Genomic DNA, 62,084 nt, shown 5'->3' with positions numbered 1-62,084 from the left:
AAAGAATTATGAACAGAAGTACTCGTTCGAAATATGATATGCTGCTAATCAATGGTAATATGAAAACGCCTATTAAAATGAACAAAAAACGGTATTTAATATCAAATACATGTGTGGTTGATTCTGTTATTACCCTCATTACGATGGCAATTACTGATAGTAAATATTACAAAGAGTTTATAGACAAAAACACAAACAATGTATTTATTACGTTTTGTAATGATCTGTCAAAAAATGGGACGAGTGCAATAATTTATAAAAAACGTTTGGAAATATTAAGAAATATATTCAAGGACGAAGTGGGTATAACAGATGTTACTTTAATAGATGCTAAATGCAATGCAATGTATATAGTAACGAGTCTCTTAACCCTTTGTCGACCGACGGTACATATAAGTACCATCACTTTTAAAATATATATAAAATCAATATGAAACAATTTGTACGTTATTTCCCGTCGGTACTCTACAGTACCACTATATCTATCGAAAAAAAAAAAGTAAGATATAATTCTATTTAATAACTACGTAACGACTTTATTTAGATGGGATTTTCTTGAAATCGGTATCGGGAGATTGCTCGTACAAAATTATCGTTTATATTTATCAATAATCATTGTATTGAAATTATAAAACGGCAATTATGTTGGAATGTGTGTGTAGATTAATTATATTACTTGGTTAAAATGTTTTTATATAGATGTCATGTTTATAATGCGATTATAATCAATTGGACTTGTGCGTACCGTCGGTCAGCAAGTGTCGTCGCGTCGTGTTTTCGTGTCTGTAGCGTTTGTTGTCGCGTACTCGCTTGCGTCGTGTGTTTGTCGTTTTGATCCATTATTATTTTATAATTTTATCATTAATATTGTCGTACAAAAATGACTAATATTAATGAAGACGAAAATATACATAGCTGGCTGAATGAAGAATTTCCATTGGATAATAACATGCTAACAGATGAAGAGATCTCGGATGATGAAAATATTGATTGCGAATCAGGTAATGATTTTAGTTTACCCTATGTTGATGAAGTTGCCGAATCGATGGAAAATAAACCCTTCGACTATTTAGTAGTTTTGGATACTGACGTACAATCACATTTACCCACTGTAGAAACTCAAGAGCCAGTCGTTATAAATGTATCTGCGACTCCGGTTCCAGGCCCATCTACTAACTCTTTGCCCCCAGTAAAAAAATTTAAAAAAACTTATTACAGACAAATAAACAAAATAAAAACACAAGTTCGGACTCTATAACTTCCTCAATAACTACAAATGCTGACGAAACTGAAGAATCATATTATGAACCTAATCGAAAATGGTCTAAAAAAATAAAACAACTGATATACCAAATTATTGCCTTTCAACTGGAAAAGTAGATGAACTTTTTCATGGTGAAACGGCTACATCGGTTTTTCTTGAACTTTTAGACGGCTTTCTCGATCATCTTGTTTTTCAAACAAATTTATATGGTACTCAAAGAGATAAAATACTGAACATAAAACGACATGAAATGTTGAATTTTATTGGAATGGAATTGCAGGCAATGAAAAAGATTCTATCTCTTGATGATCGTTTTTGCAGATTGGCAATTCAATTTTTGAATGAGTTTTATCTAAAACTTAAATATTGTACTCAATAGTTGTATAGATAATTCTGTTAAAAATATATGGTTTACTTTGGTTGGAAGATGGAGAAGAGAATTGATTTTTTTTAAGTTCTTTATTATTAGATCCTTCTACAATTTCTTTTGTACTTGTACCATCATCTATAAGTTAATAATATAATACAATTATTATTATAAGGGGCCACCAATAACAACATTTATTTTCTCTATCTATCTCGCTCTTAATATAGAAACACAGATATTAATCCTTGTTTCCACTGATGCAGCTCTCTAGCTGGTCTAGTTTAGGGCAAACACCTGAATATTTTCTGTGATTCGGACGGATAGTTTTTTTAACATTTTAATTTTTTATAAATATACCTAAGCATGTTAGTTTAACTTAATTTTGATTATTTTTAATTAATTTAATTAACTTATTCAACAATAAAAACATAAAAAACCTATCTAAGCATAGAAAATATTTTTCTTTATAAAATATTTAATACCTATAGGTGGATTTGCCCTAAACTGAACCAGAGAGTAAGTAGTAATAGTGGAAATACAGAATATAATCTATATGTTCCTATATATATTATGCGTAAGAAAACAATTAATGTTGGTATGAAGGCCACTTAAAGGGTATAATAAAATAAAAATTCGACATTTTACCAGACTCGTATGCTGGTATTTTAAGAACTGTGTTATCGTCATCGTCTGCAGTATCATTGTCTGAAAATTATAATAATATTATTTGTTGAAAATTTAAATTAACTAAAAATATGAAGTCTACCGGTGGAATATAGGTATTCTGTAATAGCGATCGTAAACTAAGTTGGTACTATTAAATTAAATTTTTTTACCTGAAAATTTGTCATTGTCATCGTATCCAGTCAATTTTATTTTTTTACGCTTTGTCAAATTATACTGTAACATTTCTTTAGGTTTTTTTTGATTTTTGTTCATAACTTCATCATTTTCTGTTTCAGTAGAGGATACATTGGTTGTGTATAAAGCTTTTTTGCATTTTCTATTCGCTTCAGAGAATGATTCTAAAATCAAAATTTATAGGTACATATATTAATTAGTTAATCTGGTGGTTAACTTTACTTCACATTATTAAGTTAGGTATATTACACCAAAATAGAATAAATTACCATTCACTCCTTCCAATCATCTCAAATTAAGTAGAAATAAATAAAGACTTACCTATGTCCGTTAATAATGCCTGAGCTTTATACCACTTAAAACATTGTGGGATCGGATCAGATTGATCTGCAATATGCCGCTTGCTTTTATTATTGGGCCAGGCACATTTATTTTTTGAAAACCATTTGCTTGGTACAGTTTCCACGGTATTTTCGTCCAAAAAATGTATGATTGACCACATTATAGTAAAAATACGTTAGCAGTAGACTTCAACAGTACAGACGTAAAGTAGAGTCGAGAGCATAGACACAGGGGGTAAGCAATGACAAATGACAATGAGAACAAGACAGACTAACAGATAAACAGTAAACAGTTTAAAATGATATTGACGAGTAACGAGTAACCCCGGGTAGCAATTGTTCAGTATGTTAAAGTTCCAGGACTTTCCATTTGTTCCAGATTAGTCCTAAAGTGACATTTTTGTACAATTATGCCACCACTGGACCAAATTGCTTACTTTTAGTGCTAATGTAGTTTAAAAGTGTTTAAGTGGTTATAAAGTGCTAAATTACAATAAACACAATTTCGGACCATTTTATTTTAATATTTCCAATAGTTTTTAGACAGTCCAATGGTGCCTTGATCGTACATATTAATATTGATATTTATAGGGCCTTTAAATGAAAAATGTTATTTTTTTTGTTGTTGTTTATCCATTTGGGGAAATTCTAAATTTAGTAAAATAAATAAATGATAAGATAGCTGATCAGGCGCGTACTCCTATATTAGATGTTAAGCACGCGGGCGCTTGTGTGTGTGTGTGTATGTGACTATTGCAAATAACAATCAGTTATTCAGTTGACCATCTAATGAGTTATTTTCAGATTTTTATATTCACTTTATAGTTTATTATACGTATTATTTGTTATAAAACTTAAATAAAAGAATTTCTGTATCGTTCAAGTGTGGTTATGCTCGATAGTTGATGATGTGGTTGCACTTTCAAGTTTGAGTTGCGTTCTAAAACGGTACCGTTGTCTGTCATCTTTGCAGGATCAATTTTGAAAGGTAAGAATAAAGTATAAACCATGCAAGTAGTCTAAGAATTTTTTTTTACATAGATATATTCGCACTAGTTAAATTATTTAATTAAATCACTAATTAAAAATATTTTAATGGTTTTGTATCAAACTAAATTTTAATTATTATATCTACATTCTACACAGACACACAGTACCTACACAGTAAATAATATTTTGTGTTGTTACTATATACTATAATAATTAGTTATTATATTATTTATGTTTCATAATTCTTATTAAGAGTAGCTATTTTATAACACTGCTATTGCCGTCACTTCTAGTATTATTAATTATTATTACTATATTATAATATGTACCTAGGGAATCAAAATCTTAATACATAGTACAGATTTGATGAAATCATCTTGTTTCTTTAAATATATATATTGTATATTAAAATCATATACTGCATATTTCATTTAACTTGGGTTAGGTTATATTATAAAATCTTACAAATTATAGATAAAAAATATTTTTGATTTATTGTTATTATTTCTTGTAACTTCTAATGCATAATTCATTTAAATTTGATTCTACATGAATTGTAAATGGTAACAACAATTTTCTTGGTTTTTTAGGACATGTTACGTATAAAGAAAATTTCTTCAAATACTAGTAAAAGTACTAAGCTAAGAATAAAAAAAATAGCTCAACTTGAAGCAAGTGTTTTATTAGATGAAGCTTTTTCTAAACAAAAATTGAATAATAATCATAATAATTCTCAACTAAATAATTTTATATCAATATTTGAAACACAATATAAAAGTTTTAATAATATTCCTGCAGTAGTTTACAAAAATGATAATATTGTTGAAAAAAACACTGAACAAGAAATTCTTTCGAAAAATAACTTAAGTGATGATGATCTGTATGATATGATAGATTCAAATGTAAAAGTAACTTTTCAAGATTTAATTGCTGGTTGGGCACTTAAAAATTGTGTACTTCATTCAGGGCCGTCCCTAGGGGGGGGGGGGGTGTCATACCCCCCCACGACTTGGTCAGTCGGCACATTTGATATTGAGGTACTGAGTCGGCAATTTAACGACATTTAATAATAATATATTAAAATATTATTATTAATATTTTATTTGACAGAAACAAAAATACAAAAAAAATCATTATTTTCTATTAATGATATTAATATATTAATATTAAATTATTATTTTTAACGTATGAAGAATATGTTATAAGAATAATACTAATACTTTCATTAGCGATAAAGCGTGATAAAAATAGATTGGGTATGTATTATTGAGCCGGTATCGGACGTCACCGTCGTCAACGGTCTGTGTCTTTGTTAGTATATATTACTATATAGCCGTATGCCCGTATAGTTTGTATAAAAATATGTACATGTTATTTATACAGATAATTTTATTTATAACAACGTGTATACTATTTGCAGCGTATTTTTAATTATAATACCCTAATCAGTAATCATAATCAAAATCACAATACATGTTAACCACACTCTGTCACTGGCCCTCTGCGCATAAACATATTTAATAATTTAATATTTATTATTTATATTTTCTTTTGTTCAACAAAAATGAGTGAAGTTAATAATAAAAGAAAAAGAAAACGTGTTAAAGTTGAATGTTTAGAATGTGGCAGTCAATTTAATGACGATTTCAAAAGAAAACACGAGGAAAAATTACATCGTGGAAAATGAGTAAATATTAAACATGTTGGTGCACCAAAAAATCCGTTCGAAAGTGCAGCAGCTACATGGAATTTGAATAAACGGGTAATGATTACCGGTAAGTCGTTTATTATACTTGATATTTTTTGTAATAAATATTTATAATTAGGTATGCCTTGAAAAAAATGAACCTAAGTACTTTTATTAGTATATTATATATTATTATGATTAATAGTTAACTCAGTAACTGGTAAGCTTGTGTTATATTAAACGTTCATAAAATCATTATAACAAAAATATATCGTATTAAATACAAATTATTTTAATTTATTTTATTTTTTATGTTAGGAAAATGAGTGTTCAAGCTCATCAGTCAGTTATAATGATGTTGAAAAACTATCTAAAGAAAAATCAGACTCTACTGTTCAAAAAGATAATGTTGATTCTAAATCTGAGGTATTGTTAATATTGTTATTGATATTTAAACAAATCAAATTGATCATTAATTGGTATAAAATGAACATTGGACATACCTATATATTATAAATATTATTAATTATTATTTATTACTATTATTACATCATATAATATTATGATTGTATATTTATATCTAATATCCATTGACCATTCATATTGCATACAAGTATAAAATAATATAATAATATTATAATTTATAGCTTAAATACTAAAAAGATTTGCTTTTTTTGAACTAAAAATTCATAAAAAAAAACCATTTTCATAAAAATATATCTGATAAATCCTAATTACGTATTTTAATTTGTTGTACTTTATTTTAGAAAAATGACTCTTCAAACTCATCAGTCATTAATAATAATGATGAAAAACTATCTAAAGATAAATTGGACTCTACTGTTCAAAAAGATAATGTTGATTCTAAATCTGAGATATTTTTTATTGATATTTAAACAAATAAAATAATAGATCATTAATTTATAAAATGGACATAATATTATATATTATATTACAACAATTAATATGATTGTATATTTATATCTAAAATATCCATTCATATTACATACAAGTATAAATATAATAATATTATAGCAATATAGCTTAAATACTAAAAAAATTTGCTTTTTTTGTACTAAAAATTTATAAAAAAATCATTTTAATAAAAATATATCTAATAAATACTAATTATTTTAATTTGTTGTACTTTATTTTAGAAAAATGACTCTTCAAACTCATCAGTCATTAATAATAATGATGAAAAACTATCTAAAGATAAATCGGACTCTACTGTTCAAAAAGATAATGTTGATTCTAAATCTGAGGTAGGTACTTATTATATTAATAATTAAATTTAAAATTTTTAAAATTTTAATAATTAAATAAATTGTTAGGTAATTAGTAATGGATTTATTATTTATAATTTTACATTTATATCTAATAATGCATAATGCCCATTCACAATGTATAAAAATACCAAAATATATTTTTGTTTAAATATATTGTAGAAGTGTTATGAATGAATCAAAAATCAAAAATGTTTTAGGACTAGTAACTGCTAAATGAGCATAACCAACGTTTTTTTAAAATTATATTAAAATGTATTCAAATTTAGTTTATTTCATATAAAATATAATAATAGGTACTACTTTTATTAATACTTAATAGTATTGGTATATTACATATATATATATATATATATATATTTTAGAATTTTCAACAAGTTATTGAACATAATATTGATGAAAATTCTGAAGAAATATCATGGTTGTTATGTGCTAGCCAAATGGAGGACTTAGTATCAAATTTAAATGAGTGTAATACTTTGCTGTCAAAATTGAAAGAAGACACATTGCCAAATCCAATTATGTTTATGTTAGAAAGTCAACAAGTGATTAATAGAATAAAATTGAAATCAGAATGTTTTTTAAAAAATGCCAAAGTAGTATTAGACAACTTATCAGATCCGTCTGACCATATACAATCAGTTTCTAAACCAAATTATTTTGTTGAACATGATCCAGGGCGGCGGTGTGATATTACTTATTCTTCACAAAGGCAATATCTTTTATCATTGGGTCCACACCAACCTAAACTTTTAAAATATCCAATCAACAGTGATATTGATCCATCAAAACAAAAAAGTTTTAATCCTATTTGGTTAAAAGAATATCCTATGCTAGAGTATAGTTTGATTACTGATTCAGCATATTGTTTTGTGTGCTCATTATTTCGAAAAGGGTTAGGAAGACAGTTTTCAAATGAAGCATGGGTAAAGCAAGGTGTTAATACATGGCAAAAAATGAAAAGTCGAGGAAAAGCAAAATTAGGCAAGTTGGAACAGCATTTTAATTCTTTATCACACAAAGCAGCTTTATGAAAGAGTCAAATCATATTGACATTATTATGAATAGATCAAAAAGACAAGAATCCATCAAACTAGTACAAGAAAAAGAATTTAATAAACAAATAATTATAATTTTATTTGATATAGCACGGACATTGTGTAGGCAAGGGTTGTCTTTTCGTGGAGATGGTGACGAATCTAGCGGTAATTTTAATCAAATGGTTCAACTTATCTCTAGGCACAATCCCTTAATGAACCGTTGGATAAATGAAAAATCATCAAGATCTTACAATGTCACATATTTAGGCCCCCGTTCGCAAAATGAGTTTATTGATATTCTAAGTAATGAAGTAAGAAGAATTATTGTGAAAGAAGTCCAGGAAGCAAGCTTATTTTCAGTCATGGCTGATACAACCCCCGATAATTCTCATAAGGATCGATTGGCAGTTTGTTTGCGTTATGTTAATAACAATGGAAAAGCAATTGAAAGGCTTTTATAAATAGCTGAAGGAGTAGACAAAACTGGCTTAGGAACAGCTAAACAGATTATTGAAATTTTAACTAAACATTCTTTAGGAACAGATAATTTGGTATTTCAGTCATATGATTATGCTAGTAACATGTCTGGGCAGTTTAACGGTACACAAGCTAAACTTTCAGAACTAGTTGGTCATAGTGTTTTTTGTATTCCATGTCAAGCGCATCGGATGAACACATTTTTGGAACATGCATGTAATTCTAGTTTAATTGTGTCAGATATGATTGATAACTTAGAAAACCTTTATGTATTTTTTTCAGCTAGTAATAAAAGGTATAGTGTATTGAATAAGCAAATGAACAATGTTGATAATACATTACAACTAAGAAACTTATCCAAAACAAGATGGACAGCCCGTACAGAGTCCATTAAAGCTGTTTGGGCTTCATATGAAGCTATATGTAACACTTTACAATATATTTGTTCACATCCTGAGATATTCGATAGAAATACTAGGACAAAAGCATTTGGCATTAATAAAAAGATGCATTCATTTGACTTCATTGTCTCCTTGGTATTTATGAAAAATATAATGTATAAATTGAAATCACTAACCGAGACATTAGAAACAAAAAGTTTATGTGTAATTGATGCTGCTGTTTTAATAGAGGCTACAATTAAAAATTTAGAAGATATTAATTCAGATTCAGAAAGAATAAATGATCTGATTGACAGCGCAACCTTGTTCGCAGCAAATCTTGGTATAGATTCAAAATCTGATTTCAAAGTTCATCACCGTACAAGAAAACAGCCCACTTGGTTGGACGAAAATGCTGGTACTCAAGCTGATTTAACTTTTCATATATTTTATAAAAAAGAGTTCAAATGTATACTGTCTACACTTACTAATTTATCTAAAGACAATTTAAAAGTATTTATTGATACAATAATGCCACTGTATAAAATATTCTCATTTCCATTCAAGAATGAAAATATGAGCATTGAAAATATACAAAATGCTTTGTTAATATTTCCTCCTAACAGTGATTTTGCAAAGTGCAAGGATATTGATGCCATTCAAACTGAATTGGAAATATTAAAAGAAATATGCAAAGATTTGAGTTTAACTATGACAACAAATTTTCTCAGTATGATTGAAAAATGTGAAGAAGTTAAACATATCCTACCATTAGCTAATAATATTTGTCGATTAGCATTAACTGCACCGGTAAGTGTAGCTACTAATGAACGGACATTTAGCAAACTTAAACTGATAAAAAATCATTTAAGATCTACAATGACAGACAATAGATTAGATTCCCTAATGCTGTTAAGTATTGAAAAAGATATTTTAGATACAGTTGATGTAAGTAAAATAGCAACTCAGTGGTTCAATATAAAACAAAGAAGAATTCAATTTTAAAAATTGTATATATTATTATTTATTGTGATACATGCATAATTATTAATTTATTATTAGTGATTAAATACTCATAAAATTGTATGTTTTAAGTTTTTATTTTACCTAATCTTGTGTAGGTACCTACTTTTGGTAATGCTGACCAATATCCAAAAATGAATTTGACTAGGTAGTGACTATGTACTGGTGAAGAGCAATAAATAGGTATTGAATAGTGTATAATAAGTATGCCTATGTTTATGAGTTATTGAGATGTATGTTAATAAATGAATAATAATAATTATAATTCGAGCGGAGCGAGAAAATTTTTTTTTTTTGAGTTGGCAAATTAATGAATCAAGCCCCCCCCCATGATTTGTCTTTCGGGACGGCCCTGACTTCATTTAATTTTGAATGAATTGTTAAAAATATTAAAATCAAATGGACATCCAGATATGTGTGTGGACTCACGGACATTATTAAAAACTCCTCCTCTTACAGTATCAAGAAATATTTCTGGTGGCCAATATATTCATTTTAGCTTAACATCTGAGATTGTCCGTTTACTTACTGACAGCCAATTATCAAATAAAATTCCAAATACTCTACAATTGATGGTAGGGATAGATGGTTTGCCTATATCCCGTAGTACTCAAAGTGAAAATTTGGCCAATTTTAGGATATTTTTCTAATATACCAGGTAAACAAGTTTTTTCTATTGTAGCTCTCCACGGAAAATCAAAACCTAAAGATTGTAATGATTTTTTACATGATTTTGTTGAAGAAATAATACCATTAATAAATGTTGGAATAGTGTACAATAATAAACAAGTGAAAATTGTATTATATGGCATTATTTGTGATGCTCCGGCCAAGTCGTTCGTCCTAAATACATTAGGCCATACTGGAAAAGTAAGCTGTTCTAAGTGTACCATTGAAGGAATTTGGCTAAGTAAAGCATGTTTCCCTATAATTGATGCCCCACTTAGAACTGATGAAACTTTTAGAAAATATGAAGATTCAAGATATCACAACGGACCTACAATTTTAGTCAATATACCTAAGTTTTCAATAGTTGAGTCTTGTATTATTGATTACATGCATTTAATTTGTGAAGGAGTTGTACTAAAAATTGTAAATTTATAGATAACTGGTGTTAATAAAAATCCAACAAAATTACCCGATAATTTAATACAAGTTGTTAATAAAAGACTTAATTGTTTAGCCACAGACAGAAAATTCCAGAATGCATCCTTTTTCTCAAGCACCGCGTTGGAAAGCAACTAAGTCACGGCAATTTTTACTGTATACTTCTCTAATATGCATTAAAGGAGTAGTTTCAGATGATATATATAATCATTTTATAGTACTATGCGTGGCGATGAGGATTTTACTTTCGCCTTCAATGCACAAAACTTTTAATGAATATGCAAATCAACTTTTAAGATATTTTGAATCAACATTTCGTACTTTATATGGCATCCAACATATGACATACAATATTCACGGTCTTATTCACCTAGCTAAGGAAGCCTTAAAGTATGATGAGTTAGATCAGTGCTCAGCATTTCCTTTTGAAAGTTTTATGCAACCACTTAAAAAGGATATTAGATCTCCTGTTAAACCACTACAGCAACTAGCTAGGAGATATATGGAAAGAAGAAATTTTTATGATAAAATTGCTTTAACCAAACATGATATTTCTGATGAAAACGAATTGAATGGTGATATACAATTATTAGGAAAACCCATGTTTAAAAATGGAGGTCCTTTAACTTCAACAACTAAATATCCACAATATAAACGAGTAAAAACAACCAATTTTACAATAGGAATAAATATGCAAGACTGTTGTGTTCAAATGGACAATAAAGATATAGTGATTATTAAATCTATTGCTACTTCCATATTTAGTGATTCCGAAGTAGTTATTGTTGGAAGAAAGTATAAAACATTATGTAACATTTTTGATTCACCATGTAAATCTAAATTTTTAGATATGTATTCTGTTTCTAACTTAGAGATGTTAAATGTTTGGCCGTTATCTAAAATAGAAAAAAAAAATGATTTGTTTTAGATCAAACCTATCTCACTCTCAAAATACCGATATAGTGATGCCGCTTATACATCATACGTAATAGAGATTTATTTTGTATAATATATTTGACTATGTAAATAACTACCTAATTATATTTAATTATATTATCATGTAAATATTGGTAAAAAAATAACAACTATGTGAAAAAAATTATATCTTTATATTATATATTAATATTATGTCTATTTATTTACTATTATTATAATAATTGTAAGTTTAAATCAGTTATATTATGCTATTTAAATTTAAATACATGACCTAATATATATATATATATATATATATATAATGATATGTATATTTTATTTTTATTCTAGCATTAAATTGATTGTATATTACCATGCCTTGGTCAGCAGTAATTTTTACGGGGACTACTGAAAACGCCCAGCATGTACCAGCCAGTTGGTTTATCAAAAAAAATGAAAATAATGAAGGACTTTGTTGGTGGCCTTATAACCAACATGACAATCCACCTGAAATATCAATTAATTTTTCTTCTTCTCAAATTAATAAAATGATAATTCAAGAAAAAGTTCCCAATGATTATGATGGGTCTTATTGGCCAGCTAAATGCATATCAACATTTGGCAAGTATTTTAATTATATTATTATACCTACCATTATGATTAATATAAATATATAATAATGTGTATAGCGTAGATAATCTACTTATTTCCTGCAATATGCATTTATATTTGGATATAATAATGTATACATTTATGTTTCTCATTCATATCCATATAGTTATATATCTAACTCAAATAAAGTAAAATAGCATTTAACATAATTTTATTATTATACAATTTTAGATTCTGAGGGGTGCGATGTTTTGTTTTTATTTTTGACCATCCTCTTGTTATTTGTTTTACTAATGTCACTTTAAACCATTTGAATATAATTATTTTTTCATTTGTTTTCACTCTAGATAATATTATAATGGCCCGTAACGTAGCAAAAGTATTATCTGGTTCTGATTGTGAAACACAAAATAATAATTTTGATAATGATGAAGAAATAAAAACATGCAAAAGAAAAATAAAGACAAATTCAAAATTCCAACAAGAATCCGAGGATGAGATTATTTCTACTTCAGAAACTAAATTAAAATTCAGAAATGAAAACAGTCACATGAGTAAAGCTCAAAAGAAACTTAAAAAAAAAAACACGAAGTTGTTATGGATAATATATTGAACATTGTGTCCAATGAACATTTACCACTCCATCCATTCGAGCAAAATAATAATTCTGCAAATAATAGCTTAATTCTTAATGTTGCTATTTCAAAAAAAAAAAAAAAAACCACTTCAGCGATAAATTCTTCTCCCGTTACAACTATAACTAATAAGACATCATTAGTAACTAATTCTAATACAATAATAAACAGTGAAGGTATATTATATCTATAACTCTTATTTACTTATATATGTATAACCACTAAACAAAATTATATTTCAGATAATTCTAACAGCATCAACAGCACAAAAACTGAAACTTTATCTAATGCATCTATAATCAATGTAGATAACGATAATATTATAAAAAGAATGTTGACTGAAAACAATTCTACTGATATTGAAGAAACCAGATCAATGATAGGTATACAAACTTCAAATTAAAAATGTTTTATAATTTATATAATAGAAACTATACATATAATCAGACAATAAATTGTGTGTTTTAGACAATTCTTGCAGCATAAATAGTACACCTGATACTCAATTACTTTCTTCATGTAATACACTCACAACGTTTTTAAATAATGATGATCATTTGAGAAATGTACCAACCAAAAATAATTCTACTTTGAAGAAAAACAGTTTGGAGATAGGTATACAATTTCAATCTTACAATTATAATAAATAACCTAGGATATAAGAATAATATTTTTATTATAGCCTATTTTAGGAAAGTATTTTGGTAAGAAAATTACTTTATAGTTTATTGAGTAACTTGACTTACACTATATAAATATGACACCATTTATTCAAGTCTTTTCATATTAATATGTAGTCCTTTTATTATTTATAGATGAATGCACTAATAATGATCTTGCAGAAGTATTTAATAACAGTGACTTATTTTTTGTTTTAAATGATGACAAAATATCAATGCAACCCATATCGAACTATAGTAATAATGCACCAATTAATGGTATAAACTTATATATACCTACTTAAAACTCGATAATATTATCTAATAATCATTAATTTGTTTACAATATACCGTGTATCCTCAAAAGCAGGGTACACTGTATAATTAAATTGGCTATATTATTCAGTACTCTATACATATTTTTGAATTCTGTTTTCGGGAAATGAAACTAAACTAACAGTTCATCAATATCCCGCAGACAGAATTCTAAAATATGTATGGTGTACTGAGTAATGTTGGTAATTGAGTTATAAAGTTTACCCAGTTTTCACGGACATACAGTATTTTATAAGCACATTTTTTGAACTACATATTTATTAACGTTCTAAATGTTATTAATGTAATGTATTTAACAGAAAGTTTTATTGGAATTGACGACCATAATAATACAGCAAATATTTTGGACAATGATATTGCATGTATTATTGAAAATGCAATAAAAAAAGCAACTAAACCTATTCTTACCCAAGTGACAATTCTACAAAAAACTTTGGATAAGGTATCTATAATTATTATGATTTTGTAAATTTTATTTTATATATTTTTGATTTTTGGACATAAAATAAATGTTTAAAGTGTGTATTAGACATTAGTAGTGTACCTGTTTTTCTACCTTGTATAGGTGATTGCCAATCAACAAATAACCGACCAAAAAATAAGTTTATTATGTGCTAGCAATAAGAAAATGAGGCCAATATCATGTCCAATACAAAAATTGCCATCATCATTAGAAGGCATTTTTCCGTTGCAGAATAATGTACAAATAGCAATATTAAAACGTTTTTTGGATTCCGACAAAAAATCAGAAATGGATATTGTAAGAAATTAATTTAATTTTAGATAATAATTATGTATTTGTTATTTTTATGTTTTGTATCTTGTTGTAGATAAATTATTTAAGGCATCAAATTATGGTAAAAAATCCAAACGTGGAAAAAGTGACGAGTTGCAGGGCCACAGTTTTATGCTTAGAAGCACTCATCAGCAAACAATTGACAATGCAATATACATTTAAAGGAAAAGGCAGGAGGATAAATTTCCATGATACTCCATTTTACTATTTAACTAAACGTTAGTTTTTATAATGATACATTTTATAACACTCAATGATACTATTTCTTCCTATTATTTATTTACAAAAAATACATTAATTTTAATATCAATATACATTTTATTTCAGAAGCTACATCTGGGTTTCGCACTACAGATGAAGAGGAAATAAAGTTTGAATGCACCGTGGAAAACTTTGTGAAACACGCCAAGAGGGATGTTGAAAAAGAGAAAGAAAAAGCAAAAATAAATAACGAAGAAAATGCTAATAATAATTAATATGATTTTTAACAATTGTTTTTTCAAATTAAACAATACCTTTTCATCTTAATAATAATTTTTTTTTTTAATGCAGATTTTATTATATTTGAAGTTATGCATTTCTGATTTATGTCTCAATCCTATACTCAAACATTTATAAAATATAATTTAATCTTAACTATTTGTTCACATTCAATTACATCTTATTTTATTAATTTAAATGAAATTAGCTAGAAATTCAGGAACCAATCTGGGGACATATTTATTTATTATAGATACTTATTATAATATTGTATTTCAATACCAATAAGTTTTTTCCTTTTATTTTTAATTTAGTCATATAAATAAGAACTATATTAGGTATAAATTAAGTCAATTAAATAATTGTAAAATTAACTAAAAATACAGATTTTACTAACTTTGATAATAATAATAAAAAAAAAAAACCAAAGATGCGTAAATAATTAAACAATATTTTGATAATTTAAAATCTAATCTTCTTTCTTTTTATGAAGCAAACATATTAATTATTACTTCAGAATCAATATGTATATCAGCTGTGAATATTCATCAGTACTAAATCATTTAGTCTTGTCTTTCCTGTAGAGTTCCTTAAATACGGCTTTATTCTTTTTAAAGTAGAAGAACTTCTTTCGACTGATGCAGTTAATACTGGTAATAAAGATAGTATTTTTAAAAAAACATTTATATTTGGAAACAATTCTTCTGGACACTTTGGTATTGTAATCAAGGGACTTTTTGGAATACAATTTTTTCATTGGACCATTTTTGATTACAAAATTCAATTCCATTCTCAAGTAATTTGTAATTTTCTATAACCAAATCTTATTCATAAAAAGTAATTGCTGGTTTTAAGTCATTTCAAAAAAAAAAAAAAAAATGAATAGTGAATATAGAGAGTACTACAATCATGGTAGAATGTAGATACAAGAAATGAGTAACGATTCATGCCAGCAACAGGCAAATATTAAATTTCCAATTTAATATTTCAGGGGGGGCTTAAGCCCTTAAGCCCCCCCCCCCCCGCGAGCTACGGCACTGCTACCTAAGTAAAAATACGATCGTGAGGCTATTTCAAAACGCCCCCCCCCCCCCACATGCCTATTTTATACGTCCCTAAATCTGGTGCCCGCATAGTTACAAAATAGTGTAGGCACTATATTAAGCCTGAATAAATGGTGCCTATAGATAAGTAATCCATTAGAGCACTTTTCTGGAACGTGCCATTTAAGAGTTTTGGACGGTCCTGCAATGTTAATATTCAGTATTCAAAATTGCCATGGGATCAGTAGAGGCACTAGTCCGTCACCATATAGGAACGGTCCTGGACCATTTTGATCAGTTTTGGCACTTTTCTGATACCTAAATTGCTACCCGGGTAAGTTGTGTAATGTATTTTCAATTTGTCTTGACGAGAGCACTGATATTACTGGTTCAGCTCGATTATCTATATTTATTAGATATTTTGTTGGTAATGAAATTAAAGAAGAGTTGTTTAAATTAGTCTCATTGCAAGAAACAACAAAAGGAACTGATATTTGCAAAGCAGTTGTAAATCTCTTTCTGAGGCAAATGTGGATTTTTCAAGAATTGTTTCTGTTACCACTGATGGCGCACCTAGCATGACTGGTAAAGAATCAGGGTTTATTAGTTTATTTACTAAACATGTGGGACATCCCCTGCTAGGTTTTCACTGTATTATACACCAAGAGGCATTGTGTGCAAAAAATACTTTTAAATCATTTGATGCTATAATAAAACTAGTAACTAAAATACTGAATTTCATTACTGCGCGAGGCTTGAATAAAAGAAAATTTGAAAATCTATTAAAAGAAGTAAACTCGGTGTACTGAGGTTTAGTTATGTTTTATAATGTTCGCTGGCTTAGTCGTGGCAATGTTCTCCAAAGGTTTATTGAATGCTTTGACGAAATTAAGATGTTTTTGGATGAGCAAAATCAAATACATGAAGAATTATCTGACTTGGAGTGGATAGCCCGATTGATGTTCTTTGCAGATTTCACCCAGCATTTAAATGAATTGAATATTAAACTACAAGGTGATAATAAAATAATCACTTGTATGTTTGATATGATACAAGCATTTCAGGTAAAATTAAAAATATTTAACCGTGACATAATAAACAAAAATTTCAAATATTTTCCTAACCTTAAAAAGTATATTTCGGAATTGGAAATTTTCAATAAACCTGATATTACTCATCTTATCCAAGAATTTTCAAATATTATTGGGACAGCTATGAATGAGTTATCTACACGCTTTACTCAGTTTAAAGAATGTAAAAAAACCATGAAAATTATTGTTTATCCAGACACATTGCCATTTGAAAAACTCAACTTAAAAGTGTTAGAATGGTTGAATTTAGATGATTTTGAAATGCAGCTTGTTGATTTTCAGTCGAGTACCATATGGAAAGCAAAATTCGTTATATTGAGAAGTTAATTAGAAGAAATTCAGCGTGATAGAGCGATAGGCAAATCGGTCGTAAACATAGGGGACAAGATTTTGAAAGTGTGGAATGAAATTCCAAAAGATTATTCCAATTTTAAAAATAGTAGCATTAGCTGTTTTGTCTATTTTTTCTTCAACTTATTTATGCGAGTCACTATTTTCAGAAATGAATTTTATAAAATCTGATTTAAGAAACCGACTAACTGATGAATGCAGTGCCGCATGTACTTTATTAAAAGTTACTAATTATAAACCAAATATCAATAAACTGGCATCAAGTGTTCAACAACAAAAATCACATCAAAATAAATAATTAACAAAGCAATATTATAATAATTATTATTATTATTTATTATTATTATGTACCTAAACTAACCTTTTTATACATTAATTATACAATCAAATTATAATATAACAATATATAATTTTTTTCATGGCACGCTCTAAAAAAAAAAAGGTAATTTTGGGCACGCAGTGTTCAAAAGGTTTGCCATCCCTGTTCTAAATTATCGAACTCATACGACCCTCATCTTCTGGGTAACGTAGTTATTAGTTATTTTTTATTTTTTTTTAGTTTTTATCGTTTTCAAATCCCCACCACTTTTATATGGTGCAAGATATAGACTTGATCCGATTTTATACGAGTTACCTTTATACGGTGCGATGTATAATCCACCACCCAAATGAGATTGGGCATTTCTTTTAAATTCATTCGCAACCTTGACCACGTTGGCAACACCGCCACTCAGTCCTCCTAGTGCTGATAAACTGGCGAAAATCTTGATTAACGGTAAGACCCAGGACCGTATTACCACTTAGGCTGTGTAGGCTAAAGCCTAGGGCGACAAATTTTGAAGGGCGGCAAATTTTTTTTTTGGTGTGACCCAAAAACTACGTTGAGATATTAATTTTAAATATAAATTATAAAAACATGCAATAATATAATATATGAAATAATATTATTAATTATAAAGTATAAGAAAATATATTTTTAGGTTCTAAAATGGTATGCAGGGTGTAACAGAAATATGTGACAAATAACAATATATATATATATATATATTACAATAGTCGACCGGGCGGAAATTCGTTGCGATAATGGCACGGCGAATAGGCCGCGGAATTGAACGTATTAACGTAATATTATGTTATTATATTAATAGTAAATCGTGAAGGAAAGAAGCATTAAAACCCGTATCCCATAATAATTATTATTATTATAGTAGTAATGTACAATGTGGGGAAATTTCTGCGATAAGCGATGACGTCTCAAATATTATATCTAAATTATAAGATACTCGTACTAGGTTTATTATTTTGTTATACACCCAGGGTTGCCAGATGTGGCGATAATTCGCCAAAGTGGCTACATTTATTATCACTTTGGCTAATGAATTTAAGATTTAGCGACTGGCGATGACAATGGCTAAATTTTTTTTAAAATTGGCTATAAATTGGCTACATTTTGATATCAGATTTCTCATACAAAAAAACAAGAAAACATTTTTTTTTTTAAATTTAAAGTCATTAGATTTGTATAATTAAGGTGGTAAGCGGTACCATAGGTACGATATTCTATGATTTAAACTGTGGTGATTAGTGAGTTATCAATGATGTTATCAACAAAAAACAGCGTTTTGGCGCCTTACCGAACTTTATCACCGCCTTGGAGCTCAACATCGAAAATTGATAGTGTGTAATGTGTACTATGTTCCATCTCGCAATTAATCCACCTTGCATTTTATTATTTAGTATCATAGAAAAATAGACTTTCTATGTTCTATGTTCTATGAATTATGATTTTATTGTACTTTGTGGTTCGGTGTTATCTGATTCGACCAATAATAATACGATTAAAGATAGTAATAACCGTGATAATAACTAATAAGTATTTTTACAAAAAAGGGTATTTTAATATTACGGACTACAATAAACACACGAGTGACGAGTACAGTGTACATCATTGACATAGTTACATTTGATCACTGATTATAATATGAAAATCATGTTCATGTAGTATTTAATATTATTATTATCCGTGAACTATTTACTGCTGACAAGTGACAATTAATATTGGTGTAATTGAGTAGGTAACTAAGTGTACGTATACAATGGGTAAGGCAAAAAATGCAATGTTGCGAAATTATCGAAAAGAATGGGAAAAGTGTTCGTGGGCTCAAGGTATATTAATATATTAAAATAGGTTCATTATTTTAAAAAGCTGCATAGGTACTTAGGTACATAGGTATTTGTCATAAATAGGTACATTTTTTATTTTTAAATAATATTAACCATTAATATATACCATTATGTCTTAAACCAACGTTATATATATGATTTTTGGATAATATTGGTTTAGGTTGGTTGTGTGAAGCAGACAAAGATGCAGATAATGTCAATGAAGCATTTTGTAAAGTTTGTAAATCATTTCTGAGAGCCCATCAAACTGATCTTAAAAAACATGGTAATGGCAAATTACATATGGCAAAAATGAAAATGATAGTTCCAGAATCTAGCCAAAGTAAAATGAGTAACATTATTATTATAACAAATGAACAAAAAGAAATTGACCTAAAGTTGGCACTTTATGTAGCGACCCATTCTTCTATAAGGAATATGGACCATTTGGCAGACATTTTAAAATCAATAGGAAAGGGTTCTCCTCTGACAAATTTGAAAATGCATCGCACAAAATGTTCTAGTATAATAAAAAATGTTATTGGCCCTTCTTTACTAGAGAATGTTGTAAATGATTGTAATGGAAATCCGTTTTCGTTGATTGTGGATGAGTTTACCGATGTGTCTGTTATCAAATATTTATGTTTATGCATTAAATATTTTAGTGTTCAGGATCAAAAAATTAAAATTCAATTTTTAGGCTTAATTGAAGTGGAAAAATGTACAGCCGATTTATTGTATGAACATATATGTAAATATATTGATCGTATAGGCTTAAATCTAAAACAGTTGGTTGGGATTGGAGCTGATGGCGCAAGTAACTTATGTGGTAGAAACCATTCTCTTTTTACTCTACTTAGACAACAAAATCCTAATTTACAAATAGTTCGATGCATTTGTCATTCTCTGAATAATGCCATTTCAAAAGCAGCTGATGCATTTCCAAGTCACATAGATTTCATCTGTAGAGAAGTATTTAATTGGTTTCATATTAGTCCATTAAGAAGAGCAGAATATAAAAACACATTTGACCTATTAAATACAAATTCTAACGGTAAAAATAAAAAGTTCCATCAATTTCATCAACTGTCCGGTACCAGATGGTTAGCTCGTTCCTATGTCGTTAGTACAATTTTAGAGCATTGGTTGGAATTAAAAACACATTTTGCATATGTTGTTAATAAAGAAAAATGTTATATTGCTCGAGTTTTGAATGAAATGTTTCATGATGACATTAATTATTTATATTTTATAATAATAAAGCCAATATTAGAAGAGTTTAATAGGTTGAATTTAACATTTCAAAAAAACTTTGTTGACATTAGAAAATCGTATGATGATATATGTGGACTATTTATGTTTTTAGCAAAAAAAATAATGAAAATATCTTCCACTTCCTCGGATTTTAACAGTATTAGACAAAACATATCTAATGAAACTGCTTATCTTCCAGCAGATAAATGTAACTTTGGTATACAGTACTATCAAGTAATAAATACACTTAAAATTGTATCGGATACTAAATATGTTGTTGATGTTAAAGCACTGTCATTTATAAAAGCTTTATTATTTGAATTAGACAAAAGACTTCCAGATAATTTAAAATTATTTCAAGAACTTCAGTATTTTTCTCCAAAACAATGCCTCAATCAATTACATACAAAATTTTCCAATTTACCATTTATTCATCAATTTCTTGAACCATCTATGTTTTCATCTTTAGAAGTACAATGGGAAAACATCATAAATATTAATTGGTCTTTTCATTTATCTGAAGAAGAGTTAGATGATAGTTATGCGTTCTGGTCTAAGCTATATTTTTTTAAAGATGCTGGTGGATCATTCATTTTTAGAGATCTATCTGAGTTTGTACTGAAAGTATTATGTCTACCTTCAAGCAATGCCGTTGTTGAAAGGGTATTTTCAATAATGAATGCTATTAAAACCCGATCTAGAAATAGAATGAACTTTTCTATGTTGGATAGTCTATTGAGAATTAGAAGTACTTTTACATCAAAGACTAAATGTTGTATTGAATTTTCACCCACAAAGTCTATGTATGAAAAATTTAATTCCATTATTATGTATTCAAAACATAAAAATGAATGTGTTCCAAGTTGTGAAGATAATTATCCCGATGAAGATAATACTATAGATGTGTTTCATGAAATCACATTATTTGACAACCAATATTAACTACATGTATTATAATATTATATTACTTATTTTTATTTTTATTTTTATTTTTTAAAAAGAATATAATGTTATTTTGTATTAATATTGTACTAAGTAGTACAAAATATTTTGTAAAGGTATTGTTTATTTTACTTAAGTAAATTGTTTAAATCATGAAACTATTTAATTATTAACTATTTAGTATTTACAGTTCCTTACTATCGTACTAGTTATTACTCATTACCAACACATTGGTTAATAATGATTACAATGAATATAACACCGAAAAACGAATAGGTATGTCAATACTTTTATTTTAAATTACGAGTCCAACTGTCCAATTTTTAAAAGAATGGGTAAAATGGTGATGATAAGAGTAGGGATAACAATTTTGGTAATAATTACAATTTATGGTTGGCGATATTTGGCTACTATAAAAAAATGATTTGGCTACATTATTATTGGTATATCTGGCAACCCTGTATACACCACGCCGTAACGAAATTGACTGGTCGTTCATTTGCATTTGTTATAAAGCAGCGATTTCTTAAGCCTTAAGGTATGTACTTTATTGTATCAATTAATTATTTTATTTTAACAATAAATTAGTGTAACAAATTTAAAACCAAATGTCTTAATAGTTAATATACGTTAAAGTTTATGTAGGTTTTATCATTAATAAGCGTTTTACCATAAAATAGTACGAGTTATGCATTTTATCAATTCTTAAATATCAATACGAAATTGCGAATTTAATATTAAATACTATCATTATTATTCTATTATTATTTATTAAACATACTAATTTAATATCAAATGATATACTATTATAGATCAACCTGACTATAAAAATGAAACGTTCTAAGTTAAGTGGAGACAAATATAGGAAATTGGCCAAGGAAAAATATTGGAAAAACAAAGATTGGCTTTAGAAAATGTCCCGAAAATGAATACATTATTTAGTAAGGAAGTAATTACGTCAGTAAGTGTAAGTCCAAAAATATCTTCTAGTGTCATAGATTCCGGGGATATTAAAACAGTACAGAATGTAAATGAAAAAAATAATACTTATTTTAATGACAGTACAGAGATAGAGTTACAAAATAAAACTAAAACAAGTATTTTTAGTAAAGATCCTTCTCAATGGATACGAACAGCAGACTTTATTTATTGAATGAACTTAACAAGAGAAGAGCTGCGTATCAAAATTTTTTTTTTCCATTTGCTTTTATTGTCATGCTCGAACGTCTATCACATGATGATATTGTTAAAGGAGCTACACAACTTAATGAAATATACTATGATGATATGGATTTAAATGAATTAATCAATGAATGTTTACATTTAAAATCACACATAATACAACTGGCTGACGATAAGCAAAACAATGTTCCCAAACTTCTTCAAATTTTACATGAAAAAAACTTAATTTCAATATATCCCAACATCGAAATAGCACTCAGAATATATACATCTACTGCGGTGACTAACTGTTCAGCTGAACGTTCTTTTTCTTGCTTGAAAAGAATAAAAAATTATCTCCGATCAACGATGTCACAGGATCGATTAAATGCACTTGCTATACTAAGTATTGAACATGAATTAACTAATCAGTTATCATATGACGAAATCATAGAAGACTTTGCGAAAAAAAAATCAAGACGTAAGACTATAATCTGAAGAATATGAAAAATAATTATTTGTTCGTATTTTTTTTTTGTAATATGCTTAAAGAGTTTTCATTCATTAATAAATAATAATAGTATTGATTTTATGTTTTTATTTTATTAATGATCATTTTTTATATGGGGTGTGGAGAGTTTTTACGTATCACTTACAGAAGTAAAATATCAATACCTATGAATATTAGGCGGTAAATTTATTTCAGCCTATGGGCTGCAAAAACCTTAATCCGGCCCTGGTAACACCCCACCCTTTTTTGGTATTGATATATCCCTTGGGACTTAAGTCCATTTTTGAATGTTTTTCGTGCGACGGTTATATATTTTTTACTTAATTTCATCAGGTTTTTTTCACCGATATTTTTCTTTATTACGTTTTTAGCTGCTTTGATGGCAGCTCTAAACCCACATCCAGCCCCGTGTTCTCTACACGCAGTGTCTAAATGATTTACCCCTTTATCTCCGCAAACTAATCGTTTTTTTCAAATTTGTACCAGGTCCACAATATTGATAACCTATAAAGAAATATTATTTTAATTTTTACTATTACCACGTTAATATACGTGTATTTACTCTCACCATGCACGTGAAGCTCTAATAGTAATTTATTTATAAGCGTGTTTATAAGACCAGCACCTTTATTCTTGGTCTTTCTTCGAGCGAGCGACATCGTGTACTGATTACGTTCTCAGTGTTACAGGGATATTTATTTAAAAATGAAATTCATTAAACAAGATATACAACTTACAGTTAAAAAAGTGGACCCACCTACTTCGTATAAAAACAAAGACATGGAACGCTTCTACCTAATACGATAAGATCACTTATTGTAGGTCCTTCAGGTATTTATATGTGCTTGTGTTGTGTTGTTTTGTGTGAATATCATTAATTTTATTTAAACTTATTAAATAATAGTTTGTAAAAATAGTATTTAGAATGTTTAAATTGATCTAGATAAAAGAAACAAATTGTTTAATCTTAATCATTCACTATGTGTTTATGTCCTACATGTTCTATTTCATTTATCTACAGGAGTTAAGGTTTCAGCTCAAGTATTCAATAGTCAATACATCTTATGGTACTTATTCATCATTCAAATATTAAAGTATAACCAAAAATATTTTTTATTATTAATTCATTCAAATCTATGTTGCATGTTTATGTTGTAGTTAGCAATTTATATGTTTTGATGAAATATTTCATTATATTTATTTAATAAATTATAATGCGTGTGTGTGATTATAGGTAGTCCATTTCATCATTTCATAGTGCAGCAGTATATGCCAATTTAGCTCAAAAACGATCAGAAAATATTTACAATACTTTGAATACGGCTAAATCTAAAGACATGAAAGAATCTAGGGCGGCTCTATTAAAGATAATAAGTTCAATATTATATCTCACTAGGCAAGGACTTGCCATTCGAGGTCATACAGATAATAACTCAAATATTAATCAATTATTAAAATTAAGATCAAGTGATTCATTGGAGTTGGATTCTTGGCTTTCACGCACAACATATAAATGGACATCACATGGAATATAGAATGAAATAGTAAGTTTACTGTCACAGTATGTACAATCAAATTTAATCCATCAAATAAAAATTTCAAAGTATTTTTCAATAATTATGGATGAAACAATGGACAATACTTGTCAAGAGCAAGTATCGGTATGTTTTCGAATAGTAGATCACAATTTAAATGTATCCAAACTGTTTTTGGGTTTTTTTTAAAACTGAATCAACCGATGCTTTAACTTTATTTACCTTAATATCTAATATTTTAACAAAATTCAATCTATCATTAACAGACTGTCGTGGTCAGTGTTATGATGGTGCTGCAAACGTAAGCGGTCATATAACTGGTCTCCAAAAAAGAATTTTAGATATTGAAAAACGTGCTATATATGTTCACTGCGTAGCACATACTTTAAACCTTGTGGTCCAAGATGGTATGATGAGTGTAGATAAATCTCGAGATTTTTTAGCAATGATAAGATCTATTATAGTGTTTGTACGCTGTTCTCCCAAAAGACAGGTAATTTTCAATGCCCTACAAAGCGAACAAGAATTAAATTCTCAATCACTTCGTCCATTCTGTCCAACCAGATGGTGTATGCGAGTAAAGTATTTAAAAACATTATATTATAACTATGCAGTTTTAATAAAGTTTTTAGATAATATACCAAAAGAGAGGTCAGAAAATGGTGCCAAAGCAAGTGGTTTTCTCAAACAATTGTTCAAATATGAATTTTTATTTTATACCAAAATAATGATTAATATTTTTGAAAGAGTTGAGCTTCTCAATGCAGAACTCCAAAAAATATCATTAAACTTCCAAGAAGTAAAAATTAAAATTAAACATATAATTTCATCAATTGAACAGCAAAGAGAAAGTGGTTTTGATGACTTATGGCTGGAAATTTCAACTAAGGCAGGGGAACTGAATATTAAGGAGCCAAATGATCAAAGACCTAACAAAAAACCAAAAAAATTTATTCAAAACAGTGAACAATATTCACCTCCATCGGCTTTATCAGTTAAAGATAAATTTAAATGTATATACTATGAAATAATAGATGTAACTGTATCAGCATTGAATGGTAGATTTCAACAAAATGTAATCGATCATTTATGTTCACTAGAAAAATTTGTAATCGGCGAAGGCAGACATATCAATGATGTTATTGAATTTTATGGAAGTGATTTTAACCGAGATAAATTGATATTACATCGAGATATGTTCTTAGATATTGCAAAATCTAGGGATGTATCTATAAAAAGTTTACAAGACGCCTTAAATTTTATAAAATTTGATAATTTGTGTGATATGTTATCGGAATTTTCCAAACTACTACAAATAATGTTAATTATTCCAGTTTCTTCTTGCACTGCTGAAAGGTCTTTCTCAGCATTAAGAAGGTTGAAGACATTTTTGAGATCAACTATGACACAGAATCGTCTCAATGATATCGCTATTCTTCATGTCCATCGAAACGAAGAAGTGGATATTGAAAAAGTCGCTAATACTTTTATAAATAAAGCTAAAGTTCGCCAAAACACGTTTGCATTGTAAAACATTTTTATTTTAATTGTTTAAACTTTTAGTATATTAAAAATATACGTAAGTAAATATAGTAAAATGGTTATGGTTATCATACTCCCCATCCCAAGACCGTTTTTATTGTATCACTTGTAAACTATTTGGTCTTCCTAAGGCAAAGAAAATGCTTTTAGCAGAAAAAGGGTCTAATGATTATAAAAATATTAAGCGAACAATAGAAAACCATGAAAGCTTTCCAGAACACCTAACAAGTGAAATGGCTCGAGGAATGTATGAAAAAAATGTAAGGATTGATATAGGAATTTATGAACGGACCAATCGAAAAGTTGCAGAGAATAGGCAAATTGTATCGGTAATTATAGATGCTCTTATTTTTACTGCAAGACAAAATATCGCTCTCAGGGGACACAATGAAAAATATACATCAACCCATAGAGATAATTTTCTAGAATTATGTTCATTACTAGCAACCTATAATCCAATATTAAAGTTACATTTAGAAAAAGTAAAAGAAAATAAGATAAATCGTCTATCATTTTTATCTAATGTGACTCAAAATAAGCTTCTCTGTATATTGGCAGATATGGTTCGAAAAAATATTTTAAAACAAGTTAATAAATCAGGACAATTTGCAGTTATAATTGACACTACTACCGACGTTTCTTATCAAGAACAATTTACCATAATTTTAAGATACATTGATGAAGGAAAACCTCAAGAGCGTTTGATAGCACTGGAAACTGCATCTGATTCTACTGGTCTAGGTATGTTTCAAGTCTTTCGTAGCATAACAGAAAAACACAATATTAACTGGAAAACACAGATGATTGCTCAAACATATGATGGCGCGGCCTCTATGCAAGGCAAATACAGTGGATTGAAAACGCGTATACAAGCAGAGAATCCAAAAGCAATGTTTACTTGGTGTTTCGCTCACAAATTAAATTTGGTGATAGTTGATACATGCGATTGTTGCATTAATACTAACACTTTTTTTGGCGATGATGGGGCTTTAATTGAATTTATGCGAGCTAGAAAGCGGACGGCTGAATTTGTAGAATGTCAAGAAATACTAAATCCAAGAGAACAAAAACGTCGCATCAAACGTTTTTCTAATACTAGATGGACATCACATGACCGGGCTTTAGTTATCATCCAAGAAAAGTACTTTGCTCTACTAAAAGCATTGGAAAATATTTCAAAAGCAAATGGTTCAGATCGTGATACAACTTCAATGGCTAAAAACTTAATCTCGGTTATAACATCGTTCCAATTTGTCTTGGTTTTGATTTTGATGAGAAAAATATTTTCGGTTACCACTGAAGTTTCAAATTATTTGCAATCAAAATCTATTGATTTCATGCAAGCTATCAAATTGGTGAATGTTGCTAAGAAAAGATTGCAAATTTTGCGTACTGATGAGGGATGTACTGAAATAATAAATACTGCCAAGGAATTTGCTACTACAAACAATCTTTCTCAATGTGACTTCAAAGTGGTAAGAGCAAGAAAGAAAAAAATGAAGCCTGGTGAACTATCCAGAGATGAAGTGCTATGTTCGCCTGCTGATTTATTTCGCTGTGATGTTTGTTTTAAAGTTTTAGATGCCATTATTACATCAATTGACATTAGGTTTAATGATTCGCAAGAAATTCTTAAAGATTTAAGCCTACTTACTCCGGAACGTATGTTATCCATAAAAACTAAAATGCAATTGCCTAGTAATGCCTTCGAACAGTTATCAAGTTGGATAAACATTCATATAAATAATTTACAAAATGAATACTTAACATTCAGTAACAGCCTAAATGATCTTTATAACGACACTAATCCGACTCAACTAAGTAAATCCGTAAACAAAAAAAATGAAGGAACGATTGATCAACCTGATACTAGTTCAGAAATAAGCGATGATTCTGAAATTGAAGAAGCAAGTATAACAAATATGACTAGTTTAGACATTTTGGATCTTTTATTAAGCCACAACTTAATTGCGGCATTTCCAAATCGGTACTTGGCATAAAAGGCGTTGTGCATCATACCTGCATCATCTGCATCTGCTGAAAGGAGCTTCTCTAAAGTAACTTTTAATTATTACCTAATTCATAATATTAGAACAATAAATAAATAAAATATATAGAACAATTTATAGACTAGTAATATTTTCATATTTGTTAATTAAAAAAATTACTAAGTATGAAACAAGTCAAATTCATGTTATGACAAAGTTGGGAATGTAATTATATTTTACATTCAGACTTTTGACAAAACCGACTGGTGCCCCCTTTATTTACTATAACATGTTATTATTATAATAAACCCCTCCATATAAAAGTCCTGTCTACGGCACTGCAAAGTATGTTCTACTGAACGCAAATTTGCTATGTTGTACGTTTTTAAACGGAGGCAGCACTTGACTTCAGACAGCGACCTCTTAACTATATTATTTTATATTTTTATTAATTAACTATTGTTCTTTTAGATTTAATTATTCTAAAAATAATATTGTCACAATAATGATTTCAGGTAAAAATAGTTAAATCTAGGCTTCGATCAAGTATTGGGCAAAATCGATTGGAAAGTCTACTTATATTAAGCTTTGAAAAAGATGTTGAAATTGATCTTAATGAAGCAATTGATATATTCGCAAGGTCCTCAGATCTCTTAATGCAGAATTTATTGTTTAAATAAAATATTAAGTGATATTTTAATTGTTGTACAACTTAACCCTATTTAAATATAAGACGTTAAGTAAGAATTTAAAAATATTGTTTCATTCTATTTATTTAAATTAAATTTATAATTTATTATCTGTATGGTTTAAAAAATTGTCTGCAAAAGGTTCTATATTAGTAGACACAAAAAAAAGGTGCATAAAATGTGACAATTTATACCGGCAATTTTAGAGGTCCAGAAATAAATCAATAGCTATTACATCAAAACGAATTGGACCTACACTTACTCCTACTCGTCGTCATTGGTTAAACAATATTTTTAGAAAGAAGAAAAATGCCAAACAATCAAATTATAGGTGAAATTGTTTGATAAATTATAAAATATTATTATATGACATTTACATTAATAAATTAATATGAACAGGTTTCGATTAACTATTGCCAAATTAAATTTAAATTTAAATTGTATAATGATATTGCTTTACTATTTGATATTACTTATGTAGGTAGGTATTGTATAATACCTATACTACGGAGTAGGTACTTAATATTTTACAGTTTTTAGGTGAGTCAAATTGGTAAACAAAAATTTAGTGTAGCATACAAAATATACCTACCCGTAGTTTAGTCATATCGACCAATCGATTAATAATAATATATTGTAATACACCCTGCGTTGAAGTATTCAAACAGTTCCGTCATATCCATCGTCGACTCGAGCTAGGATATTATTATATAATTTAACTAAACCAACCACCGTATCAACTCTTAACATTTATACATTTATTTTTTAAATATGCATGTGCCTACAGTACCTTTTGTGGCTATATCGTGTATCAAATATATAAATACCGATAAGAGTAGCTCACGGCGTCACCGAGACCGATTAGGCAAAAGTCTGTAAAATATAAAATCGAACTCTTCGAAGTACGAAGATTGGCCGCAGGCGGTCAATAAATTTAGCGGGGAACGCGAATAAGTCATCAACGGGGAGGTCCGACGTCTCGAATTTTGAAAAAAAAAACGTAAAATGTTCGTTAAATACGAATATATTTTGATAAGGCGGAAGTGATAACAAAAGGTAAATAACAAAAAAAAAAAATTTCGAATTTACACGGCCGCCGCAATTTAACTTCGATCCCGGCGGCCGGCATCGAAACCACGACCCCGGGTCGCATATTAACAAAACACACATTGATTCGGCAATGATTCGGAATTCGGCATTATGATTGGTCCATTTTGAATTGCCGCCAACAATATACGTTTTAATTACCGTGATATTATAATGATAATAATGTTAATACTTTTTGGTTTGTATACAGACAATTTGTTTTTATTACTAATTAATAATGTTAAATTTTAATCATAAGAGAGATTAGCCACATCAAAAAATTTTAATTGTCTTGCTAAAATAAAAATAGTTCTATTATAACAATATAACAATAATTTTAAAAAAATTTTGGCCAACTGCCTTCTTCTTTTATTAATATTATTAGTAATTCTAGTAAAGAAAATTGTGTTATTCGATCTAATATTTCTAGTTATGATTTATGTGATAAGTGGATTACTGAATTTTCTGAAATAACAAATACTTCTTGGGTTGTTAGAAACACTAAAAGAAATTGTGAACGCTTTGTATACAGGTCAGTCTTCTTATTTTCATTACTAATTAATAATATTCATTAATTCCTAAAATTATGTTAAACTTTAATTATAGGAAAGATTATGTTTGTCACCACAGTAGCTACCAAAAAGTAAAAGCAGATCAAAATCAAAAAGGAAAATCAAAAAATTTAAATTGTCCTGCTAAAATAAAAATTGTTATTAAAAAGAAAACAGTTAATACCATTAGAAAGGATCATTTTATTAAAGTAATTAATCAATAAAAATTGTATTATAGAACCTCATTTTACATTCGACTTAGAGTCAATTTCTAGATTTGTTACGGAAATAGAATATTTATGTAGTCAAGTAGACAAGGATTTGAAAGAGGAAGATATTTGTGTTTACATTCTAAAAGGTATAAGAGAACCTATATTACACGCAATTTCACTTCACGACAACAGTAACTTAAAAAAGTTAAAAGAAAATTTAAAAAAATATGAACTTATGCAATTTAGAATTAATTCAAGAAGCTCAGGACTTAGCGAATACACAGAAATTTTGAACAAACAAGTAATGCAATTAAATACCGAAGCAAAAGACAGCAACCAAGAAATTAAACGTTTAAATACAAAATTAGAAGGAATAGACAGTTATTACAAAAACAAAATTGATCAACTATGTACCGAAATGAACAATTTAAAAAAATACGACAAGACAGTAAATTTTGAAGATAGATCACGCAACAGAGACAAAAGTTCACATCCACACAAATCAGATTACAAAGGCAGGAACAATTATAGGAAAAAAAGTCCTTATCCCGATAGGTACAATGACTAAGTTCAGAGAAAGTAGTAAAGATAGATATAATAACCATAAATACAGAGATAACAGCAGAGAAATGAGCAATAATAGAGATAGGTCTTATTCAAGGGATAGGAAAAACTCCTAAGACAGGTCCAGAGATACAAGCAGAAATAGATATAACAACAGAAATCGTGGAGATGACGCAAATAGAAAACGGCACAGTAGGGACAACAGCAGAGAAAGATACTCAACACCGGAAAAATGTAATGGAAGAGAAAACATAATATGCTACAAATGCAATGAAAAAGGACATTATGCAAACGATTGCAATTTTTCAAAAAACGAATAGCACCCGAGTTAAGAGAAAAATCGGAATATCTACCTCGGGGAACAAATAATATTAATTTAAAAATCGACACCTCTAAATTTAACAGAGAAAAAAAAATTGAAAAAAATAATTATATTCATTTTGTAGAAAATTGGTACAAATCAAAAAATTCAAATAAACTAATAACTAATGAAGTAAACGACGATGACGAAAAAGCTGTAGAAAACATCGTAACAATAAGTAGTTTGAACCCACTAAACGAATTAAAAAAATTCCTACTCAGCAATAACGATAGAACCGACTTCCTATGCGATTACAGTGAACAGACGGTAAATATTTTATCATTACGAAATGATATCGCAATCGGCCATTGCACAAGTCAATGCCTTACTATGTCGAAGGGGATCGCATTACAATTTAGAAATAAATTTAACAACGTTCAAAATTTAATAGACCAGAGAAATAAAATAACCGAAATTGCTTATTTAAAAAACGGAATACAATGGGTTCTATATCTCATAACAAAAAATGAATATTACGACAAACCAGCGTACACTAACATTTTTAGAACACTAGCTAACACTAGAAAATTTTGTATTGAGAATAATATTACTACTTTAGCATTACCCAAAATTTGCACTGGACGAGACAAAAAGGATTGGAACGTTATTTCTACTATGATTAAGTTTATTTTTCAAGACACGCAAATAAAAATTTTAATATGCCTACTACCAAACAATGACGATGAAAAACAAAATAAATATTTTAAAAACAATGGTTCACAAACTAGTAATATCACGTTAGGAAAAAATTTCAATAACACAATTAACGATAAATTAAAGAATAAAATCTCACAAATCGCGGGTTCATTCATAAAAACGGATAACGTACCCGGAGACGGTGACTGTGGTGCCCACGCACTACGAATATGCCTTAAACAACATGGTATATATAGAAAGACAGTAGAATTATTAAATATGCTCGGCATTCCTAATTGCAAATCTGGCTACTATCTTAAAGATGACGATCTAGCGTTTATCTGTGACCAATTCAATTTCAACTTATATTTAATACACGAAAATTCCGAATATACAAATGTCATAATTTACTGGAAATTAAATAGGAAAAATATAGGGATATTCAATAAAAATTGTCGTTGGACACCAGGAATCATAACAGAAACATATAACCCTCGTCAATTCAATAACATAACAATAAACACAGTTTTTCCTGACTTTAATACTATAGAAGAAAATGTAGACCATTTCTTACACGAATGTTTCGATCGCTTAAAATTATCCCAACAAAACCCTATAGAGAAAAATAAAACAGACAAATCCACAATATGGTACTCAAAATTTTGTCAAGACTGCGAATATTTGTCCACATCCAAGGACATACTAGACGACCAAGATGACAGAGAACAGTATTGGAGCGAGGGGGGAAACGTTATGTCTTGCGAAATATGCGGAAACTACATAAGGGAATATCGGAACCGGCCTATACAAGAAGACGAGAAAGACATAGAAACCAAAAACCAGCTAATTCAACACAAAAATGAAATCAAAATCAACAATCAAAATATAAGCGTAGATTCAGATACTGAACGAAAACAAAGAGTGCTATCCATAAAAATAAAATTAGACGGTAACGAACAAAATGCAATTATAGACACAGGCTCAAATATATCATGTATAGATTATTCCCTAATAAAAAATAAACAAGTCACTAAACCCAAAGAACAAATAACTATAACAGGCGCTGGCAACAACGAACTGATACAAATAGGAACAACAGAATTAATAATTACAATCAACACACGCCAATATCAAATCAAAGTATACGTCGTTGAAGGACTAAATTGTAAATTACTATTAGGAAACGATTTTAATATTAGATACAACCTAATAGTCGATTTTAAAAATAAAAACATACAAATCGATAATAATTCTATAAAAATGGACGAAATATGATACGAACATAATGTAAATCAATTTCCGTATTCCCTCCTTCCACTCGAGAAATCATGATTTTTTTGCAATCCCATTCTTTAAATCCAATTCAAGTAATGATTCATTCTTTGTTAGAGCTCTGAAACTTGCTAATTTAGTCTCCATCTCCTTAGATTTTTTCAATACTCCTCGTGATACCTTTAGATTTAAGTCAATTATGTTTTTACAAGAAACCTTACAATCTTAATATTAGTCCTCGTCGATCAGTGATTTCTTATTCTTTATTGTTTTTATATATTTTATATTTTTAATCATTTGAGTACTTTATATTTATATACGTTTCATTATTACTTAGTGTTGTGCTTAATAATTATTATTTTCTGTAAAATTTTTTTTTCTATACATTATTGGTCTATATACCACTTTAAATTTTGTAAAAGGGCTAGTCCCGTTGAATTCTAAATAAATAAATAAAATAAATAAATAAATCACAACTTAAACATTTATACAACTGAAAGCATCACAAGTGCAACCAACATTAAAAAAAATAAAATTAAAATTATATCTAACGAAAATATTACCATAGCTCCTAAGACTAGGTCAAAATTAAAAGTGTCCACAAAAATGCAAGACAAGCAAATACAATATATAATAAAACCAACTGAGCGCCTACAAAATAATAAAAAAATAACTTTAGAAACAACATTATTAAATAGTGATGACGAAGTCATATTATACAATTTCTCCAATACCTATAGTAATATACCAAGAAACATGGTTATAGCAATTGCCACTGAATTAAATACGATTAAACGCGATAAATACGAAATAAAAAATATTAATTCAGACAATAAAATTATTAATAAAGAAAAAATAATAGTAACAAAAATAACAGAAGTAACGGATAAACAAGGTACAATAATAAAAATACCTAACGAACTTAGCTATGAACAACGTATAAAGACACAAACACCAATAAACAAATTCAAGCGTTTATTCACCTCAGACCCTTTAGACTTAGGATGCGCACAAGTAGAACCGTGTGAAATTAAATTTAAAACAGATAAATCGACATTTCAACCACCGTAATTAATTAAAGAAATCCGGGAAGGTTTCGAAAATCTTATAAATTTTATCAAGTCCCTTGAATAATTTTTCTGAATATTACTTTAAACAAGAAACACAAGATTTAACATAACTATACAAATTTAACCTTCCTCAAGATTTTATAACATGTAGGTAATACCTTTTACCTACCACTCAACAAGCCACCGTCGGAGACCAACAGACCGCTCCGGCCGCCAACGTTCTTTCATTCGATTTCTACTGATTCATCATCAACCATCATTCTCCATTACGTCCCGGACCTGCAAATTGTAACACTGTCCACGATGAAAATTTTTCACGCAACCACGCTAACCTCGTGTTCGGTATCATCTTTTATCCGTTTTCACGACACTGAATTTTCATTTCAGTTGTTGTGTATGATGAGGACACCGCCATGGGCCACCGATGGCCGAAAGGCCAATCCACTGTACACACTACCACTTTAACCTGGGCTAACACCATAGCCACGAAAAGTGATTACTCCGAATATAGTACTACTCCGAATAAATTACTACGAATATCAGTTACTCCGAATATGGCTGCTGAAAATGATGATACCACGAACAATCATAATTCCGATAATGATATTACTCCGAAAATATTGCTACGAATATCAGTTGTTCCGAAAATATACAACTACGAAATAATAACCACGGTTTTAGATATGCACATAGGCGCAATTTGGGGGGTGACTTGGAGGGCCTTAGCCTCTCCAAAACTTGTATTTGAATTGATTATTGAAGTATTAAATCCTTCATTAGTTAGGTATCTAATCTGCATAATCCAAAAAACGATTTTTTAGAAATTATTTTCTTAAGTTAAAACAATGATTCATTATTCACGTGATTAGATATCGGATTCACTCACAGGCCACCAAGCATAAAGTAGGTTTAATAATAGTAATATAGTTTTACAAATTATGAATTGCCTACTAATCACAATACATTAGGTAACCAGGTAACCTACTGGCTACTGATAATATTTAAATTTTTTTACAATAATATAGCCAATACACAATAGTGATTTTTTTATAAATTTGCAGTTCGACGGTTACAATTCTAATATAAATAATATAATATAATAACAATAATATGTACCATACCTACCTGAATGTTATTTTTTTAGCAATACGAGCGGTATTAATTTTTTGTAGGAGTTAACACTGTATTTTGTAGTAGTTAACACTATCTTTTGTAGGAGTTAACACTACATTTGTAGGAGTTTACCATTCCCCATTTGAACAGCGACAGAGCCCCCCCCCCCCCCCCCCCCCCAATGGTCTGATTCATTTAAATATGTAAAGCACCTCAAAGTCAAAAAAAGAAATGGCACCTATGGATATACAATATACATCCATGATAATAATATATATTATCAATTTTCATACGCATAACGTCATAACCTATTTACATAATATATTTTAAGTGTTTTCTTGTTTCTTCTAAAATAGCCATAAGTACCTACTTTACTGTTTATTTTAAATTTGATTATTTTTTTATTCTTGAACATATAGGTACTTACGTTATATTAACATTAAATTTATTGACTATTAACATATTTTATTATTTAGCAGTTTAGTACCTACCTAAGTTTAGTTGCTCTTAAGTCCTAAGAATATGCAATTTTAAATAAACATAATATGTTAATTATTGAAGTTAACCTGTATTAGGTGAATAAATAAATAATTGGTATGTAACGTACCTATGGCCTAGAATAAATCTTAGATTATATTATTATTATTTATAAAATTATTATTGATTATTTATTTACGGGCTATGTAAGCCCAATATTATTTGGCGGTGGTCGTTTGGGCGAAGGTAATTATTTTGATAAAAAAAAAAAAAAAATAGTCTGTGTGGGTAATTATCATTTAAACCGTTTAGTCGAATAAAATTATTTTTATAGGTAAGATAAAAACCTGGTGACTTTGATTTAGGACTATATTATTATCCTCAGTACAAATATTTTAATAACCACTCAGAAACTACTCATTCGAATTTTTAATTTGGTATAGGTACCTAAAAAAAATATCCACTAAATAATTTACAGTAAAAGGGGGGGGGGGGTTTACACAGTTTTCATTTTAAAAACAGAAGTCTGTATTACCACAGGACATTTCTTAAATAGTATCATTGATTATAAATACTAGTTTAAATACTAATTTATAATCAATGATAGTATTACTTGATACAATTACTTGAATCAGTGGCACCGAACTCATATATCATGTGAAGCGATCGCTTCAATTCTTAATGGGTGGGTATAAGTGAGAATCATGTAGAAACTCAAATAAAATAATATTAACAAAAAAAGTTGTGTGTGTTTTTAAACCATATTCGATGGCTGTAAAGTTTTGGTGGGTGGGTGGATAAAAATTCTAGATTTCACTTCACGATAGGTATAGTGTATACACTAGTTACCTATATATACCTACGTGACGTGTTACATATGTTTGAATTTCTATGCATGAAACAACAATACAACATTTGTGTATTATTTAACTGTTTAGCTTAAACTATAATAATTTGTATTAAATCCTTATTATATAACCCTTTTGGCCTTTTGTTATTAATATTAATTTTTATACCTATATAGGCACCTATTATCATTGTTTAAAACAATTAGTTTTATATTTTTATATTTTTTTGTTTAACTGTATTTTACTTCTGATCAGGTGGCCCTGCTGGGAGCCTTCCTATTCCGTAATTAATGTTATTTTATGTCACCCCACGTACGTATGTATAGATTGTAAGTAAAAAAAGTTTAAAAAAAAAACTGTACTTACAAATGTACAGAATATAATATATGGAAATCATTGAAATAAATTATGTTTAATAAAAGTAAAAATTAAATAGTTTTGTGTTAATATAATTGAAGTGAAGAAGTCAATATTCTATTAATATTTATATGTTATGTTGTAGAATAGTTTGAAGAAGTTTAACTAAAATTTAAAAATGTACTCTCCCGTACAGCTCACGATTTTTTATTTTTTATAAAACGATTTGTTTTTATGCTTAAAACGATGGTATGAAAACCGTTTTACAGAAACCATTATTTTAGAACTAATAGCCGTTTCAAATTTGTGGTTATATATAGTATAGGGCCCAGCGGTTCCCAACCTTTGGGCCGCGGCCCACAAGCGGGCCGTGAAAAATATAATATTAAATATTATATATATTTAAAATAATATTATTATATATTTGTATTATATACCTAATAATATTTCTGGTTATATTGGTTATAATAATATTTAATTATTATTAACTACACTACTACAGTGTACAATTATAGTATACTATTAACGCTATCGAACGTTTGAATAAATAAGCACCTATACTACCATTTGAACTTGTTAGTTCCTACACATGTTTAAAAATCGTCAATGTATATAAAAAAAAAAGGCGGGTAAGTGGATGTCGCTCTGCTGTACAGTAGGTTACAAGTGAGTCAATGTAATGGATTGTGTTAAATTTGAATCCAATGATATAATATCATTGAATAAGAAAAACGATTCTGAGCGAAGACGGTCAGTCAGTCTATAATATCTTATTAAATGTATTTGATGATATTATTGTGAATAAAGTAATTAATTTTAGTATTAGTCATTAGTATTTACTATAAATTGGTTAATTTCAGGGGCGCCGGAACGATTTTTTTGCTGTGGGGGCAAAATATTTCAAACTTTATTCTAGAGGGTATAGGAGCAAAAATAGTGGTGTTTAATATAAATTTATTAACAATACAAATTACAGTTGTAATTAACTTTTTCACATACACAGTTTCTTTGTTGTACAATCTTTAATCAAAAATCCCATAACTATATTTTATTATACAATAATAATAAATAAAATATACAGTTCAAATTTTAATGAATAATTTACATTTTACCAAATACACTTTTTCTCTCTGCTGTACGGCTAATGAACTCTTTTAGGATATCATCCAAGGAAATTTCATACAAAATAGTTTGGTTTAAGTGTAGTAGTAACAAATGAGTCAAACGCTTTTGACTCATAGTTGAACGTGTATAGGTTTTTAAACGCTTGAGCCCACTAAATGACCTTTCTGGTGTGGCTGATGCTGCAGGTATTGTGTATAATGCAGGTATTGTACTATTGTGGGCTAAATGTAAATATAATTAGGCCATGAAGTCGTGGGGGCCTTGCCCCCACAGTATTTATCTTGTGGGGGCAATTGCCCCCACTGCCCCCATTGTTCCGGCGCCCCTGGTTAATTTCATTTTTCCCAAAAAAATTACATTTTAAAATGACATTGCGTGCATATACAATTAAAACAATATACTCTAAAAGTTTCATATACCAACAAATAATATTTTTAAATTATAACAAAATAACTAAAATCAAATGAGAACAATCCGTCAAGAAGAGTGCCTGGTATTCGAGGAAATTTAGTATATTTAGCTGCTAACGGTTATACATACGTTCAAAACCATACCTCCACCAATAGAAGGTTAGAAATAGTGTTTTGTAAATGATCTGAATTCTAAGTCATTTTTTTTTTATTCTTAATTAATTAGTGTAATACTAAAATTGTTTAGACAGCTAAGATGCACAAGGTACGAACGGGGTTGCCGTGCAACAGCCTCGATGGATCTGGAGCCAGAAAATGCACCAATTGATATGTATAGTATGCATACCCATAGGCCCGGGCATGATGTTGAGATTGGAAAATTTTTGGCAGCTCTAAGAAGCAGAGTTTCGGCTGAGAGCACATCACCCAGAGTGATATATGAGGAAGAATCTAGAAGGTAAGATAACATACTAAAAGTATTATAAAAATTTCAACATAATTTTACTGCTTATAATGAAATACTTAATACAACTAACCTTTTCAATAATATTGGCAGATACCCAAATGCAGCAATGCTCACTACCGTGGATTCTGCATTAAATATGATGCGGAGTATCCGAAAAAGATACAACCCCCCAGTACCAGCTTCATTAGCAGTAATGGGCGATACGATTGTATCTCAGAGATGGCGGGGTTTAATGTCACTATTTGATGACAACATGACCAGTCCATTCTATCAAGGCCCTCTAGAGTACCTAGTTGGTGAAGAAACTGTGTTTGGTGGATTGGTTTTTGCCAATATTGTATTTTTACAAAATTATTCACCATACATGAGGCGATCATCAGTAATAGCTATTGATGGAACATTTGCTGTGCTTCCAAGAATTCCAGGAGACATGGAACAATTGGTTACCATTCATGTACTTCTAGACAACATAGTAAATATTAATTTAAAACCATAAAATCTGAGTTAAATATTTAAATTATATAATAGTTAAATCAGTATAAAATATTAGCTTTCTCAGTTTTGAAAATCAAACTTAAAACAATTGTTTTATTTTCATCATTAAACATATTAATGAAGTTAAATAATTTCCAAAATATTATGATCAAAATAGAAAATGAAAATAATAATTTATTGTTTTTTGTAAGTCTATTCCAGTAGTATATGCAATACTGAACCAAAGGACTGAACTTGTATATTCAAGATTGTGGCAATTTCTAAGATATGACCTTTCTTTTGATTTATTAAATTGGCATGGGCTACAGGTCATAACAGACTACGAGACTGCTCTTAGAAATGCAACAAGAAGAGTTTTACCCGAAAGTCAGTTGATAGGGTGCTGCTTTCATTTTAATCAGGTCAGCTAACTTACATTCATATTTATGTTGATAACTACTCCTGCAGTGACTGTCTTCCTTACAATAGCTTTTTTTTTTTTTGATTTTACTCAAAATATTAAAATAATACAATATTGTTATACTCAAAGTGAGGTCAGAATGAATTCTGTTATAAATTCCTATAATAAAACTATATAAAATGATGCATACCTACCTAATATAAATATTTAATACAGCGCATTATAATACATTTAATAATATTTTAAATTTTAATTCTGATACTTCTTTGTTAGAACAAAATATAACTGTAATTTATTTTAAATATATCAAGAAGTAAACATTAAAATACCTATGATAGATTCACTGAATATTATGTAATTTATTAATCATTACCGTAAAATGTATTGACATCTTAACCCTAATAATAGCACCAGTTATATTTGAACTGAGTTTAAATTAATTTTTCTTTTACAAGATCATTGCATTTTAATTAAATCACTAAGTTAAACATTTAACATTAGCAGAAATTATTTTTGTTCTAAGCCATGTGTACATTAAAGGTTAAACTAAATATGATGATTGATGACTATTCTAAATTATCATCATTAAATATTATTTTTTATTTTAGTGCATAGTGCGATTTATTCAAACGCACAACTTGATGGTATTAGTGCGCAATAACCCACACATAGCAACTATAGTCAGAATGGTAATGTTAATTGACTAATTTGAAAAATTTATCATTGTGCTAAAAATTAAATTTATTACCAATAGATCATGGCATTGCCACACCTGCCACCAGAGAGAATTGAAGATTACCCCGAAAATTTCCATATTCTTGGTGGGTTCTTGGAAGTACAAAGGTTAGCCAGGGACATGAATGTAGCTGAAAATATCACAGAGCTTTTCCACTACTTCCAGAATTATTGGATGAATACAATTGGACCACATGGTTTCTCTGTATATGGTGTCAATATCAGAACCAATAATTATATTGAAAGCTTCCATAGCACCATTCAGACAACAATTGGCAGACATCCACCGATTTGGACCTTCTATGGTACTCAAACTAGAAATTGCAACATAATTAGTTAATTAATTTATGTATAAAATATTAGGTTAACAATTCTGAATTCATTACTTATAGATCGATTACGATTGGTAGAAAGGAGAGTAAGGAGAGAAACACAGCAGATTATAAATGGCCACCAGGTAAATATAAATATAAACACTAGGTAATAAATATTTAATATACCTACATAAAAGATGCATTTTTTCTGTCAAATTACATAACAGATTTTAATTTACGTCATTAAAAAAATAGGAACTATTTCCATATTTTTTTTCCAAATTATTATATTATAATGAAAATTAAGTATATTTTTTATTATTTAATAAAGTGTATAAAGCAAAATAAAAGAATTTAAAATGATTATTTTACTCAATGGAAAATTTAAAAAAGGAACATCTTTAAGCAAATATTATGTATTTATAATATATATAGTTGTTGTGCTTTATAAATTATATTTGATTATAATATAAAATATAAATTGATGTTTATTTTTTTACTCAATAAAATAACAAAAGTTACATCATAACTAAGTAGATATAAATCTATTTAGTCATAAGATGGATGTTATTTTAATAAATAATTACAATTTGCATTCTTGCTGCTATTTTTAAAGTATAATTGCACACACAATACATACCAAAATTATATTATAATTATTATAGTTTTAAAAATAATAATAATATTGTTTATTTATGATAAAATATCTAATATACTATACGTTAAGTTACTTTTGTTTATATTGAAAAGAATAAAAACAAAACTTAATTCTTAGTTGTTTTAAGCATTATAGTTCTTTAGGATACTACTTACTAAGACTACCAATGTAGTTATTTCCAATGTTATTGTAGGTTCGGAGAGCAATATTAACAAGTAGAGACACCAATAACCAATTACTAACTGCTGCACTTCAAAATGTCAGAAATGGCCGATACGACATTTCAGCATTCCTTCGACGAGTTGCTCACTCTGCAAGTGGTTACTGGGATCAACAAATTGGCCATTTACCAACGGGTAAATTTATCTTGTTTTTATTAATTTAATTTTTACTAAACAATTATAAATAATAAAAAATAGATGAGCAATTAAATGATCAACCACCAAATGCATTGGTACTTAGACCTCTTCAACCACCAAATGCATTGGTACTTAGACCTCTTCAACCACCACAATGCCAGTCAGGACGTATAATGCGTGGTGCTGGAAGGGGCAAACATCAAGCCCGGGTACAATCTGCTGTTCGACCCCCTGTTTTACATGCAGCAAGAGGCCAGAGACGCCGAGGACGTCCCAATACTAGCAGAAGGCTCCCTCCTCATCAGAGATTAAATGAAGAAGCAATGGAAGGTTTGTATGGCTGAAATTTTAAGATAAATTAAACAATTTTATAGATATGTTTAAAATGTTAAATTTGTTTATAGACAACATAATGGAAGTTCTACCGGAACCAGAAATCGAAGGTACAAATTATATTAATGTTTACAAATAATATAAATTATAATGAAGCAGATTTAATATTTATCTTTTTCTGTAGTTGTGCATTTTGAAGTAGTTGAAGCACTTACAGCTGAAAATGAACATTTAGGTAAGACAAAATATTTATTGTTTAAATCAATATTAATATGAAAATACTTGTATTCTAAGAGGATGAAAATTTTGAGATCGTGGTGGTTGGAACAGATGCTGAAGAATTGAACATCATCAATTTGGAGGATCAGACATTACCACAAATACTAGGTTACACGTCTTATGTACATTATATTCCTAATGTAAAAATTGTTATTAGTTTAAACAAAATATTATTAACTATTATTAATACTAATTAAGTAATAATATAAAAAATAAAAATATTACATTAACTATAACTTATTTTATACTTAAGCAGGCGAGGAATATGATCGTTGTTTTGTTTGTTGGCAACGCAGAGCTGTCGTTGTAGGTATAAATATTGTTCTGCCATGTGGACACGGGTGGTGTTGTGATGTGTGTGCTCGGCGATTGTCCAAATGTCCCGTCTGCAGGGCAGAATATCCAAGAACCCTAAATATAAATATTATGTTGACAAGTTTTAATAACGGTATATATTGGTATGTTTTGACTTTTAACGGTTAATATAAAAATATATTTACTTTTTGCAATAGACTCATGGATACGCAACATTAACAGCCTTTTAGACCCGACAGGCAGTAACTGCATTTGTTGTGGGAGGGCTTATAGGGACGCCCAAAATGGCTCAAGGTATGTGTACCTATATTGTGGACATGGATGGAGGTGCATGGATTGTACAATCTCACTTCCATACAATTGTGAAGTATGTGATGATACTGTGGATGGTGTTGCACAAATGTTCATAAGCTGATTGCTGATCAATTTATAATAATATATAAGTTTGTATTTTTTTTCGACTTCATTGAGCCATTTACCTATTAGTAGTTTTTTTTTTTTTTTTATAATAAACATTATTCTCTAACTAAAATCATTACTTTTCGTTTACTATTTTAAAATACCTATATTTATTAGTGTGATGGTAATTTGGTCAACAATATAAAAATAAGTAGGTATAATATAATATTTAGTATTAGTATATATAAGTATTATATAAGTATTCAATATTTAAGTATTATAAAATAAAATAAGTATATGAATAAATATAAAAATGTAGAAAAAATTTACGATCAAATAAAACTGGAATATTACAATTTTAGTTTATTAATTTTAAGACAGATTTCCTGACAAAAACCTATTTATGAATAATTATATTTTTTATAATTTATCATTAACTTTTCTTTAATACAGAAATTTAGCAAATTATACTTATCTTAGTAGGTAGATATTTTATTTATGCTTAGTACATAGATGACTAATAATTTCAACACCATTTTTTAATAGAAAATGGACATAATGATTAATGATTTATCAGTAGTTCTGGTAGTTCATCATCTTAAACATATTAGGCAGTTTTGAACTTACAAAGAAACCTCATACCAGAGGTTCAAAAACATATTAAATATAATACATACCTAAAATACTAATTATTTAGTCGTTAATTTAATAAAATTCTTGTGTCAATGTTTTTGTTTGAGAAAATGTAAAAAAAATTCATTTTTTTTTATTCATTCAAAGGTTTTTGTTTTGTAGGTACTTATGTAAAAACCAACAATTAATTTTAACTCTAAATAAGCATTTACAAAGTAAAATCTCAAAAAAATAAAAATAAATAGACAATCATAAAAATATTGTTACATTATGCAAATCAATGTTTACTAGTTTTAATAAATTAAGATTTATGGTTAGGTAATAGGTATACCGTTTACCTATTACAAAATCGGCTCACCGTGAAATATTCTAGAACTGTGGTTGGTTGAACCACAGAATAGATTAAATTTTATATTAAAATTAAATTTAAATTTATATTAAATTTCATATATTCTGTGGTTGAACCATGTAGTTAACTAATGGTTAACCATTAGTTATTCCTTATTTATACCGCGGATACCACATAGTTGAGTTCAATTGGTTCAATCTCAATCCTAGTTCCTACCATGACTAACTAAATTTATTTAGTCATGGTTCCTACTACCCCCTGGGCCATGAGCGTGTATAGTGTGTACTGTGTTCAGTATGTTCATACTTCATAGTAGCCAGTAGGTTACTGTTAGTGGTTCAAATTGAATTTAGTTCCTACCGAAAAAAAAAAGACGAAAAGACAAATTATAAATTATCACGTTTCACGCCTTCACGATGAGGTGTGAATGGTTTATTAATTTGGACATTGGACTCCACAAATTCCTCTTTACATGTTAATAACGTCTAAAAGGAATTATTTTACTGAACTTGTGGATACTTGATTGAGATGTTATAAGCCTACATTATTCATGATCTTGAAGTTGGTAAGTTTAAAATCGTAGCCTCCAAAATAAATTCCAAAATAATGATTTCCGCAAATTTGTTTTTGCACTATCGTTTTTAACTTGTTGAAATACATGTTTTAAATAAAAAATGTAAAAAAAAAAGCTTGGTAGCTAAAGTGAATTTGTTCACGTAGTAAAATGATATAGTGGTATTCACATATCGTGGTAATAGTTCATAAATTTCATTATTTTATAAATTCGATGTAACATTAAATCGTGGAATGTGTTTATTCGTAGCAGCTGATATTCGTAATAATTGTATGATAATAGAAATTCGGTGTAGCAGAAGGTCGTAACTTTTAATGTTCGAAGTAAACACGGCAACCCCTTTAACCTTTTGGCAGGCGCGCTACTGTGTATTACACGAGCAGGCGCGTATCGTACATTATACGACAAAATGCTTTTCATATATATTTAATTAAAATGAAGGATAAATAAATAATTTTTAATAGAAATATTTTTTTGTAATATTTTATTCTTATTTATATAATATTTTATGAATTTATACATATTTTTTTTATAATTTTTTATGATGATTTCAATATAATTGTTAATAAAACACGATTTGTTTCTATTTCTTACTAAATAAAAGTAACACAGTATAACCTAATACATTATAAAATAAATAAATAATCGAATTCTAGTCTGATAAACTTTCGTCATTACATGTCTGACAAATTATTTCATTTTTGCTAGAATGCTTCTTACATGTGTAGGTACAACTTGCATTTATAGCATTTCATTGTAGCAGATGATCTCTTTTTTTCGATCGTACATAAACGACAAACTCCGCGCTTCTTAGGAGGCTCATGTACATCTTCAACAACGTTTTCCATTTGGTATTTTTTTTGAAAAACTGATACATAAACTAACTAATATTATTAGTTATTACGACCAGGCGCGAGACGTATTTCGTGCGATCGGACGGAGTTGACTGAAATATACATCATCATAATTTGAAAAATACGTAAGATTAGATAATAATTATTAAGTGTTTATAACATACACTTTATTGTGGAATAGGAAAAACCCCAGTATTAATCGGGATACGTAGATAAAAGTTATGTCAATAAATCTATAATTGTCGTACAAAATGCGCATACGCGCCTGCTGAAAGGTTAAGTCAACTTCTCAAGCCGGTTGTCACCCACGTTATCGTTATATAATATATATATATATGCATTATATAATGATTTTAAATCAACGAACAAATTTAATTTAACTACCTTAAAAATTTAATATTTCTACCTTTAATATTTCTCCAGAATTTTATAATATGTAATACCCTTTTAAGAACAAATATGTAATTTAGCACCAGATTAGTAAAATCAATAACAAGACATTAGCAGATTTTATACTAACTAAACTACTGTAATATTATAATAAAACAAATTACATTTAAGGAAAAATAATAAAATATTAAAAACATGTTACAAAAATAAAAAAACAAAAGAATAGAATGTATTTTCAGCATAATCAAAAATTCACGAGTCAACGAGTAGCAACAATCTTCTGAGACAAAGGGCGAATATAATATTTTCAAAGTAGACAATAAGCATTAAACCAAAAATTATAGAAACAATAGCAAATAAGATTGTTCCATACGAAGACAGGAAAAAGACACAGTCCAAACAGAAATTTGAAAAGCAGAAATATAGATATAAGAATAAAAATTACAAATCAAATTCGACAAAACGAAAACAAGCAAGATAATATTCAAATACTTACTTTATGAAATACAAGAAGAGAAGAAGAATTAACTACCACAGAATCAAAGAATGAAATACCATAGAAAAACAACGAACATTTATTGCTAAATGTCGAAATAAAAATATTATACTTCAAGCTGTGAACAATCTATAAGAAAACATTTTTCCACAAAAGGACCAATCAATACATTTTTATAACCTTACATTCATATTTATTTATTTTTTTTAGGCACGCATTATATAATTAATTATTAAATAGTAAGATTAAATTAACATTTAAACATAATTTTATAGTCAACGATGCGAATAAGCCGAGACAGTAACCTAGTAATAATATAAGTTTAGTATTTAATTTTGTAATAAGACATTTTTATGTAGCAATAGCATTAAAAAATGAGGGAATTTTTTCCAAAAAACAACTGGGACTGTCGTATATTGCAGACAGTCGTCAAAATAATATTATTTTATATATATGTAATATGTGTGGGAATATTTTAAATTGTAAATTATTGACATAGGTCAGGCCAGCGAAGCAATAATGTGCTGAGGCGACAATAATATTTTCTATATAACACCGCCGTACGCGCAGGCACAGCCCCCGTTGTCGCTGAGTGATTCGGCGAGGACGTAGCTACGACGTGCGTGTGAAACGCCGATCGTAGTACGGGCTAGGCGATCTGAATTTGCTAAGTGTTTTATTTATGTTTGTTTTAATACAATAAAAGTGTTTCAGACCTGAAAACCCGAGTTAAACATTATTTTAGTCATTCTTACGTTCTTACCTTTTATAGGAACAGCGCTGGGATATACGTAATATGTGTCAATGAAGTTTTATTAAACTGAATAGTGCCAAGGTATATGACGTAATCTTTGAGTCATTTCAACTAGATAGGAACGAACTAAGAATTGACAAGCGCATGCCATCGTACCTCAACGAGTTAACAGTGCCATTCTAATTAACTTTAGAGAGTGTCATTAACTAGAGAATACGAGGGTAAGGCGTTCCAACTGCCATTGTAACAATATATTAAGAGCCTTGTATTAATTCATTCTAAAATAATATTGTAGTTAAAGTTTAATTAAATTATCAAATTTTTTTTTGTACAATGATTTTATATAATTAATAAATAAAATATAAATAACGGTAAATAATTTCATGTTAAAAGTACTTGAATACAAAATCTGAATTTTTATTCAGAATAAACATTCATAACGTTGTCTAAAATAATATATAGTATTCAAATACAAATAATATTCAAATATTTATTCGAATAATCAACAAGATTGATAATAATGTACACATTGTTGTTTTATTTAGGTACTTAGCAACAGGGACAAATTTTTCAGCTCTACATTTTGATTTTTTAATGGGTGTTTCGTCCATTTCGAAAATTATTCGCGAGACTTGTGAAATTATTTGGAGACAACTACACCCGATTGAAATGGCACCTCCTACCACAGAACAATAGCTAGACATTGCAGCTGGATATTTTGAAAAAAGCCAATTTCCTAATTGTGTGGGTGCTGTAGACGGCAAGCATATTAGAATTGAATGCCCTCAAAAAAGTGGAACGCTTTACTACAATTATAAGAATTTCTTCTCAATAATTCTTATGGGAATTTGTGATTCTAATTACTGTTTTCGCGTCATTGATATAGGGTCATATGGCAAGGAAAGCGATTGTAATATTTTCAAACAATCATCTTTTGGTAAAAAACTATATTCTGGCCGTGTCAACTTTCCATGTGAAAAGCCATTACCCGGAGACGAACAAGGTGTTCCTCAGCCGTTTGTGTTAGTCGGAGACGAAGCTTTTGCGTTGAGCAAGCATTTATCGAGGCCGTTTCCCGGGAGAAATTTAAATGATGAACGACGTATTTTCAATTATCGTTTGTCTAGAGCGAGACAACATATTGAATGTACGTTTGGTATCTTATCAAATAAATGGAGAGTATTTCATTCAAATATTTTAGTTGAACCGGATTTTGCTATTTCAATCACCAAAGCGTCTTGTGTCTTACACAATTTTGTGCGTCGTAGAGATGGAATTCACATCGACGACACGTTAAACTGTATGTTAGGAGATGTGAATGAAAAAAAAGGAGTCGGAAATGCTCCATTAGAAGCAAAAAATGTTAGAGAATATTTTGTAAAATATGTAAACAAACCAGAATTTTCATCAAGTTGGCAAAATAAAGTTGTGGAATAATATGGCCTATATCATTAAATTTATAATGTTTTTTATTTGGTAAAAAATATAATATTTTATTACCTTTGCCAATATATTAATTTTAATTTATACCAGGTATATTTTTCATTTTTTTTTTTTTTTTTTATTTTGGACGTCATTATTCAGTTTCAGTTTCAATATAATAATTATTTCTTAGATTTCAAATACATAATTTACCATGATAAAAATAAATATTATAACACAGACTTTTTATGTTGTTAATATATTTACAGCACTTAATAATAATAATTATGTTAAAATTAACCTACAACCAACATATAGGTAATCTAATACATTTTTAAGCAAACATGGTTTGAGATTTATTATTTATTATTTATTATTATTAAATGGTGTTAGATTTATTTCAATAACCATTTTTTATTTTCACACCTATATGTTTGGGTATTTGTAATGGAATTAAATAAAACTAAGTATTATTTTATTGTCTTACTTTTTGTTTCTTTTTCTTTTTCCGTAAGATTTTCAAAATCATTGAACATGGCTTTGCCAACTCGTCTCCAGCTGACATGTTTCTCTACACGGTCATGATACATTTTTGATTCTATGAAATAATTAATATTAAACATACAAAGAATGAAGAATCATTTTATATATTTTTATTATTTTTTTAATATATAACACAAACTTACTTATGATCCAAATACTTTCTTCATTATTCACTTTTATTATAAAGAGTTCTGTATCAAACATTTTGCCTAATATACCTAGGTCTTTTTACTGATTAAAAAAAATGTAATTGAAACTGACAAATATCTCAATATGCGTAATGATTCATTGACGAATAGAATAAATATACTGAAACGCTGCAAAACGCAACGTCGAAAACGCTCAGTGTGAATGATAACATGGTAAATACAATGTTTAATTTTAGATATTGCCGCGTACAAAACGCTCAAAATTAAACCTGCGCGTTTCAATGCGTTCGGACGCGTTCGGACGCGCGGTTTTTCCCCTAGTGTGAATATGGCCATTTGTAGACGCATGTTTAATTTTAGGCGTTCGAACGCTGCGTCGAAAACGCTAGGTGTGTAACCAGCTTAAATCAAAATCCAAAGGCGTTTTTTATACCATGCGCTGCTCATCGATTAAATCTAGTAATTGGGGACGCTGTCAAAAGTTCTACCAGAGCTATACATTTTTTTGGTACTATTGAATGAATATATACTATATTTGCAGCATCTACAGGAAGGTGGATGATTTTTACAAAACATTGTCACCGTTGGACTGTCAAAAGGTGGTCAGAAACAAGATGGGAGAGCAGGCATGACAGCATAAAGTCAGTATGATTTCAAGTTAAAGAAATAATAGAAGCATTGGACGAAGTTTCAGAAACCACAAATGATTCTTTAATTAAAAGCGAAACACATTCGTTAGTATCTGAAATCAGCAAGTATGAATTTCTTATAAGTTTGTGTGTTTGGTACACTGTACTGAAGGAAGTGAATATTGTTAGTAAAAGTATACAAGGTCCAAATACCAATTTAGATACATATGCAACATTACTCAATGCTCTTATTAAGTTTATGGGTTAGTACAGAGAAACGGGATTTAATCAAGCTAAACTTGAAGCAAAAGAGCTTGCAGAGTCTTTGGAGATTGAAACAGAATTTAAAGTTCCGCGGTATTGAAAAAAAAAAGTTATTTGAATATGAAGGTAATACAAATTATACAATAGATCCAGAGAATGATTTTAGATGTTCATACTTCTTAGAATTAATGGATAATGCAATTCAGTCTATAAAAAAAAGATTTGACTAAACATCATATTATTTTAACATTTTTGGATTTTTATATAAAATTGGAAAACTTCAAACGTCTACACAAGAGGATATTAGAAAGAATTGTAAGGATCTTGCAATGTTTTTAAAATCAGGCGATGAAAAAGATATTTCTGACTGTGATTTATTTGACGAACTCATGATTTGCCGAAATTTTGTGAATGAATCTGAAACACCGTTGCAAGTACTGGGTACACTAAAAAAATGTAATGGAGCTTTTCCAAACCTAAGTGTGGCTATTAGAATTATGCTCACAATTCCTATTACTTCGGCGGGGGCTGAGCGAAGCTTCTCAAAACTTAAGCTCATTAAAAACTACCTCAGAAGTACAATGTCACAAGACCGGTTAAGTGGTCTGGCAACTTTAGCCATTGAAAAGGAATTAGCCGAAAGTGTGAATTACGATACCATTATTGAACATTTTGGAGCCAAAAAGAGCAGAAAAGTTAATTTTAAGTAACACAATTTAATTTTTTCAAATTATGACGTTTGTATTAAATACGATTTAAAGTAATAAAGTTAATGACAAATTGGTATTATTTTATATATTTATTAATCCAATTATATTATATTAAAAAAATAAAATTCATATACTAATTACATGGTTATAATATTACATTGAAGGTATAGTGATAAGCAAAAAAAAAAAAATGGGTAACATCAGCAACAAAGATCATATAATATGTAAAAACTTCAGGCCCCTCAGGAATATTTTGCCTAGGGCCTCGCAAACCCTAGTGCCGGCCCTGGCCGTACTCCGTTCGCGGACGGCGTCGTTATTACTATATACAGGCATATTATATATATATGCGTCGAAGAGTTCAATTTTATATTTTACAGACTTTTGCCTACTCGGTCTCGGTGACGCCGTGAGCTACTCATATCGGTATTTATATATTTGATACACGATATAGCCACAGAAGGTACTGTAGGTGCATGCATACTTTATAAATAAATGCCTAAAATATGTTAAGAGTTGATACGGTGGTTGGGTTACTTATAATAATATCCTAGCTCGAGTCGACGATGGATGTGACGGAAACGTTCGAATACTTCAACGCAGAGTGTATTACAATATATTATTATTAATCGATTGGTCGATATGACTATACTACGGGTATGTATGTTTTGTATGCCACACTAAATTTTTGTTTACCAAATTTGACTCACCTAAAAACTGTAATATATTATTTACCTTTTAATTATCTATTTATTAATTTGATTTTATGCTCATGATTAAATATACAATACCTACATAAGTAATATCAAATAGTATAGCCATATCAATAATTAACAATCAACTGCCCTAAAAATTGTAATATATTTAGTACTACCTACAAATTATACATGTAGGTAGGTAAATTATATTACTATTGCTAATTCAAGTATAAAAGAACCGTCTCATATATTCCATAAGTTCTATTTTGTTATTGTATTAATATTGTATTATTTAGAATCTGTTGCAGTATATTTTGTATGCTACATTAAATTTATGATTACCAGATCTGACTCACCTAAAAACTGCAATATATTATGTAGCTACTACATAGTAAAGAGCATAAAATCAAATTAATAACCAGTTAATTTAAAGGTAAAACCCGAATTTTTGAAAAAAAAGGCAAAAAACGCGCTCGACGGCGTCGGACGTAAAGCGCGTCGTCTTGGCCGCGGAGGGCCCGCCGGGAAAAAAGTATTGCCGCACGCGGCTTCAAAATCTGACGGGGAACGCGAATAAGATCCGAACGGGGCCACCCGGGGGGATAAAAGTCGAAAATCTGAAAAAAATTTGAAAAAAATCGCGAAGAGTGATAACGCAGCTAGTGTCAAACGATTTAGGAGCGTTGCTCTATAAACGTAGATAATAAAAGCAATAACTGTGTATATTTGCTATTTATTATTTTGATTTTATGCTAATGATTGAACCTATCAAACGATGCTTAATAAATGTAGTTAATTATTTATCAAATAGTTTAATTGATCACTCAATACTCATAAAGTCATAACTCATAACTAAACCTACCTATATAAGTAATATCAAATCGTATAGCCATATCTTAATACAATTTATACTAATACATGTAGATCTATTAGTTTATAATAATTATTGTATTATATAGTATCTGCAGCAGCTTTGTATCATACAAACAATTTATAATTAGCAAATTATATTACCTCAAACAATCAACTGCCCTAAAAACTGTAATATATTTAGTACTACCTACAAAGTATACATGTAGGTAAATTATATTACTATTGCTAATTCAAGTATAAAAGAACCGTCTCATATATTCCAATTTAATGCAAGTTCTTTACACTTGTACAATACTTACCAGCTCATCAAATGTTTTAATTGACATACGGAAATATTTAAAAAACTCTTCCGGATATTGCCTCAATGTCATAAAGGTTACTTGAAACTGTCCTTCGCGCGGCCTTTTTAAGTTAAGTGGATGTACCCACCAACGACGTTTATTATTTTTATCTTTTTTTTGTTTTTTATTAATTATATACATCGAATATACTAGACAGACAGCTTCTACATCATTTAAATTGTTTAAAGCGTCCATTTTTTAATAAAAATCAAAAAATAATATTCCGTGATCGTGTGATGGTATTGAACGAAACCTGAATACCTACTGAACGATTGCAAGTTGCAAGGCATGCGTGGTGAAAAATATTTTTCCCGCTCGTTTGAAAACCGCCAATGTACGCTACGGTGTGTAAGATATGAATTCAGCGTTTTAAACGCTGCGTCGAAGCTGCGCGTCTGAAACGCTGAGTCGAAAACGCTAGGTGTGTGACCAGCTTTAGTAATCTAGCCTGTACTTCTTTATACTGACCTACCATATTGGCGCCATTATCATAACATTGAGCTCGACAGATTTCCACGGGTATTTGATACTCAGCTAATTTTTGTAAAAGTACTTCTGATAAGTTCAAGCCAGTACTAGAAATTATATTAACAAAATCCATAAAGTACTCTTTAATTTCTGGATTAGTGCCTTCATTTTCAGAATTCATGTCAACAATTCTAATAACCAAAGTATTGTACATACGCTACAATGAATAATGGTAATTAGAAAAAATAATATACTTCTATAGTAGAACAATATTTTATTTTGAATTTATCATGAAAATAACAGTTCAAAAGACGCGAGCGATCGAAAGTTTATTTGATAGTATATAAGTAGGTACATCAATAAATAAAAATAATTTCAAATTTGCTAAACTGAAAGTTGAATTATTGAAAATTCCAAATTCCAATTTTGAATAAAAGTGGTTTTTTTAAGTACACTACGTCATTTTGTGCACTACGTCTACGAAATCACAAATGTGTACTTCGGAAAATAAAAATGTGCACCTATGTTTATATAATAATCAAGCTGTAATACTTTTCCTAATAATTTCTAAATCTATTGGTAAGATTAATAACAGCTTAAAAGTTAAAGTTTATTTAGCTATCTATCTATCTATCTATCTATCTATCTATCTATCTATCTATCTATACTATATATAAAATTGTAAGGGTTTTTCTTCGACCGCGCTAACCGAGAAAACTACTGGACCGATTTGGCTGAAATTTTTTTTGGCTGAAACCCGAAACTCTGCTGAAGGTTATAGTACCACTTTTGTCAGTAAAAAAGTTCATAAAAGTTCATAAAAAATTAAAAACAATTGTACCTATATTGTGCGTTACGTATTTTGACCGTTTTATTTTTGTATTTAGCATAATAATATGTAACTATGACAATATTTAAAACATAATAATTATTAATCATATTTTTTTACCGCAACTAGGATTTTTACATATTTTGATATTTAACCTGTTTTGATCCCGACCGCAACTCGGATTTTTTTTTTACTACCTGTTATAATCTCTGTTGTACCGTATTGTCCAGTGCTATACTATATACTATCTAGGTGCTTTAATGCGCATATTAACGTAGAATACTGTCATTCGGTTAAAGCGATAAAATACATATGTAAATATATTAATAAAGGATCAGATAGAGCTACTTTTTCTGTTAATCGTAAAAACGATGCGATTACAAATTATTTGAATGGTCGATATATATGTACTTCTGAAGCGTTTTGGAGAATTTTCAATTTTGAAATCCATGATAGAGATCCGATAGTTCAGCACTTGGCTGTTCATCTAGAAAATGGACAGCGTGTTTTCTTTAATGCTAATAATCTTCATCAAGTTATTGAAAATCCAAGAAAAACGACACTAATTGCATTTTTTGAACTGTGTTCACATGATTAGTGAAAATTTTAGAAAATGACGAGCAATGGAAAAATACTCTAGCGGAGGCAACTCTTTCAGAAAGTCCTTCAAAATTAAGAGAATTATTCGCAATAATCATAGTTTTCTGCCAACCGTCTGAACCTCAATCTTTGTGGGAACAGTTCAGAAATGATTTTTGTGAAGATATTCTTCATACAGAGCGCACTCGATTAAATGACTTGCAATTTACTTTTTCTGATGAAATATTTAATAGAGGTTTGATTGAAATAGAAGATAAAGTTGTTTGTCTGTCTGAAAAATATTTAACTGAATTTGGAATGAACTCACCTGTTCGAAATGAAAATGCATCTGATCCTTTTGAATTCTCAATTTTGCGTTCTTACGATAATAACCGATTACAAGAATTTGTAGAAATCAATTTACCAAAATTAGTAAATGATCAAAAATATGCTTTTAATGTTATTACAGAAAGCGTAATGAATCATCAAGGAAGAGTTTTTTTTTTAGATGCTCCGGGTGGTACAGGAAAAACATTCCTAATTAATTTGTTGTTGGCTCAAATTAGATCCTCAGGTAAAGTTGCATTAGCAGTAGCTTCATCTGGTATAGCAGCAACTCTCCTTAGTGGCGGCAGAACTGCTCACTCGACTTTCAAGTTACCGTTAAATGTATTATTTGATACTGAATACGTTTGTCCGATTCGTAAAAATGGCCCTCTTGGAAAAATTCTTCAAGAAACCTCATTCGTTGAGTGGGATGAGTGTACAATGAGTCACAGATCACATATCGAAGCAATTGATCGAACATTAAAAGATCTTAGGTGTAATAATAAGTTTATGGGTGGCATAACATTTGTTTTCGCTGGTGATTTCCGTCAAACCTTACCAGTAATCCCTAAAGGTACTCGAGCTGATGTCATTAATGCTTGCTTAAAATCTTCCCCTATATGGAACTATGTTGAAAAACTTTATTTGCGAACAAACATGAGAGTTTATTTATGCGGAGGGGACGATATTTTTCCAGCACAGTTGTTGAAAATTGGAAATGGAACTTTAGAAAATGAAAATGGTTTCATTTCTGTCGATCACACGATTGGACGGGTGGTCAATAACGTGGAAGAGTTGATTTCTACAGTTTATCCTGACATTTTTAATCTGTCCAATAAATCTTATCAGTGGTTATGTGAAAGAGCTATTATCTCTCCAAGAAATGTAACAGCAGAAGAAATTAATGATATCATCCTTCTAAAATTCGATGGACACTCACGTGAATGTCTATCTATTGATACAGTTACATCAACAGATGATGCTATTCATTATCCACAAGAATTTCTTAATTCTCTTTCTCCTTCGGGATTTCCTCCTCATAAACTAAAATTAAAAATTGGTGCTCCAATTACATTATTACGTAATCTTCAACCACCGAACTTATGTAACGATACAAAATTACAAATAAAATCGTTGCGAAATAATATTATAGAAGCCGTAATTCTTACAGGGCCAGCGAAAGGAGAAATTGCATTTATTCCAAGAATTCCCATGATTCCCTCTGACTTGCCGTTTTCTTTCAAACGGCTTCAATTCCCAGTTAAAGTTTCTTTTGCGATTACCATAAACAAAGCACAAGGTCAAACATTCAAGTACGTTGGCGTAGATCTTCGTACAGAGTGCTTTTCACATGGGCAATTATACGTGGCATTTTCTCGAACTGGAGACCCGAATCATCTTATGATTTTAATTTCAACAGGAAATATAACAAAAAACATCATATACTCAGAAGTCTTATAAAATTCTTATTTTAATTGTTTTTTTTTCTTCATCAACTTCAATCAAATTCTTTATCAACCATAAATTATTTCTTTTTTATCTGTATTTATTTTTATCATTTATAACGCTAGAAAAATTTCAATCCGTTTTCATTAACCGTTTTTTATATTTACTTGCCGATCACATTAAACAATAATATTTGAATAAAAAATTCTACATATCATGGTCCGAAGGCAAAATAAACAACCAATCACGGGCGAAGCTGTGACGGGTCGGCTAGTACTAAATAAAACAATAAAAACTATTTTTTTTAAAAAACGGTTAAAAAAAAAAGTTGAAATAAAATATTTACAGATGTATAATGACTGTAATAATATTAAATATCTACATCTATAATGTAATATAATGCTACCTAGTACTTACGTATTATAGCTTTTTAAAAGCGATGACCACGCCTGATGACAGTTCAATGCATCAAAAGAAAATGAAATAGTTATCGGGTATTTTTGATTCACTCGTGTGTTCATCGATTAAGGAAAACATTGATTAAAACCTATGATTATTAAACAATTCGAGATTATTCCTTATCAAGATTAATCTATACTATTATTATACGTCTTGTAATTTTTATTTAGTTGTAAATAATTTAGAAATTCATGAAATGACAGGACATAAATATAAATCATAATTAATAATAAAACTAATATATTCCTCGCTCGGCTCAGAATATAAAAATTAAAAACACAAGGCCCCATAAAGCGCGGTGTCTCAAAAAGCGCGAGGCCCTAGGCGGGTGCCCAGTTTGCCCACCCCCCCTCTTCCGCCGGCCCTGAGTACGGCCGCAGTCGGTCAATAAATTTAGCGGAGAACGCGAATAAGTCATCAACTGGGAGGTTCGACGTCTCCAATAGGAGTAAAACTGGAATTTTGAAAAAAAAACGTTAAGTGTTCGTTAAACACGAATATTTTGATAAGGCGGAAGTGATAGCGAAAGGTAAATAAAAGGAAAAAAAAATTCCGAATTTACACGGCCGCCGCAAATTAACTTCAATCCCGGCGGCCGGCATCGTAACCACGACCCCGGGTCTTCCGCACCAACGCCTTACCTACCTACCTACCTACCTACCGAATTGAAATCTGGTGTCGAATCTATGACTCTTAAGCCGTTTCGTCGTCCCGGCGAATTACGCACGCGGATTCGACGTCCGCAGAGGACTTTTGAGCGGGCGATCCCACCGCTTTGGGCAGCGGACGACCGGCTCCGCCACCCTCGGACGTCGAAACGGCGAGATTTTCGAAAAAAATCGAACCCTCCGACGCACGTATTTATGCCTGTATATAGTAATACCCACTCGACGGCGGCGATATCGGCACTCGGCTCTCGCGTTCTCCTGAGGTCCCGGGACTCGTCCCGGAGGAAGTACGGCCTGTAGTAAACCATGTTTACTCGTATAGTTTGACGTTTCCTGGTATTAGGTATTTTTACATATTATTTTTTCCTTTGGCCTTTTTTGATTAGGAAACGCGTATTCATGGATACTGAGAAAAACGTAATATGAAATATTACATTAATTATAAATGTTTTTGTAACTATTGCTTATTCATGAATATTCGGCGTAAACAACTCCTATGCATGTATTTTAGTGAGCCTATCCGGTGGCTTTGTCGGGGTCACGCCACGGATAAGAGGTCATGTGTATATAAGGGTATTAAATTAGTACATAGATTTAGAATTACTTTTTACTAGCTTCCTGCACGTAGTTCTCAGGTACCGAGCGTAAACTCTGCCTACAAATTTTAAGTGCAAATGTATTTTACTTTGTGACTATTTTATTTTACATTATTTTATTAAACTTCCTGTTTAACGTATAATACAATCTTGAATTTATTTATTATTTCCAAACATACCTTTGTGACTCTACCAATTTATCAACAACAGGACATCGAAGCACGTCATTAAATAATTAAAGTGTACAAGTGTAGCACGAGAGTACTACAGGCCGCAGGCGGCCTATAAATTTAGCGGGGAACGCGAATACGTCTTCGGCTCGGAGGTCGGACCTCTCAAAGGGGGGTTAGGCGACCCGCGTCGAAAATTTTCGAAAAATCGACAAAAACGTGACGACGCCGCGACCACGGCGACGGATTTCTCCGCGGAGGTGCTCTCCGCTACAGGGCTCGGCCGCGCGTGGCCTATAGATTTAGCGGGGAACGCGAATAAGTGTTCAACGGGGAGGGCAGACGTGTCAAAAAGGGCTAAAACTCGAAATTTCAAAAAAACGGGAAAAAAACCCCGCAACGGCGGCGCTCGGTTTGCAAGTAATCGCCACCGCGGCCGGCCCGCCGGGAAAAAAGTACGGCCGCGCGCGGCCTGTAAATTTATTGGGAAACGCGAATAAGGTCCGAGCGGGGACGCAGAATTTCCTCGAACGGAGTAAAGACGAAAAATCCGAAGAAATTTTGAAAATTTTGAAAAAAATAGTGAAAAGTGATAAGGAGCGTTGATAACGCTGCGACGGCTCCGCCGCCGCCGGGAGACCGCCCATCGAATTTTTTCATTGGTAGTCTCTTACGCTAGTTCAAATAATCGTCAGAGGAGCGCCATCGGGTTTCTGTTTTATATATGGTAGGTGGAAAGTGGATAGGTGAGAAGATAGAGAGAAGATTATTTGTTGCAACAAAGAAACTATTATGACATTTTGAGTTACATAAAAGTCCTGAGGATCTACAACTACACTCTTCAATAGACACTTTGCTTTACATCTCAAATACCCCTGTCCAACTGTTTGAGAAATTGTAGTGGAAGCTTTCCTTAAGGACACGAATTCTGCCGCGATAAGCGAAAACAGGATAACTCCAGTTAACATGAAAATTGAGAAACACCAAATAACGTTTTCAACAGTAAATCAAGCCTAGAAAGAGTGTTTATTCAAAAAATTGGTCAAACCTTGTGCAGATATATCTAATTTTACATCTAGTATTGGTTGAACACTTTTTATTTTAACTTTATTGAATTTTTTAAGGAGAAAATGGACTTATCATAAAATGAATATCGGACTAACTAAGCGAAAAATTGATAACTCCATAATAATGGACTTACCGGGTTATTGCTTAGACTTTTTTGGATATACCATATTTAAGTCTATGATCATACAACATTGTTTGTATGTAAAAAAAGTGTAACTCCAATTTTATCAAACAAATAATTTTTAATTTTTTTATTATAAAAAAATTATTACAAAATAATTAGACTTTTATTTTAGTCTATTAAATATTTAAAAAACAAAATAAAACAATACCTTTTAGGCGGTCATCACCAAAAACAATTAAAATAATTGAAATCTTAAATAACAAAATAAATATTTTTTTAGTATAAACTTTACTGTTAAAAATAAAATGAAACAAAATTTAAATTTATGGTAACAATATTGGTTCCTATCACAATATTATATATCACATTACTTTTGCAGTTTCTAATTTTCAGGTTCTTCATATAAATCATTAACTGTATCTGATGTAGGAATATCAAACCAAAATTGTTGTCTACTCTTTGGCATAAGCGGGACCAGTGTTTTTATAATACTTTGTTTTTTTTCTGGACGAATACCCCTTAATTCATTTTTTTGTTGAGGTTTTTCAATATATTTTTTAATGCATGATAGTTTTAAGAAGTCAAGCATTTGGTACGGAGTATACTCATCATATGTACATTTATATAATAAGTATTTCAGTCCTCTTTCGGCCCGTATATGAACTATACTATTCAACATTGGGCGATTAATTTGTTTGTTTAGTTTATACAAAGAACATTCTGACTTCCAATCATAAAAATCTTTGCCATCTAATACTTTAACATCTACATGGCCTTTATTTGAATTCTTTATTGATTTTTCATAATCACAAAAGTCATATATTTTACCCATATGTTTCATGGAAAGTTCAACCTGATGGTGAAATGAATCCGCAGACATAAAGCTATGGCCTGGTTGAATATATAAATGGTTAGTAACTGTTCAAACTGTTTAAAAATATATTACTTACAGTTAAATTGAGCTCGTTTGTTTGATTTGAGGCCTGTGCTTTTGCTAAACTCATCATTAAATTAAGTCGTCGGTTCGACATGATCTTGAGTTTATTATAATGAATAGTTATAAAATACTCAAAGTGAGACAGTGTTGTATTATATTATTACATTATAATTTATATAATTTAATATTTTTAAACTAAGCGTTTGATCGTATTATTATGATAATAAATGATAAGGATAAATACAGTGATGTTGAGACCATAATAATATTCTTAACAATATCAGTTTAATTAGTAAATTACAAAATAATATAGCAAATAATCATTGTTTTAAATTTATAAAATGTGACTACATTTTGTGTCACGTACATACCT

General features: G+C 29.5%; 6 protein-coding genes and 1 long non-coding RNA gene across 11 annotated transcripts; 5 read left to right on the top strand and 2 right to left on the bottom strand.

Moving 5' to 3' along the window:
- Positions 1 to 1,524: 1,524 nt before the first annotated feature.
- Positions 1,525 to 2,994, bottom strand: LOC132946336 (uncharacterized). The gene is made up of 5 exons (XM_061016310.1): positions 2,814 to 2,994; positions 2,468 to 2,656; positions 2,277 to 2,336; positions 1,680 to 1,769; positions 1,525 to 1,622 (listed from the first exon to the last, which is right to left on the bottom strand). The coding sequence occupies exons 1-5, from the start codon at positions 2,992 to 2,994 to the stop codon at positions 1,525 to 1,527; spliced, it is 618 nt and encodes a 205-aa protein (XP_060872293.1).
- A 6,275-nt stretch (positions 2,995 to 9,269) lies between these two features.
- LOC132934352 (uncharacterized) lies at positions 9,270 to 9,698 on the top strand. Its single transcript, XM_061000660.1, has one exon. The coding sequence runs from the start codon at positions 9,270 to 9,272 to the stop codon at positions 9,696 to 9,698; it is 429 nt and encodes a 142-aa protein (XP_060856643.1).
- Positions 9,699 to 27,409: 17,711 nt separating this feature from the next.
- Positions 27,410 to 28,849, top strand: LOC132946329 (zinc finger MYM-type protein 1-like). Its single transcript, XM_061016285.1, has one exon. The coding sequence runs from the start codon at positions 27,410 to 27,412 to the stop codon at positions 28,847 to 28,849; it is 1,440 nt and encodes a 479-aa protein (XP_060872268.1).
- A 10,817-nt stretch (positions 28,850 to 39,666) lies between these two features.
- On the bottom strand, positions 39,667 to 45,346 carry LOC132936211 (uncharacterized). Of its 5 annotated transcripts, none has more exons than XR_009663425.1 (7): positions 45,039 to 45,346; positions 44,148 to 44,380; positions 43,651 to 44,058; positions 42,832 to 43,585; positions 41,718 to 42,018; positions 40,145 to 40,534; positions 39,667 to 40,058 (listed from the first exon to the last, which is right to left on the bottom strand). It is a non-coding gene; the product is annotated as an uncharacterized LOC132936211 (long non-coding RNA). The 5 variants fall into 5 exon arrangements; XR_009663428.1 differs by lacking the exon at positions 45,039 to 45,346 and having other exon boundaries at positions 40,145 to 40,363; positions 40,434 to 40,534; positions 44,148 to 44,286; XR_009663427.1 differs by lacking the exon at positions 45,039 to 45,346 and having other exon boundaries at positions 40,145 to 40,363; positions 40,439 to 40,534; positions 44,148 to 44,286.
- On the top strand, positions 40,319 to 44,377 carry LOC132936210 (uncharacterized). The gene is made up of 12 exons (XM_061002902.1): positions 40,319 to 40,546; positions 40,761 to 40,970; positions 41,578 to 41,658; positions 41,724 to 42,009; positions 42,097 to 42,161; positions 42,870 to 43,032; positions 43,096 to 43,365; positions 43,440 to 43,478; positions 43,553 to 43,603; positions 43,663 to 43,755; positions 43,904 to 44,095; positions 44,160 to 44,377. The coding sequence occupies exons 1-12, from the start codon at positions 40,328 to 40,330 to the stop codon at positions 44,375 to 44,377; spliced, it is 1,887 nt and encodes a 628-aa protein (XP_060858885.1). The 5' UTR covers positions 40,319 to 40,327.
- Positions 45,347 to 49,251: 3,905 nt separating the features above from the next.
- Positions 49,252 to 49,848, top strand: LOC132946324 (uncharacterized). The gene has a single exon (XM_061016273.1). It carries the CDS (start codon positions 49,252 to 49,254, stop codon positions 49,846 to 49,848), a length of 597 nt encoding a protein of 198 aa, XP_060872256.1.
- A 4,882-nt stretch (positions 49,849 to 54,730) lies between these two features.
- Positions 54,731 to 57,704, top strand: LOC132946321 (ATP-dependent DNA helicase pif1-like). The gene is made up of 4 exons (XM_061016257.1): positions 54,731 to 54,740; positions 55,936 to 56,324; positions 56,386 to 56,390; positions 56,483 to 57,704. The coding sequence occupies exons 1-4, from the start codon at positions 54,731 to 54,733 to the stop codon at positions 57,702 to 57,704; spliced, it is 1,626 nt and encodes a 541-aa protein (XP_060872240.1).
- The last annotated feature ends 4,380 nt before the right edge of the window (positions 57,705 to 62,084 follow it).

This window comes from Metopolophium dirhodum, chromosome 1 (assembly GCF_019925205.1).
Source record: "Metopolophium dirhodum isolate CAU chromosome 1, ASM1992520v1, whole genome shotgun sequence".
Lineage (NCBI taxonomy): Eukaryota > Metazoa > Arthropoda > Insecta > Hemiptera > Aphididae > Metopolophium > Metopolophium dirhodum.
This window is presented reverse-complemented; position numbering and strand designations above follow the sequence as displayed.

Excerpts from the sequence above, each read along its gene's own strand:
- LOC132936210 (XM_061002902.1), top strand. The coding sequence starts at position 40,328 with ATGACCAGTCCATTCTATCAAGGCCCTCTAGAGTACCTAGTTGGTGAA. Across the intron at positions 40,547-40,760 it reads ATGTACTTCTAGACAACATA|TCTATTCCAGTAGTATATGC; the intron begins GTAAATATTAAT and ends GTTTTTTGTAAG. Across the intron at positions 40,971-41,577 it reads GCTGCTTTCATTTTAATCAG|TGCATAGTGCGATTTATTCA; the intron begins GTCAGCTAACTT and ends TTTTTATTTTAG.
- LOC132934352 (XM_061000660.1), top strand. The coding sequence starts at position 9,270 with ATGAGCATTGAAAATATACAAAATGCTTTGTTAATATTTCCTCCTAAC.
- LOC132946329 (XM_061016285.1), top strand. The coding sequence starts at position 27,410 with ATGGTTCGAAAAAATATTTTAAAACAAGTTAATAAATCAGGACAATTT.
- LOC132946324 (XM_061016273.1), top strand. The coding sequence starts at position 49,252 with ATGGGAATTTGTGATTCTAATTACTGTTTTCGCGTCATTGATATAGGG.
- LOC132946336 (XM_061016310.1), bottom strand. The coding sequence starts at position 2,994 with ATGTGGTCAATCATACATTTTTTGGACGAAAATACCGTGGAAACTGTA. Across the intron at positions 2,657-2,813 it reads GGCATTATTAACGGACATAG|AATCATTCTCTGAAGCGAAT; the intron begins GTAAGTCTTTAT and ends TTTTGATTTTAG. Across the intron at positions 2,337-2,467 it reads TGACAATGACAAATTTTCAG|ACAATGATACTGCAGACGAT; the intron begins GTAAAAAAATTT and ends TATAATTTTCAG.